The 72089-nt window shown below is 34.3% G+C and overlaps 3 protein-coding genes and 2 non-coding genes across 5 annotated transcripts; 3 read left to right on the top strand and 2 right to left on the bottom strand.

The window, feature by feature from the left end:
- Window positions 1–561: 561 nt before the first annotated feature.
- TRNAQ-CUG (transfer RNA glutamine (anticodon CUG)) lies at window positions 562–633 on the top strand. Its single transcript has one exon. It is a non-coding gene; the product is annotated as a tRNA-Gln (tRNA).
- A 270-nt stretch (window positions 634–903) lies between these two features.
- LOC142543280 (trafficking protein particle complex II-specific subunit 130 homolog) lies at window positions 904–22420 on the bottom strand. The gene is given in 22 exon segments (XM_075650446.1): window positions 904–1310; window positions 1389–1479; window positions 2701–2999; window positions 3594–3783; window positions 4041–4125; window positions 4212–4308; window positions 4391–4775; window positions 4922–5134; window positions 5224–5471; window positions 5474–5768; window positions 6163–6361; window positions 11594–11757; window positions 17684–17774; window positions 18042–18103; window positions 18440–18601; window positions 18706–18795; window positions 19053–19213; window positions 19800–19890; window positions 20442–20625; window positions 20967–21148; window positions 21330–21559; window positions 22205–22420. Coding segments are annotated over 22 exon segments (3756 nt in total). The 5' UTR covers window positions 22266–22420; the 3' UTR covers window positions 904–1134.
- Window positions 22421–36921: 14501 nt separating this feature from the next.
- Window positions 36922–37027, bottom strand: LOC142543990 (small nucleolar RNA R71). The gene has a single exon (XR_012819960.1). It is a non-coding gene; the product is annotated as a small nucleolar RNA R71 (small nucleolar RNA).
- A 4906-nt stretch (window positions 37028–41933) lies between these two features.
- Window positions 41934–47012, top strand: LOC142543279 (protein DJ-1 homolog A-like). Its single transcript, XM_075650445.1, has 8 exons — window positions 41934–42136; window positions 42205–42405; window positions 42692–42841; window positions 42937–43116; window positions 45471–45551; window positions 46001–46201; window positions 46283–46423; window positions 46657–47012. Exons 1-8 carry the CDS (start codon window positions 41978–41980, stop codon window positions 46861–46863), a joined length of 1320 nt encoding a protein of 439 aa, XP_075506560.1. The 5' UTR covers window positions 41934–41977; the 3' UTR covers window positions 46864–47012.
- A 763-nt stretch (window positions 47013–47775) lies between these two features.
- On the top strand, window positions 47776–51487 carry LOC142543278 (uncharacterized). The gene is made up of 4 exons (XM_075650444.1): window positions 47776–48310; window positions 49026–49123; window positions 49204–49269; window positions 49891–51487. The coding sequence occupies exons 1-4, from the start codon at window positions 47853–47855 to the stop codon at window positions 51228–51230; spliced, it is 1962 nt and encodes a 653-aa protein (XP_075506559.1). The 5' UTR covers window positions 47776–47852; the 3' UTR covers window positions 51231–51487.
- Window positions 51488–72089: the final 20602 nt, after the last annotated feature.

The raw sequence follows: 72089 nt of genomic DNA, 5'->3' as shown, positions 1-72089 counted from the left end.
TATTATAATAATAATCTTTTACAATAGAGCTTGTAATTTTTAATGCTATAATCATGTCAGGCAATCAATTTTAGGTATCTTCATCTGACTATTCTAATTTTTCATCAAAATTTCGTACTTAAGGAAATATTTAATCACTAATGAAAAATTGCTTACCATAATAAACTAAAAGATTAAATTGATGGTCACATATATTTCTTTTTAAAGTATATGCTAAACTGATGGTAGTAAATTAAAAATTAAAATACGCAAAAATATAATTCTTTTTTAAAAAAATTTGTTTAATCCTGGTTTTATCATTAATCGATCATTTCAGTTTCTTCGGTCAAATTAATTATACATCAATAACTTTCTGTAGGAACATGAGAAAAAAATTATATGAAAGGAACAAAATTGAATGGCAGTTAATATTTTTAGAGCCAAAAGTGATAATAGAATCATCATTTTTAAAATTATTGTGTGTCTGAATCAGTGGAGAATCAAATTGTCAATTGTGCCACTTAAATAGATACAAAAACTTATAATAATAATAATAATAAACTTCCCTTTCTCTGACAAAATGGTCCCATGGTCTAGTGGTGAGGACATTGGACTCTGAATCCAGCAACCCGAGTTCAAATCTCGGTGGGACCTTACTCATATATTTTTTATACTTTTGCCATTAATTTTTAAATGTTTGTATAACCAAATTAATCAAACTAAATTAACCAACTGATTTATACTCCAAACCAAACTGTGCACACTTTTTTAATCATATTATATCGTCTAAAAAATTAAAAACTACCAATTATTTAAGAAATAATAGATTCTTCAAAAACCAAACGAGCGGATTCTTTAAAAAGTTCAGTTGGTTTAGTTCTCATCTTATAGAACAATGACGAAGGTTTGGAACAAACGAAACTTAATAAAATCAATTGTTTATGTTTCATTTGGAAAAAATTGTATACAACAAATCGATATTTCCGAGTCCCCCCTGTATCCTACATGCACTGCTAATTGAATACACAACAATTGCACTGATAACCTAAAGATCATGAAATTTTTTTGAACAATATCAATGCAACAACATGAAAATCGAAGAGATCAACACACTTTGTGATACTTTACATCATATGGTACTAAAGAAAGGCGAGATCAAGCAGGTATACATAAAGAGGAACTAAGTGCAGGAGGCAAAACACAAACCAAGTGTGGTCCTCGTGGATTGCAGCTTATATTTGCTTCTTCTACGTTTGGCAAGCCAAGTTGAGGAGGGTGAACGTATCCAGCCACCAAGGGCAAGAACAATATTGAGATCACGATTCTTGAACCTGAAGAAAAAGATGAAATGTACGAAGGATGATTTATTGCTTCGAGAGGGAGGGGGGCCAAGAAGGATGTGGAGATACCTTGTTTTGTGGAGAGTGAAATGTATCCTCTTTTTCTTCCTGCAATCATCCAGTTGTCAGGATTAACATTGACTTCATATAACACCTCATCCTGTCACGGGAAAGAAAGTGCAATTTAGTATGATTCCAGTATCGTTTTATTTGAATATAGGTCAGTTTTCTTCTGAGTTATAATCGCTGAACTTTGTCATGTCGAGGAATTATATATAAAATGGAAAATGCTGTAAATTGCGGGAAGTGATGGCAACTGGCAAGGCGGTCAGTCACCCCCTACCGCCTCAGCCGCTATGCAATTAAATTATGTTTATGTATAAAAAAAACCTCATACAATATAATACAATCTAGACAAAGTGCAAATAAATATATAAATTTAAACTAACTAGATAATTAAGGTGGTAGCCAATAGCGGCGGCGGCTGGAGGTGGTTTGAGGCAGGTTGTTACGTTCACGGGTAATGGATCTAGTTATGGGGCGATTTACGGAAAATTCACCACTCGCAAGATTGTGAGCGTGTTTATGAGATTTTCGCCCACGTCTCGCTATTTTGATAATCGTGGTTGAGGCTCGTTGAAGAGAGAACCTCACGATCTCCGACTTTGATAGAAGCAACAAAATTCAATGCCTTTATTTCTCAGCTTCTGATAGATATATACAATGTTTTTGACAATCCAAACTAAAGGATAAGAATCTCTATCCCAAGATAAAAACCCTTATCTAATCCAAATGATATCTTCCTAACTAATTGAGATACACTCTTATTTAAGGAATTTAAAAACAAGATAAATCTAGAATCCTATGATCTAATCCACCACCTTGTACTTCCTATGAGTATGCCTTTGATAAACAATATCTTTTGAAGTTGTTGGGTTGGGCTCGGCCTTTGCTGGTGGTGGGCTGATTGTGACACAGGTGGTGACTGATGGTAGAGAATACTTGAAACCAAAAGCAAATATAAAGAGAGTGAAGGGTTTTTATTATATCTAAGGGTTTTTAAATTAATTGATTTTGACTGATTTTTAAAATTATTTGACTTTAACAATTGACTAGGATTTTAAAATCATTCACCGCCTCGACAGCCTGCTCGCAGCTGACAGCCTATAGAGACCACCTTGGGGGGTCGAGGCAACCAACAACATGACCAAAGATAACAAATCATCACAAATGAGACTCCTTGCTACAATATGTCATCCACCTGGTGGAATAAATCAACTCATCATGGCAAACATCAAATGGTAGCCTACGTAGAATTGCAACGAAAGAATTATGTTTTAGCCTTGAATATTTAAGAAAAACAACATCTTAAAATACTCACAAAGTTGTCAGCAGCACCATTCACCATATTCTTTAACCTTTCAACCCTCCATTCAATGGTCACAAATTGTCCAACTCGGAGACCGCTTGAAGGGAGTGGAAGGAAACCAACAGCAAGGCAAGGGTCCAGCACTGGTCTCTGTAAAGTAAGGGCACTCCTAAAGGTGAAGAATAGTTCATCATCAGTACCAGATTCTGAAAGTCCATCAGCCACAGGGGTGTGAGCTCCAAGCTTTCTAGATCCACATATTTTGTATCTGATATTTAATATACTATCTGGACGCAACTCCTTTGTATCATCTGTAAGGAGAAGATGTACTAGATAAATAACCAAACAAAGCAGTAGTGGACCATGTGAGAAAGCTGTCTCTGACATCTTATACAAAATTTTGTATAGTTTAGGCAAAAGTATATCTAATCATCACATATATTATTTAGTTTGATCAAGGAAATTAGTGGCTACTATGAGAAGCAATGAAAGGTTCAATTAATTTGTTTAAACTAAGGAGGTCTTCCATAGAACAAAAATGGTGCCAGAGGTAAGGGTTGAGTGGTGACAAAGCTTTTTGTAAGGTCGGGATAAATGGCCGATACCTAGCAGGTACAATAACCATTCAATCCGTGATATTCCTGTTTGCTCCAACTAATTTCAAGTTTCAACATTTTTATACTTTACAATAGGCGATGATTTCTTTGAAATTTTGAAAAACTTGTGTCTTCAAATGTCTGTCTATAACAATATGAATATGGTGCAATGTGTGGGCAACTGAGAAGGATGGATCATATCTTCTTGTTGACTGCAGATGTACGTTAACCCAGTAATTCAGTTAAACCAAAGAGTTGAATCGAAAGGGATATCAAAAAAATAGTGAAAGGAACCAATGTTAAATTTACCATTGGTCGATGTGTCTGCCAAGCAGATGCTAAACAGCATTCCAGCTTTGGATTTAGGAGAAACAATCAATGGAAAGAACCTGGAGACTGGTCTTCCATTGCCTTTGCCAGTATGATCAAAGCAATCTTGAAGGTCCAGCCAAGCATCATGGACGGTAAGCGAAGCTTTCACCTGGGACTGCAGTATGACCTGCACAAAAAGCAAAAACTTGGGAGAAGAGCATGGAAGATACATTTCTTCACAATCCTTTCATATAAGTCAAATAGAAAAACCAGACTTTGCCCTGGTTTTGGAGGTTAAATTCACATGGTTGTGCACAACAAATAAAAGTAAATGTGACATACAACTCCATTTGGTGTACAAAAATATGAGGAATGTAGTACAAATCCATTAGTCTACAAATTTAAGAAGGTGAGACTGGTTATGAAAAATTGTGCGATAAATACCTGCAAAAGCAAAGTACCCTCATCGCATTTGTCTATAACACGTGCACTCACATCAAAAGGATCTGTAAAATGCACAGCAATTGTCCTGTGATGGATCGCAATTGGTTTAGATTTGACTCCAAATGTTTTGGAAAAACATAGAAGAATTTGGAAGGCAAAAGAAAATGGTACTTTTCAAATGTCTGGTAATGAGAAACTCCAAACTCAAGTTTCAGAGCTATCATCCTCAAACCATCCACTAAACTCTGTCCTTGGGGTACAACCATCCCTATCAAGATATGAATGAATATAACAGTGAATCTTAACCATATAAGTATCTTTTAATTTCCCATAAAATGCAAATGACTGACCAGCAGTTGCTCCCCTAGCTATCCCATCACTAACAGCCTGCAGTGGAATCCATAAAACTGAAGTAATTTTGCTTGCCCAATCGGGTAACCTGATGTTGCCATCTTCGAGATCCAATTTATTGACTTCAGCTCCAGTATGAGAAAGGCAATACTCTGGATCAGCCATGTTGGCTCTATTCTGTGACGCTTCTTCTCTGTGCTTTTCTATCTCAAAGCCATGAGCCTCCTCGATCCTCAAGCCAGGACCAGTGTCTATGTGCAGTACAGCACCCTTCAGAGAGTAGTTAATTGGTGTAACAATTATTCCAACCCACTGCAGTTCATTCATCAGCAAAGCAGATGAAATAGCAGCGGTAAGATCAACCAAAGGCCTTGGTTTTGCCACCTAGACAATAGCATAAAGTAAGTGAATCTCTTAGGTAGAAAGCAGAAAAGGTATATACAGGTAATAAAAATGAATCACGTTTCCACTGATAACATCTCCAAATCAGAAAAAAAGTATAATTTCAATTTACATTCACAATGTGATACCTTCAAGATTGGCCTTGTTGGTTTCTCGTAACTCATAAAATCGTCAGTGTCCACAGGGCCAACCCTTGAAAAACTATGAGATCTGAAATTTAATTGACCGATATGTCCTGTGAGAGCCCCCAATACATAGGAACCAGGTTTCTGAGGGGGCACTGGAAGGGTGATTGTATTCTTTCCAGGCATTAGGACGATAGCATCGGAGCTCTTTATTGCCTACACATTAAAGAGTAAATAAAAATCGCAAAAGATACTTTATTATTACATGACATCAACGAAGTTGGATTGTCAAACAGAACAAATACCTTGGCTCCTTCATCAGTATTATGTGTTGCTGTCAGCGTAAGACTAAGTGATTCAACAGTCATATCATCTGGAAATCCACTCCACAGTGTTACGGAGAGAATACCAGGGTCCCCATCACAAAGCTCCAAAGCAGGCCCTGGATTGCCAGAAAATGTTATCAAGGATGAAACATCTAGGGGCACAGGGTGCTCCATTTCACCATGAGCAAGACGGACGACTTCAGATTGAAATGCTCGTCGCTCTTTTAATGAAATAATCCTTTATCCAATGACAACAATCTCACACAAGAAGATAAATAGCCAGCTTGATCATTCAGTATCTTTTGACACTCTGCCAAATTTGGGAGGACTTCTGCCAATAAGTTCTCCCATCCTTCACCCGCATAAAGTGCACAAACTTTCTCATACAGATTTGCCGCAATATCATAATTTGAGCGCTTATGGTAGACCACAGCAATTTCACCATCAAGGACAACCCCATGTCTCTTCCACCACGAATTATGGTAATTATTTGCCGCACCTTTTGACAGTTCCAGATATTTTTTCTGAAATGCAAGAAGCCCAGATCGCACAAAAGATTATACCAAAGAAATGAAATGAGAATCAACACAACCAACAATAAACTCACCCTAATACAAAAATGAATACATAATGTTATATCTCTTTAGGCAAATATGAAACCAAAAGATGAGAAGCTCTAAAAAGATTAAATAATGAAACAAACTCCATTTCCTTGAGAAATAACAGCTTCCAGTTATATACATATCGTAACTTAAGATTGGAAAAGAATATCTAGAACTTAAGTCGATGAAATTCAAAATGTCTCTGAGCATGTGAAAGTAGATGCGCACAAATATTTAGAAGGAAAATCAGAGAAAGAATGTTGGAAGAGGCTTCATCCATTACTAGGACAGAATAGTGAATCCTTCAAGTCACTACCTCAAATTCAGCAACAGAAGAAAATGATTTCCACAATTCAGCATCAGAAATTGTATTCCGTAAGGCATGCTCAGCAGCAACATATATTTCAGCAAGCCTCATAGGCCGGTCAATTGTACCCTCAAAATTGCCAGGTGAAGAAAGGGTCCGCGACATGGATAAGGCATTCACTTTTGGCGACGGGGATATTAGTCCTGAACTGCCAATGAAACTCAAATTGAAAATGAGCTGAAAAAACTCAAAACCCAAAGGTAATAAACTTCCCATACATCCAATCCCAGTGGAATGAAACAAAAAACCAAAAAAAAAAACAGAGAGATCTGTACATCTCACACAAAACATCCACATTTCTAATTCCATATGTAACTGTTCATTTTATGCCATCATTGAAATAGAAATCTTTTCTCATTAGCAACTTACTTCTAAAATGAATGAATTTTCCAAGACAAATGATGGAAATACTAACTATCAAATAAATCCAAAAACGAGTTGAAGTTAATGTAGAGATTCAAACATTTAGAAGTGAACAAAGTTCTAAATACCCATGTCAACTCAAGATTCTGTAGTCACCGGTTTCGGTTCCAAGTCACTATATCCTAAGGCGCAAAGGAGGTTGGTAGTGCCACATCCAACAGATATAGCTATTCATAAATGCCGCCAACTTTAATAACAGAGGCAATATCATCAATATTATACCCAAACTTGTTTGTATTCCCAGGGGATGCCACTTATCATGGCTCTTAAGTACTGACAAGGACCAGTCAAAACCAAACATGCAGTGTCTTTCCTTAGAGCACCCGCATTCGTTATTGTTATAACATCCACCATCTCATCAAAAATCGTAGGGTCCACATGCCACATACAAATTATATTAACACATCTATTCTCCCACATTCATTTTAACATTAACACTCATTATTTGTAGGTATCGTTGTCCACTCATTCAACATATGCTTACTTTACATTAAATAAATTCAATTTCAAATTATTTACAAAATTTAAATTATTATTACTTTATATTAATAATAATATGTTTTTATATATTTAGTACGTAAAATTATTTTATTTTATTTTATGAGTGTCATTTATTTAAAATTAAAAATTTATTATAAACTTAAAATGAAATAGTACAACATTTAAAAATAAATAACACTTGCATAAAAATAAAAAATATATAAATTAAACTTGAGAGAAGATGCAAAATACTAATTCAAGGATTGTTGTTGTATTGTGACCAAATATGTTCAACTAAGTCGGCACGAAGTTGGTGATGCACATGAGTGTCACGTATTTCGGAATTTGTTCGGAGATATTCATGAAATCCTCGGTTTGAGCCCTGGACGGGTTGTGGGGATTCATCACCTTAATCGTTGTACCAGTTTGTCACGTGAACCCCTTCATCTTCAACAATCATGTCATGTAAAATAATGCATGCTAACATTATATGTTTTAACTTTTTTTTGTACCAGTAACGAGCTGGATCTCTGACAATTGCTCATCGAGGTTGGAGCACCCGAAATGCTCCTTCAACATCTTTTCTTGCAGACTCTTGTCTTTCCTTAAAAAGCCTCCTCTTGGGATCCTCCGGGCAAGGAAAAGCCTTCACAAAAGTGGCCCATTCCGGATATATTCCATCTGTTAAATAATATCCTTTCGTATATTGAGTCACGTTGACCACGAAATTAATCTCTGGTGCATTTCCTTGCAAGACGTTATTGAATATGGGAGATTCGTACAACACGTTAAGATCATTACGTGAACCGGCGACACCAAAGAATGCATGCCATATCCACAAGTCTTGAGACGCGACCACTTCAAGCACGATTGTTGGTGACCCATGGCCTCTTGTAAACTGGCTTTTCCAAGCAATTGGGCAATTTTTCCATTCCCAGTGCATGCAATCAAGGCTGCCCAACATTCCAGGGAACCCGTGCCTTTCATCATGCATTTGAAGAAGACGTTGAACATCATCAGCATTTGGGCTTCTCAAATATTGATCACCAAATAGTTCAACCACATGTTCGCAGAACTTGAAAAGACATTTGATGGCAGTTGATTCACCCATGCGCAGGTACTCGTCAAGATGATCGGCCGGAACTCCATACGCCAATTGACGAATTGCAGCCGTGCATTTTTGTAGTGGTGACAAGCATTTTCTTCTCGCAGCATCATCCCTTTGCTGAAAATATGATGAACGATTCTCAAGTGTATTCACTATTCGAAATAATAACTTTCTTCGCATGCGAAATCGTTTTCGAAATATTTGATCTGGATATACCGGGTTTGTGGAGAAATAATCATTAAAGGGCCTGACATACCCGACTTCACGATTTCTTTGGATAAACCTTCTTCTTCCCCACATCACGTTATTACTTTAATATACTTCAACTATTTGTCGTTTTGTTGAAGTATCAATGACATTAGCTCTTTCCCCGGATCATAATCTTCGTCATTGACTTCAACTTGGACTTCGTTTTCATATGTTGAGCTAGAGCTGGGACTACGGGAATATTGAGACATTTTGGAGTAAACAAATTCAAGTCTACGTGTTTGCCAAATGGTATGTTTGTAGAATGAAGAATTGTATAGCACAAGATGTCTATATATATTTTTTCTTCTCAACGGCTATATTCCAACGGCTACTTTCCAACGACCATATTTGCAACGGCTATATTCCAACGACAACTTTGCAACGGCTATATTCCAACGATTACTTTGCAACAACTACATTAATTTACCCGAGAGTTACATTAACTAAACTGAAAATTACATTGAATTAAAATTACAACTGAAAATTACAATAACTGAAAATTAAATATTACATCTCCCCCTAATCTCTTGACATAGACGTTCGTGGATGATAAGTTGCTCGTATGTCATTTGCGAAGTATCTTTCGAAAATATTGTGTATTCTTTTAGTTGAACTTTGGCTATGGTAGCTTTTGCTTTCATCTCCTCTATTTCGAGTTGTTTTTGTTTCATTTCAACTTCAGCTTTTTTTATACTTGTATACTCAGTAAACTTTGCAAACATATTGTCCAAGTTTGTTGTCATACACTCCATGTCCGATTTTGTTTTACCTTTTCCCTTTTTTTTTGCTGCCTTCTGACCCATTAAACGATTTTCTTCATCATTTATGTCTACATGTTGACTTGCATTTTGGTTGGATGAGGTGTTGCTTGCTCCCGACTCCGAGGTCCTTGCCTTCTTCGTGCCAACAAGGTGATCAACGGACTGTGGAGTAAACATTGGACGGTCTTTTACGATTCTCCACACATGCTCAAGATTAAATGCGATGCCGTTATTTTCCTCGCGATATTTTTCATATGCAAGCCGTAGTAATTCCTCTTCATTGTGGCCGCTACGATATGCACTATAAATGCTATTATAATTTGCATTGAAGCGATATACTTTTTTTTGGATGGTATTATGCCAGTGCGATCGTATGACACTTGTACTTCTATTGGGTGTACCTACGGGACGATTTTCATTGTAGTAGCTTGCAACACGTCCCCAGAAAGCTTCCGTCTTTTGATCATTGCCGATGATTGGGTCATCGCTGATAGTGACAAACGATCTCGCAAAGACCTCATCTTCAACTTTTCTCCAGGTTGACCGTTTTTTCTACCCTCAACGCCAGAATCTCCATATTTGTGACTTCAATTGGGGATTCAGGGTCGGACAATTGAGTCTCTGGGACGAAAGTCGGAGTGACAGGTTCATTTTCCGTAGGAGATGTAAAAAGCATACATGTTGCATGTGGATTAGATGGATAATTTGGTGGATATGGATTATAAGGATAATTTGGTGGATTTGTGTGATGTGGATAATTTGGTGGGTATGGAAAATATGGATAATTTGGTTGAATTTGTGAATTTTGTGAAGTATTTTCTTCCGGCATTTTTGGATAATTCACGAAATTTCTAAAAAATCCTCGGTTATTTTCATCCATTGCGGAAGAAAATTGGATAATAGAAAAAATATTCAAAATAAAATTTAGATGAATAAAATAGTATAGAGAAGATTAAAAGAGTGATTTAGGTGTTTGAATGATTGAAATAAGTTGGGTAAGCTGATGAGTATTTTATAGATGAAAATTTGATTCTTTTTTTTAAACTAGCCGTTGACTAGTCGTTATTTTTTTTATTTTAAATTAAACAAAAGTAGTTTGACACAACCCATTTTTTGGTATTTTTTATTAATTAGCTGTTGAATTTTCATAAAAAAAAGTTATAGCCGTTTGTTTATAAAAGAATTTTATATCTATTTTTAATTTAGATTTATTTTTTAAAAAGTAAAAGAAAAATCAAAACAAGGAATTGGAGAGCTACAGTGGCACAATTCCCAAATTCACGCACTGTCAGGGAGCATGCAAGCATGGCCAATGGGTTTGAGTCTGGCGCGTGTAAGCACGCGCCAGTATGAGTTTTAAAACGCGTCAAAAAAACAATTTGAACATCCGTTCAAAGATGTTAACGCCTTGGTGATGTGGCATTTAATAACTCTGAATCACATTGGTTGTTTTTTCATATTCAGTGTTATAACACTCAAATAATAAACTAATGTAGATGCCCTTAATAGTCTTTTGGAATTTATACTTGAGATTTTCCAGAGTGCTCAGAGGGATCCTAAATTCCCACCGCGAACATTTAACATATAAATATTATTCCCAAACTTGTTTGTATTCCCAGGGGATGCCATCAAGGCCAATATCACTTGACATGGCTCATAAGTACAGTCAAGGTCCAGTCAAAACCAAACATGCAGTGTCTTTCCTTAATTGTCTTTTGGAATTTACACTTGAGATTTTCCAGAGTGCTCAAAGGGATCCTAAATTCCCATCTCGAACATTTAACATATAAATATAGAGCTTCAATGAGGATATATTCAAAAAATTACCTAGAGAACAAATGCAATTTCTGCATAAGATCCAAACTAAATAAGTCTGTATCCATTTTCTTTGCATGTTCCAATTCTAAAATAGAACATTGTAGGTGGTGCCATGGTATTTGATGAGATGAACACATAAACCAGAAATAGCTATGTAGTTCGGGAGACATAAATGTCAAGCAGCCAATAGAGTAACTTTAATTGATGATTAATGTTGTGGACCTTTCAAAGGAATAGTCTATCCATTGACGGAGTTGATGCTTCAATGGTAATTTAAGGGGTAGAGCATTAACTTTAACAGTTATAGTAAAATGTGTTTTACAGGGAAAAAACACAAGAAATTATGAACCAATTCCTTTGATTAAAATCTGGATTGTAGTTTGGCTTTGCCAACACACAAAAGGATGGCATGCAATTTCAAACAGATAAGTTCAAATCATTGGGTCAAAATAACCTCTCTCTTCGCTCTTTTAGCCACGTAAAGGAGAAATATGATTAAGCAATTAAAATTATAGATGATCCAATATTTGAGTTTAGTTACCTCTCGACGGCATTTTGACGAGCATCAAACAATTCAAACATATTTCCAGCAGATAGAGAAGCCCTACGACGATTTGCCTCACGCAGAAGAAGAGATGGCTCGAGAGGCAGTGGCCTCCTCTGAATGTCAAAGTGTTTAGGCCGTGAAGTTTCTTGGAGTATCATCTATACAAACAAAGTAGAAAGATTATTAAAAGTAAAAGGCACCAAAATCACTAAAACTTTAGCATAAACAACTTCTCGAATGTTTTGTTGAAAAACTTGTGAATGGTCACAAAAATTGGATGGCTAAATCAGGAAAAAAAATTGAGATCTACACAGTAACCACAATCAAAAGTAAGAAAAAAGTGGCAAGGGAAGAAAGGCTTCACTATAATTAAACAAGCCTAAGAATGAAATACATGGTGCTTTCATAAGAAGTCCGTATTTTCAAAACAGAACAAGTAGTGGGAATCTGTTTCAGCCATGAGTTCAGAAATCCTCATTTCAAGCTCACAAACATAACTGTTCTAGAGTCAATAGTTCTTTGAAAGTAATAGCTCCGAGTACCAATTTTTCCACAATATCCTTTAAATCCATATACCACAACGAAATTAAATGTAAATAAGCTTTCAGGCTACCCTCAGTATAAAGCTTGGGCTACATGGTTGACCAAAATTTCCAAATATTTTATCATTTTTACTCATTATTTATGTATATTGTCCGTCCCTCACATGTTTAGGGTTGATTTCTAGGTGGATGTGATAAAAAAGAAGGAATTGTTGACTAGAAGTACGAGCAGTGCGCGACAGTCTGCTCACCTCAGTATGCAAAAGAGAAAAAAAGAAAGATCTGCTAGGAGCTCGCGCTAGGGAGGGTGTTTTTGCCCGCCCCAGCGCGTCTGACTGAAAAATTAATGTGAACAGGCTGCGCTAGGTGGTAGAATTCGTCCGCCCTACGCGACCTGATAAGGAAACAAAATCTGCATGATTTATTTCAGCTTTTGTGGAGCGTTGGAGGCATATATGTCTGGGAGAAGCCCTAATACACAAAAATTATTCACTATTCATCAATATTAACTCACACGCAGCCGCACAAGAGAGAGGACCGCACAAAGAAGAATTCAAGCGAAGAAAAAGAACTCAACACAGCGTTTTTTCTTCTCTTTTCTTTAATTAGGATTTAGGGGATTCTACCCTCAAACATCTATGTTGTGAATTCTTTTTGAAGATTGAATTTTAATTTTTAAGCATTCTTGATTATATTATTGTTTTGATTGCATTTTGGAGCACGATCAACTATGAAGTAAATTTATATTTGAGACCGAAAGGTAATTTTATAACATGATGTGATAACATAATACATAGATCTACAACTTGTATAGAAATATGAAGCTGAATACATGTTGATAGTCATATTCCGAAAATCGAAAGCTAGAGAATTCAACGGTTCGTTAATAAGATTACAATTGTTAAATAACACAAGGACACATGGTAACTGCATTTTGTTAATTAGATTAATATAAATCGACATAGTATATTAATAAATTAGGGAATCTCGTCAAAAGCATGACTTATGAATTAAAATTCAATCGTTATAGAAGATTTAGGAGTAGGTGAACCGAGATCTTAACAATTGTTTATTTATTATTTTCTATCTAGTTATTTATGTTGCGATTGTTTTATCATTTACTTTATTATTAATTTAGTTTATTAATCAATTCAATTATTTTTTTAATTAACTAAAGAATTTTGGTTTGAGGTAAATCTGTCTGATAAATCTCTGTGGGATTGATACTAGTACTTTGTACACTATATTATAACTTGACTCGTACACTTGTGATTCATTCGAATTTAAATGATTAATTTTATTGGAGAATTTACAGTGCAAGAAAATTCGATCAAGTTTTTGACGACATTGTCGGGGATTGAAATTGGCAAATTTTTCTTTCAATTACTTTCTTTATTTAATTTTATTTATTTATTTATTTCAATCCTGCCTGATCTACCGTTTTCTATTATATTTTTGTATGAATTTTTCTTGTGTAATACTTCGAGATGTTCCATAAAAAATATTCACAAATGTTGCCCAACAACACGGAGAGTCATTCTACTCGGCATCGGACATATTCAATATTTTAGAAACACCTCTAGGTATCATGATTGTTCTAAAAAAAATTTAACCAAATTTTCTTCAACGGTTTGGATACAGTAACAGGAAGATCAGTAATCATGGAGCTCTGGCAACTGGTAGTCCCATATTTAGCTTAAATGATGATGAAATGATATATTTGTTAAATGATATGACAGATTTTGACTACCATCAGCATTGATATCCTTCAGTGTAGAGTAAGAGCCACCGATACCCCCGAAATTAGTTATCCGGACTTTATGAACCAACCGTTCGACTATCAAGACGGGGATGAAGATGGTTTAGAATTAATTATGGATCAACTCGAGGCTATGGTGGACAAATACGTGGCATTGACTGGGGAAACGATAAAGGATTGGCCTTAATCGGAAAAAGTGTTGGAAGAAATATCATTTGAAGAAGATCTCACAACATCAATTTTTGAGAGTTCGCCAATAATGCAAAGTGAAGCGAAACGGTGGTCGATCCAGTTTGGTTTGATGATGGTGACTCAAACAACCAAAGTTGAAAGACTGATTTGGAATAGACCGGAAATCTAGGGATGTTTGAACCTTCAGTAGACGTTGAGCCTAATTCGGAAAATATTTTTAAAGAATTATCTGATAAAGATATGACAACACTGATTTTCTCATCCCGTGGTTATTATTTAAAGCCGTGTTCTGTTGAGGTGGCGGACTTGCAGTATTTATATCAAGTTATACTTGAGGGCATATGGAACCAAAACCCATATGTGGTTTCATATACACTTACTTTGGGCGTCAACCACTTTTTGATAGTCAAGTTGACGACTAAAAATCAGGCGCTACTTGGGAGGCAACCCAAGCGTGTTATTTCCGTTTTATTTATTTTAATTTTAGTTTTTGCATTGAGTTCTTGTTTCTTTGTGAGTTTATCTTGCTTAAATTCTTAAATTTTCATGCAAGGTATGCGCATTGGAGGAAGTGGAAGATTGGTGACCTAAGAAATTCGTGCAAGAATAAAAAAATTGATGTTCATCCGCAGTGCTCAAGCCCACTCCTTATAATCAACAGGGGAGTTTCCTTCTTTTTTTTCCTACATTCAATTTCTTGCATTTGTGTTTACTTGATTTTGTATCTTGTGTGTCGTTTAGTGCATTAGAGACAATGCATGACTTTCATATGGGGAGGGGTAGTTCTTTTCCTTTATTTATTTGGTGTCATTAGAACAAAAATTTATCGTGCATTTATTTAAGTCTAGTCATGTAAAATCTAGTTCATAATGATGGGATGGTGACATCTGACCAATGAAGAATACAAATTAATGATAGACATTTCCTATTGATCTTGTTTTTTCATTAGTTTCGGACACCCTTGTGAAGCATGGATTTTTTGCGTGAATGTTGAATACTTTTAAGCACGTATGTTGCAACTGGTGAATTGTGTGAATAATAGTGAAATTCAAAATTTTTGTGGAGAATTTGAGAAGCATGAGGTGTTGGTTGAACTTGAATGCATTTCCTTTGAAACAACGTGCTTACAAGCAGCATGAAAATGATTTAGACAATTTTTCGTGGACTATTGAACAGAGTTGAGCCTACCATGAAGCATAAATTACATGAAACTCATTCTTACATCGAGTCTCATAATTTTACCCTTAGAAAATGATTAAACCAAAAGCCAAATATTCATACCCTAAAGGAATAAATATCTAAATAAAAAAAAATGCGCTTATGAAAGAAAATTTTATTGCAAAAATGAACTATTGTGAAAAGGATCTTTCAGAGGTAAGATGAGGGGGAGCCAAATAAAGGAAGGAAAACCTACTCCTAAGCTACAAAAAGGAAATGTATGGAGTTGAAGAAAATCAGATGCAAAATCTGAATGTGCGCAAATTAATCTGTCATTGTACTCCATTCGTTTGTTTATTTATCTTGGCTTTGGTAACCCTCAATAGAGCTATAATTACAACTGAAAAGTTTTAATGATTTGTGTTTGTTTGCTGGTAAATAGTGGAGAAAGGGTGTATGAAAGGAAGACTTGCACCAATATGTCAGTTGAGTTAGTTGCAACTCTAGAGAATGAATCTATTTGAAATTCACTTTATTAGACACAACATAGCACACACACGTTCACGTTCAATGAAGAAATGTATTGTGTAAACTTCAAGGGGTGTGCGATAATTTATATTGTGTTTTGATTAATGGGAAGTATGTCAGAGATCTGATGAGGCATGAATGAAAACAATGAAATCTCTATTGAACTAGTTTTTTTTTTCTTTTTGTTGTCTTGTAACTTATTTTGCTCGCCCAAAGGTTAGTATGAGGAGATTGATAAGGGTTATTTTTGCATGTTTTATTATGTTGTTTTTAATGCATTATTGCATGAGTTTAGGATATCGAGTCTGCATTTTATAATTTGTACTCATTATTCATGCATATTGTCAGTCTCTCACATGTTTAGGGTTGATTTGTCGATGGATATGGTAAAAAAGAAGGAATTGTTGACTAGAAGTACGAGCAGGACGCGCTAGCACGGGTGTTTTGCCCGCCCCAGTTCGCAAAAGACAAAAAAAAAAGCCAGAGCTCGTGCTAGGGCGGGAGGTTTTACCCGCCCCAGCGCATCTGACTGGAAAATTAAAGCGAGCAGGTTGCGCTAGGGTGGTAGAATTCATCCACATTAGAGTGACCCGATAAGGAAGTCTTGGAGGTCTCTATATCTCGGAGAAGCCTAATACACGAAAATTATTCACTATTCATATAGATTTACTCACATGCAGCCGCACAAGAGAGAGAGCAGCACGAAGAAAATTCATTCGAAGAACGAGAACTCAACACAGCGTTTTTCTTCTTTTCTCTTTCTTTAGTTAGGATTTAGGGGTAGGAAATTCTTTCTGAAAACTGAACTTTAGTTTTTAAGCATTCTTGATTATGTTATTGTTAGATTGCATATTTGGAGCATGATCAACTTTGAAATGATTTTATATGTTATAATCGTGCCCGATAAGAGATTTTATAAAATGATATCATAATATAATCCATAGATCTATAAATTGCATAGACATATGAAGTTGGATACATGTTGATAGTCATATACAGAAAATCGAAAGCTAGAGGATTTCACGGTTCGTCAATGCGATTGCAATTGTTAAATAACACAAGGACACTTGATTACGGCATTTTGTTAATTAGATTAACATAGTATATTAATAAATTAGGGAATCTCATCAAAAGCATGATTTATGAATTGAAATTCAATCATTAGAGAAGATTCAGGGTTAGGTGAACCGAGATCCTAATAATTGTTTATATATTATTTTCAGTCTAATTATTTATGTTGCATTTTATTTGGTCTTTTTACTTCATTATTAATTTAGTTTATTGATTAATTCAATTATTGTGTTAATTGACTAAAGAATTTGGCTTTAGGTAAATTTGTCTAATCAATCTATGTGGGATCGATACTCGTACTTTATGCACTATATAATAACTTAACTCGTACTCTTGTGATTCACTCGAACTTAAAGGATTAATTTTATTGGGAAATTTATGGTGCAAGAAAATTTAAATCAGAAATCTGTTGGTTAAAGGGGAAGCATGACCTATTTCACAAAAGACATGCATTCATGCAAACTACAAAGAAAGACATTACAGTCAACAATGTCAGATGCCATCTAAAACACCCATGTTCGTGAAATTTTTACTCACTAGGAATTACAATAACAACTGCATTTAACATAATTCATTTTCAAATGATAGTTTCAAATTCCAAGCTAAAAGAGCCAATGTGGAGGCATCTGGAGATGATCATGAAGTCCATAAAATGTAAGAATATATATTTTATTAAAATATTAAGTAATTTTTTCCATGTTCAGTAGTAAATGCTAAGGGAAAATAGGCAACTTATTGTTGTGATTGTACTGAGCTATCTAAATGAAAATTAAAGACAGTAGTTTACTATGTTCCCCGCTGCAATTTCCTCACTTTCCATTCACTGAAACTCACCTTTTCTTTTGCAAGCACCTCAGATGAAGCATTGGATGGAAGTGAAGGCCAAACTCCTGGCTTCGGCCACGGTAACGTGCTAAGTGAAGCGCTACTCATAAGATAAATAAGACAAATAATAAGCACATGTCAGAATACTTAATGGTGGTCGAACGGTTCGTTTTTATTTCCCCAACACTACTACTATTTTCCATTTCATGTACACTGCCCACTAGGCAATTACTATTCCATTTGTGAGTAACGATCCAAATTCCAATTCATCATTATATGCCAACAGAATGCAGTTATATATATTTTATTCTTAAGTGGTGGGAGCTAGAACCAACTAAATTATATAATCACAAGATTGGGAAAGTACCTGTTGACCGGACTTGTTTCTATATCTGCTCCATAGCCAATTAAGTATGCTAGCCTCATAAACTGCCACAGCATAAGTGCATAACACACTTCAGCAGACTGTACCATTGATCTTGTAACAATAAATTATAAAATAAATTTTGCACTTCATTTTCATTGTAATGAATTATAAATCGAAGATCAAAACTGTCCACAATATACGCATCAAGATCTATCTCTCATGCAAACTATTACAGATAGTAGAGAATATGGGCCAAGAAGTTGCAAGTGTCATATAATCAAATTTTATAGGCACAATCCTTAACTATGAAGAATATTACCTAGAATATGGGCCAAAAAGTTGCTAGTGCCAAACAAATAAATTTTATAGGCACAATCCTTAACCATGAAGAATATTACCTTACTCCGGCATAAAGTATAAAGTTCCCCTTGAACACGGTAAAACTCCTTCTCCACATCAGGTGTTGCTAATCCATCTTTATAATGAGCAGCAGTCGCATCAATCACAGCCAAGCAAGCAGTAATTACCCATACTTCACGCATACAAAAAGGAAATGTACTCTGGAATAACCCCCATAAATAGGAAACTCAGTAGGAAAACTTCCCTCCAGAACAACTATGATAAGACTAAAGGAAAATACCAAGCAGAGGTAAATGGAAACTACCTCATGCACTGCCAATGCCTTTGAAAAGCTAATTATGAATGAATAACCCCTTGATGCAACCTCAAATGGACGACTTAATTTGAAAAGTAACTGGAGTTAAGTGAGGCAACAGCAGAACACCCTCAGAACATTGCAAAGAAAGATAATTTGTTTTAAGTCTAGGGCTCTAGGAAATGAAATTAAATGTACACGAGCAAATACAAATAATGACTGAGCTAATATTCAGAATGCGTGCAGTATTTTACAGTTAAAAATCAAATACGTAGATTTTGAATAATTTTTTTAAAACAAAAATTAAACAAGCTACAACAAAACCTAAATAAAAACAAATCATCAATCTTTCATACCTTTGCTTGACAAGCAAAGAGGTATTGCCTGAATTCAAACTCTCTAAATGTGTCATCTTGAACAATCTGAGTTAATGCCTTTTTCCCTGGGTCAAGAAGAATAGCTTGATCATCTGCTGGCTCCAATCCTCCAAAATCCCTTCGTCTTCCAACCATATTAACTATAATGCACAGATATGCAAAACAAAGTCGGGTCATACATCTACACAACTACATAAACTGCAATCAGAACTAAGGATGATGGAGGAGCACCAAAAGCACAGTAGAAATAACATGTAACACACGGAGAAGACAATATTATGTGCAAAATGTAGAAAGAACTCGAGTTCATTTTACTAGAGCAAGCAAATAAGCCTAATGCTGTGTTTAATTAAGTGAACCATAATGTCAAAATACGGAAAGAGTTAGAACATGAGTTGGAAAAAACAAATGTATAATTAAAAACATGCATGGATAGTTCAAGGTCAGCCCCTTTTATTATATATTTATGTTCCAAGACCGTCAATGTTAATACCTTAATATGAAAATTACCATTTCTTTTGCAAACAGTCAAACACTACAAGAGCAATACCATCATTACATAACACATGGAGAATGGATCTTCATAAAAGAAAGAATAATAGCCTAAGAAACACGTCAATGATGACAAATACCAGCTACTCACTAAAATTTGAAAAGAAAATGACTCATAGAATCAATATCTTTCCACAAAGCAGTATAAAACAAGGTAAAAAGCTCGTTGGACACCTGTTTCTAAATAGCAAAGTTCCAGCTCATCGTATTCACGCAATGCATCTTCATGTAGATGAGCAATTTCAAACATAAAAGCCAGACTTTCCTGTCAACAGAGATGGAATACACATGAGAAATCTTGATATGCAAATAATATCTCAAAGTTGCTCCCCGAAAATAGATACTGAATGCCCAAAAAAAAAAAGTACAGAAATAAATACAAGAGTTAATTAAGTGATTGGAAAGGAACTCATACATTCCAGCAAAAACTAAATGGTTATTTATGACAGATGTCAGCAGTTAGACAGGCAAAAGACTATCAAAATTTCTTTGTTTTTATTTGTTATGGACCGGATTATCCAATTTCTTCTCGATCATTTGAGCAAGGGGAAACAGAAAAAGCGACTATTGATTCAATGATCCATTTGACCCTGATACAATTAAAGTTTCACACTATTTAAGGGGTAACCAGCGAGCACTGCAGATTTCCAAATTTGTGATGCTATATATTTTAAATCTTCATACAATTGCAGCCGAATCGAAAGACTAATAGACACCCTCAATTTTTTTATTATGTGGAAAAGTGGAAAACAACGGATAAGCAGTACGCTTGAATCATTGCCTTCTTCTAACAGTAAAAATAGATATCAATTTTACCTTTAGGATAAAGAAGTTGCAGAAGTTCCAAACTGGCATGAATCGCATTTCACTGAGCTTTCGGATTTCCTCTTCATAAAATTGAATGCGTCTATCAAGTGTGTTTCTGATGCACTCGACGATTTTGGCCTCCAAGCCATCCCAGAAATTTGCATCAGACCCGTGGATATCTAGTTTGCAGCACCTAAGTGAAGCATTTGAAATAAGATCTTCACATAGCTTATTATAACCATAGTCAGCTATTATATTATTTCCATTTCACTTAAGTTCCAAATTTTCTTACAAAATACCAGTATAATACAAGAATGGGATCTACAACAATCATGATATAATTTTGAGAATAGTGATAGAGAAGAGGGACCATGATAGTGAAGATCAGTTATTTCGATGGAAAAAAGTTGTAAACCAAATGGCTATTACAATCCCAGAAACAGCCAAATGTCAAACGTAGCTGATGTAAACATTTTACTCAAATATAGAACACAAAATGCCTGGAAGTTCACAATGGCATGGTAGAACTATTACCTTTCCCTTTTCTTCGAGCTAAAATCAAGTTCAAGTTTGGCATACACCTTTTTGGCCATCTTGGTGGCCTGATCATTGTGAGCCGGTGCTTTAGACACATAAACAATAAACCATTCTCGTTCATCATTTTGAACTATCAGTTTCAAGCGTGGTTTAAGAATGTTCTTAAACTCGTCAAGATCCTAGACAAGAGCCAACAATATGAAAAATAATCATGACCGAAGAAAGGGTAATGATCATGAACAGAAAAAGTGTAAGAAGAAATGATAGCAGTTTCCAGTGAAGGGACATAGACCTAAGCTAAGAAGAGGGTAAACATATTTACCTACTCTCAAAGGAAGTAACAGAAATTGTAAGAACTACCTCACAAGTAACAAGAACGATTGTAGCATATGGCTCCCGAAACCAAAACAACGATTGCTCTTGCGGAAACCGACTACGGAGTCGTGCATCAGTAGTCAATATGAATTCTGCGGGTAGTTCATCGACCATAACAGGATTGCGGGTTTTATTGTTCAGAAAAACACTTCTAAATGGTAGCCGTTCTTCAAATCCCTTCTTGATGACAGGCCACAGGTCACTGAAATCCTCAACTACGACAAAATTGTGAGATGCTTGTAAGCCAATGACACGAAATGCAAAAATTTCTTCCTTTACTAGTAAAATTTTCAGTGATGACTTAACGTGAATGAAGTGTCTGCACTAAGAAATGGTACATGCAATGACTCAAAATCAATCTGAAATAGCTACCAACTCTTGTAAAAAAAATACATGTTCCTTCGAACCACTAAAATAAACACCTCCACCACAGGATCTTGACCAGCATTTGTCCAATCGTTCAATGTGAAGCTGAAACTAAGTTGATTCTTAACTATCTTGTTACCACTAAATCTGATCATGTGATGTCACTCTGTGCATATAACTTTCAATATCAAATTTCCACAAACTAACAGCACACATGCTGCATCTAGAAAACCTAAACTGTCCTAAACCCACGACTTCGAGAAAATAAATACTAAAACGAGAAAATTTAAATCATCGGGACAAATGCTTAATCAAACTTCCAAGTGATCGGTTACTTAGCTTAGAGCATTACAAAAGGAAGGGAATTCAATCACTCAATAACGCGAATCCTAAATCATTGAAACTGCGAAGTGTAAAATTGAAAGCTGGAACAATGATTAGGGTCACACTATCGTATGGCCAACTAAAAGAAACAAATATCGCCGAAATGTTACCGGCAAGAACAACGTGATCACAGGTCTTGATAATCTGATACTGAGGTAAGAAAGCCGCCATTTTTATCAATCTGCGGCGACCTTCAGTCCATCGATTGAGACCAGGATCCGTAGGCAAAAGCACAATCAAGCAGCAGGAGTGGGCGTTGTTTCCCTGTGAACCGGAATCGCTACTGATCTAGCCGTGGTTTTGTAAAAATCGCGGTTCATAGAGCGACCAGAATATTTATTTTTATGTTCCAAATAATGGATATCAAAATATTTGGATTTTAAGTCGTAATTGTCTTTCTTTTATTTTATATTAACTTTTTTCAGTCTCTTAACATATCCACGATCAGAATCTATATTTTTCGTGTAAACTATACTATAAATCTACACGAATTTGCATCGATATTGGATCGCGGCACAAGAAAAAGTGGCCGAAATTTTTTTTTCAAAAATTATGTGGTGCAGAAAATTTGCTTGCTAAAGAGAAGAAGATTTTGTGTGTATCTTTCTTGTACAATTATATTGTATATTATCCACATTTGATAACATATTAATAAAAATATATATTGGTCCAATTCTACTATTAATCGAATCTTAATCTTATTAGCATTCTTTTAATTCTCATATATATAATATTAAATAATCATTATTTAATTAATATTCCATATGAAAATTGTACTTATAGAAATTTAATTAATACTTGCATAAAAGAGGGTTTAGCTCTCTGTAATGAATTAAAATTAAATAATCAAATTCAAAGACATAATTTACTTGAGAAAAAACAATTAGGTAAATTTTGTGATCAATTTGATATGGACTTACCTAATAAAGGTAAGAAGAAAGTTAAAGAAAAAGATGAAAAAATCTATAGAAAGAAAAGACATTTGTCTGATAGACAAAGAGATAAAAAGAAGAAAAGAAAAGAAAGCCGTAATTTACGGAAAAAAGAAAATTATAAAAATAAAAATAAATTAATAATTTGTAGAAAATGCAAAAAGTCAGGACATTATACTAATCAATGTTGGGCTAAAAACAAAATTAATAATTTAGACATAGATGAAAATCTAAAAGAAACATTATTTAAAATAATAATGGATTCAAATAGTAATTCTGACAGTGAAACTGAGAATTCTTCAGAATATTATATTTCAGAAGAAATATTAGATAGTGAATAAGAAATTTCTGATGATTTAGAAGAATGTAATAATTGTATACAAGGAAAATCTTGTTTAAATCATATAGAGGATAATAAAAATCAAAATGATGATTTTTATAAACTTATGTCTCAATTTAATGATTTAAATATTAATGTTTTAACTAACAATAATATTTTAGAATTCCTTAAAATGATTAAGGATCCAATATTAAAATCTACAATTATAGATCAAATGGAGAATACTGCATCAACTAGCAATAATAATAACATTCTTGTTAAACAAGAACAAGCTTATTCCATGAAAGAAGTAAAAAATTTTCTGCAACAGAAATATAGTAAACAAAATCCAGTTACTATACATGATTTGGTAAAAGAAATTGAAAATCTTAAAAAACAAGTAAAAATTTTACAACATAATAATAATAGTTTAAATTATCGCATTTCAATTATTGAAACTAATAATAATAATTCAGTTAATAATTCTGATAGTTTTGATAATCTTCAAGATATTTCTTTTCCTGATTCCAAATCAAAAACATTTATTTATTTTAAGCATGATCATATCTCAAAATGGCACTAATATTACTTTATTAATAGAAAATTCTTATAAAAAGAATTTTATTTCTATTATTGATAGTGGTGCAGATTTAAATGTTATACAGGAAGGATTAATTCCTACTAAGTATTTTCATAAAATTACTCATTCTCTTTCTCATGCAGGAGGAGAACTTTTAGAAATTAATTATAAATTACCTAAAGTTTATATTTGCAAAGATAAAAACTGTATTCAAACCAGTTTTTTTTTAGCAAAAGATATTTCTAGCCAACTTATACTTGGTCTTCTTTTTATTTATCAAATATATCCTTTAACTTATGTTGATGAAACAGGTATTATAGGAACTTTTCAAGGTAAGGCTATTTCTTTTAAGTTCATAACTAAACATGTTCATAGAATTCTTAATGAATTACAAGAAAAGATTGATAGGAAAACTTTTCAAATAAATTCTTTAAAAGAAGAAGTTAATATTTTAACTATAGATGATAAATTACAGAATCCTAAATTACAGGGAAAAATTAAACTAATTTATAATAAATTTTCATTAGAAATATGTAATGATCTCCCTAATGCTTTTTGGAATCGTAACAAGCATATTATTTCTCTTCCATATGAAGAGAATTTTGATGAAAAGAATATTCCAACCAAGGCTCGTACTTGTCAAATGAATTTTGAATATTTAGAATTGTGCAAGAATGAAATTCATTCTTTATTAGATAAAGTTTTAATAAAACATTCTCAATCTCCTTGGTCATGTACTGCTTTTTATGTTAATAAACATTCTGAACAAGAAATAGGAGTTCCTAGATTAGTAATTAACTATAAACCTCTTAATAAGGTTTTAAAATGGATTAGGCATCCTATTCCTAATAAAAAAGATTTATTAGATAGACTAGTTCATGCAATAATATTTTCAAAATTTGATTTAAAATCAGAATTCTGGCTGATTCAAATAAAAGAATCTAATATATATAAAACTGTTTTTAATGTTCCAATAGGACATTATAAATGGACAGTAATGTCATTTGACCTTAAAAATGCCCCTTCAGAATTTCAACAAATTATGAATGATATTTTTTATAATTACAACAATGTTATAATTGTTTATATTGATGATATTTTAGTATTTTTTAATGATATTAAAACACATTTTAAACATTTAGATATGTTTAAAAATATTGTTATACAAAATGGTCTTGTTATCTCAAAATCTAAAATGATTTTATTTCAAACTAATATTAGATTTCTTGGTCATATGATTGGAAAAGGAAAAATTATTCCTATACAGAGAAGTATAGAATTTGGTTCGAAATTTCCTGATATTATAACTGATAAAACTCAGTTACAGAGATTTTTAGAAAGTTTAAATCATATTTCTCGTTATATTAAAGATCTTACTAAGGATTCTGCTATCTTATATGATAGATTAAAGAAAAATCCTTTACCTTGGACTGAAAGACATACTATGGCTGTTAAAAATATAAAGGAAAAGGTTAAAAATCTTCCTTGTCTTATGCTTGCTAATCCCCAATGGGATAAAATAGTTGAGACTGATGCCTCAGATATAGGTTTTGGAGGAATCTTAAAACAGAAAGATCCACAAACTAAACAAAAATATCTTATTAGATTTTATTATGGGAAATGGAATAAAGCTCAGAAAAATTACTCCACAGGAGCAAAAGAAATCTTAGCTATTGTTAGATGTATTTTGAAATTTCAAGATGATTTATATAATCAAAAGTTTATTATAAAAACTGATTGCAAATCTGCAAAATTTATGTTTAACAAAGATTTTAAACATGATGTTTCTAAACAAATGTTTGCAAGATGGCAGGCTCATTTAGCTCCCTTTGATTTTGAAATCATTTATAAAAAAGGTAAAGATAATCATCTACCTGATTTCTTAACTCGAGAATATTCATCTTAATGTCTTTATTTACAGATATGAGTTCTCGAGGAAGAGGAGAGTCCTCTTATAGAGGGCGAGGTGGTAGGGGAAAACCCCCTAATATTATTGCATAACATGGAAAGCAAAGGCTAATAGCCCAGAACTTATCTAGTTCATCAGCCAGTAATACTGAGCAAAATAATGAGTTATACAATGAGTTTCAAGAATTTGTGAAACAAAAACAGAGAAGTAATACAGATTCTCAATCTTCAGCATCATATGCTAATATCATCAAAGAAGATGATAATGATTCAGCTCTATATACAGAGACAAAACATCGTGAATTGATTCTTCTTATAGAAGAAAAAGATACCAAATGGGAAAAAACTCCATGGACTATCATGGAAAGATATTTAACCAATACATCATATGTATATGGTTCTTACAAACAAAGAGGATTTTATGAAAATCTTCTGTTATCTACAAAAAGTGTTGATATAACTCACTTTTTCAGTAATACTCAGCAGAAAGGAAGTTATAACTTCTCGAAGTTCATTATTAAGAAGATAATATCTATTGAAGAATGGGGTATATCTCCATTGGTTGAAAAAGAATTTTATTCTGAAAGTCATAAAATGAGTTTTAAATTCAATTTTTGGGATTATATTGAGAGTTTTAATAAAATTCTATTCTATGAAAATGAAAAAGGAAACATACATGGTTCTTAAAGATCTGTGAAAATGTTTTTCATCATCATGTTCCAAATTGGTTTCTAATCTGGTGGAAGATATTTAGTCCATCTGCAAAGATTTTGCCAGAGGTTTTTATAAAACCCATGAATACTTGGTTAAATGTTTCCCCAAGTATTAAAAAATCATTCTCTGAACATTGGATTGATGGGAAGATTTTATGTCTATTCTTCATGGAATTTGGAATTCCTTGGATCTGGAAATGGCAACCAGAATTTGGATACACTGATGAAGGAATCCCTTGCATATGGCGAGTCAGTTCCACAAAATTTTGGGACAAATTATTGCGTGATGATCCAGAAACTGGAAAGTCTTATGGCTATGATACTCTTCATCAAATGGAGGAGAAAATTTCATTATATCAGACAGAATTTCATAATCAACAAGAAAAGAAAAAAACCTCTATGAGTCCATTTAAAATTCTCACTCAGAAATATTCTGAGATCTATTCAAAAGAAAAAAATGATTGAGGTTTATATTGAAGAAATGAAAAAGGATCTTTTTCAGAATATTGGATGCTCTTATTCAAAGTCAGATAAATCTATGACGTCTGAATCCAGCGAAAATCAATTCATACATCTAATGCAAATGCAGGATGCACAGGATCCAGAGGATGATATTCCTCAATTATCTCAAATAGATGATATCTTTGAAAATTTGAAGAAATCCCTAAAGGACAATATCAAAGATTATTAAACTCTCGGTGGAATCTCACTATTTTCAAAAGTTGGTGGAATATCACATCATGGTATATCGTGACAAAAAGTGGGTGACATATCACTATTTACTTTTTGAATTTTGTAACCATGTTACTTTTTGCTTTAATAAAGCATTTTACTATTTATATTTTGAGATGGAATCCGGGGTTTGATGTCCGGCTCTTCTATCTATTTATAGGTTCATTCTGTGTTCTTAGAAGAACACGGTTGAGTTTGCTCCCCTCTATTCTCTCTTGTAAACAATCCTTCTGAAGTTTATCAATAAAAGTTTGAAGTTCTGGTAACAATTTTTAAACTATTATTGAAATGCGATAATTTAAACTATTATTATTATGTTGTAAAATTTTTACTTGTTCTTTAAGATTTTCAATTTCTTTTACTAAATCATGTATAGTAACTGGATTTTGTTTACTATATTTCTGTTGCAAAAGATTTTTTACTTCTTTCATGGAATAAGCTTGTTCTTGTTTAACAAGAATGTTATTATTATTATTATTGCTAGTTGAAGCAATGTTTTTCATTTGATCAATAATTGTAGATTTTAATATAGGATTCTTAATCATTTTAAGGAATTCTAAAATATTATTGTTAGTTAACACATTAATATCTAAATCCTTAAACTGAGACATGAGTTTATAAAAATCATCATTTTGATTTTTATTATCCTCTATATGATTTAAACAAGATTTTCCTTGTATACAATTATTACATTCTTCTAAATCATCAGAAATTTCTGATTCACTATCTAATATTTCTTCTGAAATATAAGATTCTGAAGAATTCTCAGTTTCACTGTCAGAATTATTATTCGAATCCATTATTATTTTAAATAATGTTACTTTTAGATTTTCATCTATATCTAAATTATTAATTTTGTTTTTACCCCAACATTGATTAGCATAATGTCCTGACTTTTTGCATTTTCTACAAATTATTAATTTATTTTTATATTTTTCTTCTTTCCGTGAATTACGACTTTCTTTTCTTTTCATCTTTTTATCTCTTTGTCTATCAGACAAATGTCTTTTCTTTCTATAGATTTTTTCATCTTTTTCTTTAACTTTCTTCTTACCTTTATTAGGTAAGTCCATACCAAATTGATCACAAAATTTACCTAATTGTTTTTTCTCAAGTAAATTATGTCTTTGAATTTGATTATTTAATTTTAATTCATTACAGAGAGCTAAACCATATTTTATGCAAGTATTAATTAAATTTTCATAAATATAATTTTCGTATGGAATATTAATCTCATCTTTTCTTAAAACTTTTCTAATTCTTTCAGCAAATAGAAAAGGTAAACCATCTATAAATTTAGCTTTCCAGAAATTATTATTACAATCTGGCATCTCATATATACGAAATAAAAAGGTATCTTTATAACATCTAAAATCAGTAAGTGTTTTACATTTTAGATTACTTAATAAAGTACGAAATTTTTCACTATCATCTGTGAATTTACCAGTAAAATGTTCAATTATTGTCATTATTAATGAATAAACTACATTTTCTGATTGAATATTGTTCTCAATTTTTATTGAATTTATAATATCTTCTTTTTGGAATTGATTTAAATAATTATCCCACCAACCTTTAAGTTGGCCTGTAAATCCTGATATAATCATCATAGCAATATTTTTATCAATATTGCCTGAAGTTTTACACACAGTACTATACATAAGCATTCTATGAGTAGTATTATAAATTTGCTTATCACAATATCCATCAATATTCCATTCATAAATACTTTTTCCATTATAACTATTAGCAAAAATATATTCTTGTTCTTCAATAAGAACATTCATGGGAGTAGGTCTATTATAATAATATTTGTTTTGGGTAGGTCTATCTGCCCATTTAATTTTATTAATTTCTTCATCAGAATGATTCTTATCATTGTCAAACTCTTCGTTAAGAGTATTTAAATTAAGATTTTTAAATTTTTCTTCTAACAATTTTTCTATATCAGAAACAGAAGATTTAAATTTAAAATCTTTTATATCTGGAGGGGATTGAATAGAAGAAGTAGCAATAGAAACAATATTAGTTTCTTCTTCTTTGTTTTGAATATGAACATCTGGTTTAATTTGATTAATAGCCAGAATAATTTTATCAATACGATCCTTTAGAGAAACCATTTCTTCTCCTATTATCGTAAGATATAAATTTGTATAATTTTGTTTTTCAATTATCTGATTAATATGCTTAACAGTTATCTGTAACATATCATTATCAAATAATTTTGAAAAAGCAGTAAAATTTAAAATTTTATTATTCTTTTCTATAATAAAAGATTGTTGAGGAGGATAAACAGATTTTTGAATCTGTCCAGAAGAAAGTTTATAATTTCTTTCAAGAATAGAAATATAATCTATAATAAATGTTTTAAAAAACCAAGGAACAAAATGAATCAATTTATTCTGGTTTTCACAATATTTATAAAACTCTGAAACAATAAATTCAAATTCTTCTTCAGAGAAACTTTTAAAGTACCAATATCTGAAAGATTCCCATTTGGGTAAATAAAATTCTGCATTGATCTTTGCTCTAGCAAGAGATCCTTTAGTAAAATCAATCTTTGATTTACTATCCATTAAATACTAAAATTCATTTCTGAAACTGTATTAGTTTCTCTAACTTTTTGAAAGTTACTATTATGAACAATATTGTTTTGATTAATGATTAATTCATCTACTGTATCTTGTATAGAAGACTTAACATCTTCTCTTATATGAGAAGTAGAAGCTCTAGAAGATTGATGAACATCCACCATATAATCTATAGGTGAAATAAAAGAATGACTAGATTTTGATCTAGCATATATAGAAGATGGTAATAATTTTCTTTGTTCATTATTGAACTGTATTTGAACAGATACTTCATTATTTTGTATAACTTGTTGTAAATCCCTATTTATTATAGGATTTCTAGGAACAGCTTGTTCAATTATCCAGTTTTCTGGAAATTCAATTTTTTTCCATTTTATAGATCTACGGGTTGTAATATTAGATCTATTAAAATTAGTTTATATGAGAATAGTTTCATTTAATTTTTTATCTATTCTTTTACACATAGGATTCAGTGTAAATAATGGTTTATAATAAATACGATAACAGATACATATAACTTCTGTACCAGGAGTATAATTATAACCATGAGTTTTAACATTTAATGTTAAAGAATCTAATATATTTATATCAGACAAAGACAAAGATAAATTAGGATAAACATCAAAATATACCGGACCATGAGCCAGACTAGATTGAATTATTCTCATAAGGGATTGTTTCCAATTTAAATTTCTATCATCTCTTAAATCTGCTATGAAACTTTCTGGTAGTCCTTCTAAAGTTAAAGGTCTAAAAGCAATTTGAATTAAACTTATATGAATAAATCTATAATTTTTCCTATAAGGAAATATATCTTTATTGTTTAACAATCTAATAACCATCTCATCATTATGAAGAGGTATCGAAGATTCTGTAGTTTTAACTACTTGTTTAAAACCAATTCTTTCAAAGGTTCCTAACTTATAGATCATTTTAGATTCTATCTTAGGAATAGTCCATTTATTCAATAAATCTAAATTTTCAGGTAAATCACATTCTTTATTTAAACTGTTATGAACAGTTTCTTTCATACTGAAAATATTCATTTGAATAAAAGTGCTAAAGTATTATCCAGACTATTTCCATGGCTCTGATACCATCTGAGGCTTGGAGTCAAAGTGAGGAATCTGATACGTGGCTTTGTTATACCAAAAAAATAGTTGTTAATTAATCAATGAATCAATTTTATATTCCTCCAGAATATTTCATGATAATCATGTACATATAGTAGTCTAAATTGCTAACATTATTATTTAATTAGTAGACTCTAAATTTAATACATAAATAATTATGAACTCATTGCAACCTCAATAGATAATCAGACAACGCCGATGTGTTGATGATACAATTCTCGTTTATATAATTAAAAATTACAAAATTTTCCATTGATTCATTTTTTAAAGCTGTCAGTTTTGTAAACTTTTTCACTAAAACAGGTAGTTCAACTCTTCACATTTAAACAGCTAACTTCCACATCTTCTATTACATGGAATCAACTTGTAAACTTCTTTATCAGCAATCTGTTTGATCTCCATTAAACTACAGTCATTAAAATCAACTTCTTCAACTTGACTATCTCAACGGAAATACATAATCCAATATTTGTTACCCTCAATGGTTCAGGGATATAGCTAGCCGTGAGTTCACAACTTCATATGATTCAAAATAACATTTATTCTTATTCGAACTTACGCTGATTAGCCTCATTTTTTTTATCAGCCCCTTGATCAAGAACTTCAGAACTTAAGTCTTATTGCACTCATAAGATCATAATAAGAACTCAAGTAGCATCGTCTCATGATCTCTTAGGAATTACTAATAGTGTGCAAACACCTTAAGTTATGGTTAGCATATAGTACGGTACATTCAACTCATATAACTCAATTGAATATACAATCATTGGTATATCGAGAGTTGCAAATGAATTCAATACCGACGTGATATTTCTTAAAGTAATAATAGTGATATCGTATGTTCAACTAGAAAAACACATTTTCCTAAAGCACATGTCTTTCTCTAGTCATATACTTCTTAAACTATTAATTCATCTATTCACATAGGATATTTTCACCCGTAGGAGAGCGGAGAATCACCGACTACAATGCTTTTTTTCCTAGGTATTTCGAAACTACACCCAACCCCGCCAACTGATGACCCTCAATGGAGTTGGTAAACGAATCAAAGTACATGCTAGTACGTAGAGCTTCTACAGTCGTCCAGGGTCAAAGAAATAATGGTATACAACCATAACAACATATTATTCCACTCGATAAGTATTAGAAAAATGAATTTTGTACCCATTTAGAATCGATAAAATAATTCGAACGAGTTACGTGACGAACAAAATTATTTCTCGATTACTAATTAGTGTGAATGAAAAATTAATTGAGGTCGAACTTTCTCGAGTGACAATATTGAATCGAAAGGATTATATATATTATTGTATTGTGATATTATATATATATATATATATATATATATATATATATATATATATATATATATATATATATATATAAAGCAATTGTGACGCTTCAATTGAAGATGAGCCATTTAGTGGCTGAAAGGTCAGATATATTGGGACAATTAATTTTAGTTAAATGATGCATCATTTTATGAAAATGCATGTCTTTATATTAAGGCTTTTTACATAAATAGGACTTCATTCATTTGTATTCAACACACAATTTTCATTCAATTAATTTTTTATTCAACCTAATTGGTAATCGAGAAATAATTTTGTTCCTCACATAGCTTGTTCGAATTATTTTATCAATTTTAAATGGGTACAAAACTCATTTGTCAAATGACATGACATATTTCATGATTTTCCGCTGTTGTGTTTGAATCCAATCTAGTGGAAAATTCAAAAGAATTCATCGACACCCAAGGCATGTTTGCTCCGAAAAGAAAATGTTCTCTACCTATATCCCGATTAGTGGACGACAACTTTTCATGTGTAGCTCTACTACGTCAAAAATCGTGGGACTTAGAAAGGTGGTGCTCAAGGTGACATCCGACAAGGAATTAACTCTTATTGATGTGCTACATGTTCTAGACATTCGAAAGAATCTTTTGTCTCGATAAGCACTTGTCAATGCTGGATTTAGACTAGTGTTTCATTATAGTAAATTTGTACTATATAAGAATGATAAGTTTATAGGAAAATGCTATCTAGAAAAAAACTTTTTCAAACTAAATGCGATGAATGTACTTCATAACATTGAAAGTATTAAAAATACCAATTTTATTTACTTGGTTGAGTCGTGTGATTTATGACATGATCGTTTGGGTCATGTAAGTTATAATCCAATATGTAAGCTAGTAAATTTAAATTTATTGTGTTCAATTACATAAACAAAAAAGCGCAAATGTGAGATTTGTGTAGAGAAAAAATATACAAAAGCCTTGTTTCCATCTGTTGAAAGAAATACAACTCCTCCAGAGTTAATTCACATTGATTTATGTGATTTGAAGTTTGTGCAAACTAGAGGAGAAAAAAGTAGTTCATTACTTTCATTGATGATTGCACGATGTATTGTTACGTCTATTTGCTGTGTAACAAGGGAAATGTTGTTGACAAAATCATTGATGAATCATGATTTATCTCGATTGTTTTCAAAACTACGGATGCGACCACGACCACGACCATGACCACATCCACGACCTCGACCAAAACTTTGTCTACGAATTTGATTTTGGTTTCCATGTTTAAATTCATTTTTAATTACAACATTTACTTTTGGAAATGCTGTTGATCCAACGGATCGGGACTGATAATTTCTCATCAGTAGCTCGTTGTTCTTTTCCACCACAAGAAGACATGCAATAAGTTCAGAATATCTCGCAAATCCACGCACTCTATATTGTTGTTGTAGAGTTATATTTGATGCGTGAAAAGTGGAAATTTTTTTCAAGCATTTCCGATTCCATAACCTCATGTCCACAAAATTTTAATTGCCAGATAATTCGATACATTGCCGAGTTATAATCACTGACTTTTCTAAAATCTTGGAATTTTAACGTATTCCATTCATCACCGGCGGTCGGAAGTATAACTTCCCTTATATGTTCAAATCTTTTCCATAAAACCATGCAATTTTTTTCAATGAGATATTCACATTTTAATCCTTCATTAAGATGTCGAAGCAAAAATATCATAGCTTTTGCTTTTTCTTGTTATGATGAGATAACATTTTCTTTAGTGGTCTCATTTAGACCCAATGACTCAAGATGTATTTCTACATCGATAGTCCATGACATATAATTTTTTCCCGTAATATGCAATGAATTCGAACTTTGCCAAATTCGACATGGTTGTACTAAAAAAAATAACAATGCGTTTTATTAGTTAAGTTCTAAATCTATCAATATGACAATAGAAAGTAACGGATAAAGTACAAGCACACTTAAAAATAAAGAAAAAACGTGAGACAGATATTCTCCGATAAATATAAGGCTATTGAGTATAATAACCAAAATAATTATACAAAATAACCTTCAAAGAATCATCATCTTCTTCTTCTTCGAAAAATTGATGAAGAAATTTTTTTAGGAAGGAAGAGTAAGTTTGGAGAGATTGAATGTGTGTGAAATTATATTTATAGGGCAAAAACTAACTGTTTATAACCATGTATACAAATACAAAATCTTAAAAAATAAATGTATGTATATGCATAATTTTATGGTAATAATATGATTTATATAATATTAATCATGTTTAAATAATTATGTATATCACATCACATTATTATAATGAGGTGTCAAATACTCCTTTTATATAATATTGAGACATTATTCAAATATATATATAATTATTATATAACCCAATAAAAATATATAAACAGTGAAATAATCACATTATATTACTATAATGAGGTGTAATAGACTCATTTTATGTAATAACATGATATTATTGATATAGGTGGATTCTACTTGTTTTTCATGTCATGTTTTGTCGCATTGTGTTGCATTTATCGTTTAAATTGTATGCATTTTGTCATATTTTAGAATAAATTATGTTTTATTGTTAGTCATGTGTTTAGTTGGCGAAAATGCAGGAGATTCGTGCAAAACTGAAGATCAAAGGGAGAAATTCGAGAGACCTCCGCCCGGGCGCACATTTATGTCCGCCCGGGCGCATCCAAGGCATGAGAAAAAATAATTTTTGCGAGAATCATCCGCCCGGGCGGACACTTATTTCCGCCCGGGCGCGCCAAAGAAAAAAGAAAAATGAAAATTTGCGAAGACCACCCGTCCGGGCGGAAACTTATATCCGCCCGGGCGCGTCAAAGGAAAATTAAAAAGCTGAATCTGCGAAGACCTTTCGCCCGGGCGGAAACCTATGTCCGCCCGGGCGCGATTGTATTTTTGAAAAATATTTTGCGTGATTCCTTGCCCTATTTTCTGGAGGTAGATGATATGGAAGGGGTGGGAGGCACGATTTGACATCATTCAGACATAATATTTCGCAGCCGCCACAAGTTGGAGAGAATTCTGCTCTTGGATTGAAGATTTGAAGATTTCCGGGCATCGCTCTTCGTGTTTTTCGTCAACTCTAGTATTTCTTATTTAGTTTTTATCATTTGAACTTTGTTTTATTTAGTTTTAATCATGAATTCTAGTAGCTAAACTTTATTATTTGTTGGGATTTAAGGGGATCCTACCCCAAACTTTGATCTAATTAATTTATATTTCGATTGTTGCGTTATTCTTGATTATACTACTGTTTTATCGTGTTGTTAAAGCATAGCTAACTTTAACAACGTTTTTATATTGCGAGTGAGTTCGAGAGAATAACTTGTGATAAGAACGAGTAGTATAATCTGTGGATCTACAATTTACATAGATATATGAAATTGGATACGCGCCGATAGTCATAGTCCCGAGGGTCGAAAACTAGGGGATTTCATAAATCGACATGCAATTCACTCTTGATAAATAATTAAAGACATTTAATTACTTCATTGAGTAGAATTAGTTTGGCATAGCTCGAGAGAGTGTGTTCAATTGAATAGAAAATCCTGTCGGAGGCATACAATAAATATCGAACGAATTAATTAATTAACGAGGGGTATGTGAACCGATAATCCCAAAAAATTCATTTCTCATTGAATTTTTAATCAACCATTTTAGATATTAGATTTCATTAATCAGTTCTTGAATAATTTTATTTGCATGTTTAGTTGATTATAGTAGCAATAAAACAATCATTCAAATTTTCGTTGCTAAAGATTTAATAACTGAAAATAATAATTGTTAAATATAGTCTTCAGTGGAACGATACTCGTACTCACGTACATTATACTATTACTTGACATCGTGCACTTGCGATAAATTTTGAGCATACAAAACCATATTTTTATCAAAGATTTAACAGTGCAAGTTTTGCTCGATCAAGTTTTTGGCGCCGTTGCCGGGGACTGTTAAGTCACAATTTTATTTTTAGTTATTTTCTTTAGTATTCTCTATTTTACTTTGTTTGACACCTTCGATTTCTTCACAGATATTTCATCCAGTGCATGCCAAAGTCACTTGACGTGGAGCTTGAGCAGTTTGACCCTGAAATTGAAAGAACTTTCCGCAGGAGAAGACAACAGCAGAGACTGAAAGAACTATGGAGAGCCACGAGAACGATCATGAGGAGGAACACCATGATGCTAGACGTGTTGAGATGCCATGCCGCATACCGATGCTGGAGTATGCCCAACCTTCTTTGGATGGAGCACGCCCCAGCATTGTGAGGCCTATGGTGCGGGTAAACCAGTTCGAAATCAAACCAGCTCTAATTCAGATGATTCAGAACACAGTCCAGTTTGGAGGATCTACAGTAGATGATCCAAACACGCACATCGCAGATTTTCTTGAAATTTGCGATACGTTTAAATTCAATGGAGTTTCTGATGATGCTGTTAGATTGCGTTTGTTTCCTTTCTCCTTGCGTGATAAAGCTAAAGCTTGGTTGAATTGTTTGCATGTAGGTTCAATCACCACATGGGAGGATATGGCGAAAGCGCTTCTCATCAAATATTTTCCTCCATCTAAGACCATGAAGCTTCGGGCAGACATCACCACCTTTGCTCAATTCGAGCAGGAGTCGTTGTATGAGGCATGGGAGCGCTTCAAAGATCTCTTGCGTAGATGCCCACATCACGAGTTGCCACTTGGGTTAGTTGTTCAAACCTTTTATTATGGTTTACTTACTCCTAATCGTACTATGATAGATGCTGCTGCATGTGGAAACCTATTGAGGAAGATTGTTGAAGAGGGATACGAGTTGTTGGAGGAGATGGCTGCTAGCAGCTATCATCCTCAATATGAAAGAAACAATCAGTGAGAGGGGAGTCACTTCTATCCATTCTTTTCTTTATCGCATTTCGTTTCGTTCAGTTTATTTATTTTCGTTTATTTCTATTTCTGTTGCATGTTTAGGTCATATTGCATCTGTTTTGTTATGCACTATCTGTCTCTGTTCTATCGTCTGTTGCATTGGGGACAATGCTCGACTTTAGTATTGGGGGGTGGATGGGTGTTGTGTCGTCTTTGTCGTGTTGGTGCTTTGGTCGTATTGTTCGTTGGCATGTAGTTTTAGTTGTTTTGCATATGTTTGTGTGTCAGCCGACAATGTTTGGAGTAGTACATTGTTAGCCAAGGATGATTAGAAAGTGATGAGACATGCCCTGTCTGTCGTGTATTCGCACACCTTTAGCACATACTATGGTAAAGACATAAAGTTTTATTTAAAACATTGAACTCTCTTTGCACAAATGTTAGAACTAGAAGCATGCATGATAAGATGGTGAAAATTTAAAAACTAAAGTGGGGAACGAAGATGTTTGAAGGTGTAAATTGAACTTGACGATATTCTCTTGAATCGAGGTATCTATCAGCATCATAAAAAAAAATAGTTGCTGATGGATACTGAGTGCAAAGGAATAAAGGAGAGTGATATTTACACTAACAGACTGATTTAAATCTCTGACAATGGTTGAGAATGGATCCCTCTATCATTTGTGATGCTAGGACTAACAACACACACACACGTTCAGGCTTTATTTGAAACGATGTCTAGACCAAGGGAAGTGCGAAGAATTGTGCTTTTGTGATGATTGACAAGGGAATATGTTGAGTTTTGCTGAGGCTAGTGATGACTATGAATTCACTGTCGAGCTAATTTATGTCATGTTTCATTTTGTCTTGTCACCTATTTTGCTCGAGGGCGAGCAAAAGGTTAGTATTGGGGGGTTGATATAGGTGGATTCTACTTGTTTTTCATGTCATGTTTTGTCGCATTGTGTTGCATTTATCGTTTAAATTGTATGCATTTTGTCATATTTTAGAATAAATTATGTTTTATTGTTAGTCATGTGTTTAGTTGGCGAAAATGCAGGAGATTCGTGCAAAACTGAAGATCAAAGGGAGAAATTCGAGAGACCTCCGCCCGGGCGCACATTTATGTCCGCCCGGGCGCATCCAAGGCATGAGAAAAAATAATTTTTGCGAGAATCATCCGCCCGGGCGCGCCAAAGAAAAAAGAAAAATGAAAATTTGCGAAGACCACCCGCCCGGGCGGAAACTTATATCCGCCCGGGCGCGTCAAAGGAAAATTAAAAAGCTGAATCTGCGAAGACCTTCCGCCCGGGCGGAAACCTATGTCCGCCCGGGCGCGATTGTATGTTTGAAAAATATTTTGCGCGATTCCTTGCCCTATTTTCTGGAGGTAGATGATATGGAAGGGGTGGGAGGCATGATTTGACATCATTCAGACATAATATTTCGCAGCCGCCACAAGTTGGAGAGAATTCTGCGCTTTGATTGAAGATTTGAAGATTTCCGGGCATCGCTCTTCGTGTTTTTCGTCAACTCTAGTATTTCTTATTTAGTTTTTATCATTTGAACTTTGTTTTATTTATTTTTAATCATGAATTCTAGTAGCTAAACTTTATTATTTGTTGGGATTTAAGGGGATCCTATCCCAAACTTTGATCTAATTAATTTATATTTCGATTGTTGCGTTATTCTTGATTATACTACTGTTTTATCGTGTTGTTAAAGCATAGCTAACTTTAACAACGTTTTTATATTGCGAGTGAGTTCGAGAGAATAACTTGTGATAGGAACGAGTAGTATAATCTGTGGATCTACAATTTACATAGATATATGAAATTGGATACGCGCCGATAGTCATAGTCCCGAGGGTCGAAAACTAGGGGATTTCATAAATCGACATGCAATTCACTCTTGATAAATAATTAAAGACATTTAATTACTTCATTGAGTAGAATTAGTTTGGCATAGCTCGAGAGAGTGTGTTCAATTGAATAGAAAATCCTGTCGGAGGCATACAATAAATATCGAACGAATTAATTAATTAACGAGGGGTATGTGAACCGATAATCCCAACAAATTCATTTCTCATTGAATTTTTAATCAACCATTTTAGATATTAGATTTCATTAATCAGTTCTTGAATAATTTTATTTGCATGTTTAGTTGATTATAGTAGCAATAAAACAATCATTCAAATTTTCGTTGCTAAATATTTAATAACTGAAAATAATAAATGTTAAATACAGTATTCAGTGGAACGATACTCGTACTCACGTACATTATACTATTACTTGACATCGTGCACTTGCGATAAATTTTGAGCATACAAAACCATATTTTTATCAAAGATCTAACAGTGCAAGTTTTGCTCGATCAATTATATATTAAATACATACACAATAAATAAACAGTAACACAATAAAAATATATAAACAGTGTAATAATATAATCATATCATGTTATTATAATGAGGTATCATAGACTCTTTTTATATAACAATATGATTTATATATTAAATATATACACAATAAGTAAATAAATAGTAAAATAAATATTCTTATTTTTGTCTATTATTACCTTTTACTTGTGTTTTGAATCTTGGAAAAATATAGAGAACTTTAGAGTTTCGTCCTGATAACGTGTTAAAAATAGTCTTGGAAGACATTTCGAACACTATATTCTCCAATGAGCTGGAAAAGCTCGTGTTCTAAGGATGTACACACCGATGAATTAGATCGAGTTTGGTATTGAACCAAGGGAAAACACTCGAAATAATCCTTCGTTGAGAAACACTGATATATTTTGTATATCATGTGTAACTGAATAACTGAAAAAGGGTAGATCAGTTTTTGCATTCATCAGTTCAGTTGTCATGGTGACAACTGAACTGACGGATACTCTTGCTGATCCAAACAGTTTGAAAACAATAGTTAAACAATCAAATACAAAAGATATGTTTATGGATGTTCGGAGATTTCAACTGCTCCTATATCACCCCTTCTACCACTTCGGGTAGGATTCACTAGAATACTTTGATTAATTACAACAAGGGTAATAACCCACCCAGCTTAGGACCTACCCACTGCTTAACTGAACTCCTAGACTAGACTGAAGACAGCACCTTTCAGTCAACACTTGTTTAACGTCTATGTGAGAAAGACTACATACACAAGTTTATTGTCTTTGTGCAAGACTATATTTGAGTGGTGGTGTGTGTGTATGTGTGAGAACTGATATCCGAAAACTACCCGAAAATGTTCTCACACACTGAGGAAAATATGCTTCTAAACTAAGCTGATATGGCTGAGTATTCGCTTTGGGCAAAATGCTTCTTGTAAGCTGATAAGTAAATAAGTGTGTCATTTCTTTTTATCTTCACACACTTTAGTATGTGCTCTCTCTCTCGTTGCTGATGATCTTGATCTTGTATATATAGAGGCATTGAAACCGTACTTCAAGACTCATCACATGTGATCGTTGCAGCTTTGAATGCGTTCCTTGGTATATGTGTCTTGACTTTTCTGACATGCCTTCAGGAATCTCTCGGCTTTAATCTTTGCTACAACGTCCATTATTGTACATTTGATCGCACATAAGTTTGTATCTTTGTGCGTAGCTGGAATCCACTGAGATAAGCTTGTCTTGATCTGCAACTGATGTTCCTAACTGGTCATCTGAACGGATCCTCAGTTGGGCTGGTGAAATCAGTTGACTCATCAGTGAAACTGATTTCACTCTTTCAGTTGAACTGGTCAGCTGGGTTCTTCATCAGTTAAACTCTTCATCAGCTGGCCGGGCTTCTGAAGGTCTTCTGCTGAATCATCCATCAGATGGACAGTCAGTTGAATTGTTCTTTGATATGTCAGTTGAACTGATTCAGTTTGGTCGATCAGTTGGTCTTTTCTGTTAACGTCTCGATAGCTTCAGTTTTACATCGCTTAACTAATCAGTTCGAAGCCTGATCAGTTCCAGCTACCTGCGCACTAAGGTAAATCATTAGAATCAAAATAGCAAGTTTTGTTAAATTACACACTTTATAAATTTTTCTCCACTCAATTGTGTATCTTTTTCACAAATTGAGCGACCTATTTATAGAATCTCTTTGAAAATAATGTAAAAATAATTATATAATTAAATACAGCATCACACACTAATTCTCAACATTTCCAACTCTTATTTTCAACACCGTCAACATCTTTTATAAAAACGTTTAAATTTAAATATTAACATTTTATTAAAAAAATATTTCGTCCTACAAAGTTTTTTAAGATCTTATTTCTGGAAAAAATAAATTGGAAAATTAGTTGCATATTATTTTGATTCATACCACAGCAGAATTTCGTAATTTTTTTTCTATCAAAACTCTTTAACAATTATTTGTATCAAATTCTCCGTTTAGACTTTAAAAAACAATAGAAATTCTCTATTTAAACGCCTTACTTGGGTTTTATACTATATTATATATATTAAATTAATTTCGATATGTTATACATTCATCGTAGACATTTATATGATAATCGATGAAATGTCACTAATCTATTAGATGTGACGAAATATAAAAAAATTATATTTTTAATAGATAAATGTCATTTCATCGATAGTAAAACATATCTAAATTATATATTTTAACAATCTCTAGAATTTTGATATAAATATATTTTTTTTGTGTTTAAATTTAAACAAAATACGAGAGAATGGATTTAAATAATTAATAGTTTCTTCTAAGATTTTCTTTTCTTCTCTTCGCAGTCAGTCGCACACGTTGCTTATGCAATTGCAATGGCGGCTTTAAATTTACGCCACCTCACCCCTCTGTCCCCCTATTTATATTCTCTCGCAAAGCGACCCCGTAACTTATCATATTTACGCTCTCTCCCCATTTCTTGCAGTCGAACCAGACGTTTCTCACTTTCGATCATGGCTTCCGCTGCTAAAAAGGTAACAACTTTTCCATCACTCCAATTGTTGTATCGTGTTACACTGTAACTCTGTTGTTTCGTGTGTAGGTGTTGGTTCCTGTGGCGAATGGAACGGAGCCTCTGGAGGCGGTTGTGATGATAGATGTGCTGCGAAGAGCCGGCGCCGATGTGACGGTGGCTTCGGTGGAGAAGCAGCTACGCGTTGATGCTTTACACGGTGTCAAATTAGTCGCCGATGCTCTCATTTCGGATTGTCACGATACTGCTTTCGATCTGATATCTCTTCCCGTACGCTATTATTTTCTGTTCTTTTACTTTGTGTGTGTGTTTGTGTGCGCGTGCTCGCGCCAACAAGGAAACAATCGTTTTGTGCAACTATTATTGGTGCCGTGTTCCATTTCATTGTTTTTTTCTGTTAATCTGTTTTGAAGATCCCAAAATGGTGGTGAAACAGAATGGCATTAGATACCTAAGTGCGCTTTCCTTTATTTCTCATTGGTTCGCAGCAGCCATTTATTTTCATCATAACTTGATAATTTGTTTCCTGAAATTTAGTACCAATGATATGGCATAGGGAGGAATGCCTGGTGCAGCCGCTCTTAGGGATAGCAAAACTTTGAAAAGCTTGGTCGAAAAGCAGTCTGAAGAAGGTCGGCCATATGCTGCAATATGTGCTGCTCCTGCTGTTGCACTAGGGTCGTGGGGCCTGTTGAAGGAGTTGAAGGTATCAAAATATCAAATAATATGTCTGTTGCCATACTTCTACAGTTTATGTGGAAGACGTTCTCTAATGATTGGAACTCTTTATTCTTTTGGCAGGCAACTTGCTATCCACCATTTATGGATCAATTATCATCCAAAGTTGCCGTTGAATCCAGAGTGCAGCAAGATGGCAAAGTTGTGACTAGTCGTGGACCTGGAACTGCATTTGAGTATGCTGTTGTGCTGGTTGAACTGTTATATGGGAAGGAAAAGGCTGATGAAGTTTCAAAGCCTCTGGTATTGCTACTTTCCCTTCTGATCTATGTTATTGAAAAGTTGGGTTGTAAATCACAGATAGCATAAGTTGAAGGTTTCTATCACTGATACAGAAAATTTCTAAGATACAAGGAAAGCGTGTGAGAACCGAATCTTTCATTGACATAATTATTAAGTTGTAAGGAATTTGGGTATAAGATTTCTTTTGTATTAAATGAGATATGATATGGGAAATAATTATTGATGATATCTTTGTGGCCTAGACAATTATATCTACCTTAAGGCATGCACAATTTCGAATTTTGGGAAGGAAATATGGCAAATTGGTATAACATACAAGATGCAAGAAAATAAGATGAAGTAATTCAAGGAGATCAAGGAATTTAGGGATGATATTTTCGAAAATACATGGAATTTGGGCAAGATATTTTCGAAAATAATGGAGAGCATTGTTTAAGGAATAAATCACTTCACTTGGCCACGATATTTTCGAAAATATGGCAAGGATTTTGGAGTCAAATATTAGGAGATTTGACATGAATTTTGGTATGATTTTAGTGCCAAATTTAGCTCAACCCTCCTCACCTATAAATACCACACCACCTCTACTCATTCTCTACCCCATATTTTCGAAATCCCTTGCTGAAAAATCTCGAATTTCAGCAGCCTTCCCCTGGCCGAAATATTGCCCAAAAATCGTCCAAGAAATTAAGCCGAAGTTCTGTCCGAAGGAGGAGCAAGAAGTGATCCAAACCAAGCCGTACACTCCACGTTTTTAAGTGCATCCATACACTGTAAGTGGGCTGTTTTAAAATTTATAATTTCGGTTTATGCATATGTGAGAAATTTCGGTTTTCGTTGTTTTAAAAATACGGTCGAGCACCGTCGTTCCGTCTATACGTTTTACGAAATTTTGGTACGTTATATTTGACACTGTGAGAATTCCCTGAAAATGGGTGGAATTCCAACATATGGCCCTTAACAGTGGGATAGAACTGTTTTATGGCCTCGCCCCCTTAGAGGATTAAAACTTAGGGACTGACGTCAGTAAACCGTTGAAAGGTGAAAAATCACAGTGTTATTACGTTATGGAATTTACGTTACGATTATGAAAAGCATGCTGTACGTTATGATATGTTTTGAAAATGTTATTAAATTGGTTATGTTGTGTTCAAAGTCCCCCATTTACTGAGTATTCCCAAAATACTTACCCCCTTACAACCCTTCCCAGATAAGTCCGAAGAACAGCTTGAGGAGGAAGAGTCGGGAACAATTTTGGGGTTGGTGATTTGCCGAATTAGTGATAAGATTTATTCTGAATTTTATGATTTAATAAATTGTAAGACGCTTCACATTATTTACTATTTCGTTGGATTTTGACATTGTAAAGACAATATTTATTTCATTGAAATTATGAATTATAAACCGGTTTCGGTTTAAACTGTGCTACAAAGGCTTGTTGTTTTCAATTGTGTGATTGGTAAACAACGCCGGTGTCAATCCCGAGTTTTGGGGCGTGACAAAGCGCTTTTTGCAAGTGTTAGGTACAATGCGTTGCAAATGTTGATGAGTTGTTAAAGTTTATGGTGGTCGTCCGAATTTATTTATATATGCTTGGCACTTCGGATAGTGTTATTTGGTCATTTATAAGTTGGTGTTAAGTTGATCCTCGCTAAGAAATTCTCTCTTGCCACCCCCAGCTGTGAGTCTGAACTGATTTAATGGTTTGTAACTTCTCATAGTACATTTTTGTGGCTTTGTGGGATATGATGCTTGTTGTAAGGAATAGCTGAAGCAAACAATGCTTTTTACAAGTGAAATTTATACTCAAATTGGGCTGTAATACAGTGTTAATTTACGAGAGAGAAATTTTAAACGTATAACTTTTGTTTTATGTCTTCATTCCGATTGTATTACAGAGTTGTAAATTGTATTTCATTTTTAAGTTATGCTCTTTTTGGCTAAATTCGTTTTCTGATTCATTAACTTGAGCAAATAAGTTTGTTGTACAGCATTTATAAACTTTTTTTTTTGAAACTGATGGCTTCTACTTTTCCATTTAAAGGGAGTTTATAGTGAATAATATAATCTGGACTGTTTTCTCTGTTAATTTTTAATGAATTCTTTTGCATCGGAACGTCCAAAACTCCAATTGCTAGGACTTAAAAATGATCTTCATGTGTTTATGCTTGAATACTGTGCAATCAATAATTTGTGCTGCTGGTTTATTCCACATTCATCCCAGCATCTCTAATTACTAACTTCAGATCTTTACAAGTAAAGAGTGCCTAGCTAGTAAGTAGGCACATGGTCTGGGGATTTTTACCAAAATTTGTGATATATTTCTAAGACATCTAACTCATTTTTTTATCCAGGTCTTGCTTAGCAATCATGGGGATGAATATACCTTTACTGAGATAAATGCAGTCAAATGGATGTTTAATGATTCTCCCAAGGTAGCTAATATTGTATTTTATATTGTATTATACATATATCCCATGATTCTATCTATTTGTTTATATTTTATTTTTTGTGTTAAATTAATGATACCTTACAGATATATCTTGAAAAGATGAGCAATAAAATACAATCTCTGAATGTGAATCTGCAGCTTACTGGTTAGGTTAGAGTTGCTCTGGGAACTGTTGGTCTGTTTGTTAAAACCCTTATTTTATGTTGTATATTGCATGATGCGACGAGATGGCATGCTATCCATCATCGTGAATGATGTAGTTTATACTTTTTTCTTCTCTCTTTTGAATCACTTGTGATTGGAGATTAGGGGAGAAGAAGAAATGTTACAGAGAGCCGCATATGGAGAGGGCTCCTAAGATAAAATTGGAGGCATAATTTACTTCATGAACAATAGTCTAGCTCAGAAATTTATTTCCATATTCCCTAACAGGTTCTTGTACCCATCGCTAATGGAACTGAGGAGATGGAAGCTGTTATTATAATTGATGTACTCCGACGAGCAAAAGCTGAGGTGGTGGTGGCCTCTGTTGAAGACAAACTGGAAATTTTAGCTTCAAGGAATGTTAAACTAGTTGCTGATGTACTTCTAGATGAAGTCATAAGTCATTCATATGACCTTGTTGTTTTACCTGTAAGTTGGCCATTAAACCACATTTAGCAGATTTATGTCGCAAAACACGGTATAAATGTTTTAAATTTGCCATTTGAACAGGGGGGACTTGGTGGTGCTGAATCTTTTGCGAAGTCAGCGAAGCTGGTAAATTTGCTGAAGAAACGGAGAGAATCAAACAAATTATATGGAGCAATATGTGCTTCTCCAGCTGTGGTTCTTGAGTCTCACGGTTTGCTGAAGGTAACGTGTTAAGATACTCAGGACAGAACCTAGAGGGGAGGGGAGAGCTTTTGGCAGTTATCACTACTCAATTGTTTTTTTTAAAAATTAAGTTTTCGGTTGTAGTTTCTTTGTCATTTTCCAGTCAATTACTTTAGGGTGTTTGGTAGGCTTCACGGCAATATAAACTCTCTTAAAATAGTTTGCATAGTTCCAGTTAACTTCCTCATAAATCTTTGCTGGATGTCTCTCAGGGTAAGAAAGCTACCGCCTTTCCGACTCTGTGCCACAAACTCTCGGACCCGAGTGAAATAGAAAACCGGGTGGTGATTGATGGGAATCTGATCACTAGCAGAGGACCAGGAACTGCGATGGAGTTTTCGTTGGCTATTGCCGAAAAGTTTTTCGGAAGAGATAAAGCCCTCGAGGTTGCCAAGACCATGCTGTTTGTGCAGCACTAGAGTTCTTAGCGGCCATGACAATGTTTTGTGATGTATGTGGCCTGACGGCTGAACTGTTTTACCGACAACTAGTTCAGAGCAATCAGAATTACGGTGAGATTCCCGTGTGATGTGCATTGAAAAATAAAAAATCTTGTGTGTTTATGTTATCCGGTTGCGCAGAGTGTGTGTATTTTAATTATTGGTGTGGATAAAGTTGAAAATTTCAAATTTAGGGTGAAAGGAACAAAAAAATAACTGGGAAATACTTATAATTCCGTAGTGAATATGGATAGTATTGGTTGGACTATACTTCAATTTTAAATTGTGATAAATTTAGCGTATAAGTATGTATCAAAGATAAGTTTCTTGAATTTTGACATATTTACGTTATATATTGCTGGGTTCATAATTTTAGTGTTTGGAGTGAAGCATTTTTTTACTTCAGATCAAGAACTAAGCGAAATATCGGTAGTACACTTATTCATTGAAAATTAAATTGGTATCTTGTACTTCTTACTTTTATGTAAGTACACGAAAACTCTCCACCAGAAAATCTGGTTAGTTGATGCATTTTAATGATATTTAGTAGATGAATGATTGAAATATCAACTGACAAAACATTTAAAAATAAAATTCAATTTATTACAAATCATATTTTAGGTTAGTTAGGTTAATTCATATTTTAATTTATTCTCAATGGATGCTGTTGATCGGTATATCCGTCTCATCCGTTTGGATCTTACTAAATCTAATTAACATAAATAATCAATATTTTATTAAAAATCATGATCAGTATCCTTCATCTTGTTCCTGAAAAATAATATTTGGATATAAAGACAGGAGGGACATTGTCCCTACTCAAAATCTCAAAAAAAAATTATTATATTAATGAGGATTCATGAAGAATTAAAATTCTACAATATTTTTTCCAAGGAATTTTTTGCACAGTAAATTAATCACTATTTTTAAATTACTGCAACCAGTTGTTTGTCCTTTGTAAACAAATTATGTTTTCCGTAATATGTAGGTGGCTCAGGGGTATTCGACGTACAAACCTAAAACCCTCTTCTCAAAACGACTGTACGGTATCGCCAGGGTTTATCGAAACCAAAATGGCCACTGTCCATGTGGCTCGATCTCTGCGCTCCACCACCGCGCAATCTTTCGCCGCCCTTCTCCGCCGTTCCTGCGCCACCTTGCGCCCGCTTGTCTCCGCGTCGTCCAACTCCCATTTTCTCCACCTTTCTCCAAGGTTTTCCGCCAGATGCTTCTCAACTAGACGGACCGCTTCTTCTCTCAACGATCCGAACCCGAACTGGTCGAACCGCCCTCCGAAGGAAACGATATTGCTCGATGGATGTGATTTCGAGCACTGGCTTGTGGTCGTGGAAAAGCCAGAAGGCGAACCTACTAGAGATGAGATCATAGACAGTTACATCAAAACACTTGCTACGGTGGTTGGCAGGTTTGACTTCTTGTTTTTCTGAAGTTTATTTATTTTTTTAAAATTTATTTTGAAAGTTTGAAATAAAATTTGATTTTTTGAGGCTCGGGATAAGTTTATATCCGCGCTACATCGTTCAATCGTTAAGTTTTTGGCCACTGTTAGCTTGCTGGTGGTGTGGATGAAATGAATTAGAGATTATAAAATGAAGTAATTTGTAGTATGTAACCACTGTAGACATTGGGATTTGTTTTATGGCAACTTAGTATATTTTAGTGCAAAAACTATTCTTTTCCCCGTGGAGAAGGAATTTTTATTCTCTCGAGCTGTCGCTTACTATGTTACTTGTTAAACTTTCGGACAAAAAGACACCATTCATGACAAGAGTTTATGATAACTAGTTGCTTCTGAAGAACATGCGTGTGAAAATGTACTTTATATGGTTCTGAGCTGTTATGTCAAAGCCAAGTCCGTGTTAATTTGAAATGGCGAACAGTTTTGGTTAACACCCTCTCAAGCTTGTGTCTTTTGGTTGATTTTGTTATGTTGTTTTGAAAGTTATGAAGCATGAGTTTCCTTGCGACCAAGCAGTTTGAATTTGTCGTATGAGAAGATTTGTTCAATTAATTAGATTCCGTCCGTGTTTCATATCTGTGCTTATGTATGTATAAATCATGATATCGATGTTCATTTTTTCTTTTGTGATGTATAATGTTTTTACTTATGAACTTTTCAGCGAGGAAGAGGCTAGGATGAAAATATACTCAGTTTCTACTAGGCATTACTTTGCATTTGGAGCCCTTGTCTCGGAAGAACTTTCATACAAGTTAAAAGGTGATATGACTTCTATCAGAGTTGTTGGGTTGATGAGATTTTTGGGTTTTGCCTGAATTAGATTTTTATTTTTGGTCCAGAATTGCCGAAAGTTAGATGGGTGCTACCCGATTCATACTTGGATGTCAAGAACAAGGATTATGGAGGTACAAAGTTTGTGATGTTTGTGGCTTCACTTGGATGTTCTATGTTTATTGAATTTCTTTGTTGTTTATCTGGTCATGGTTGTCACTCTTATAATTTTTTTTCCAATTCTTAATGGTTCCAGACATTGTTTTATGAAAGCTTAATCCCCTTTTTTCCTTTTTGAATAAGTCATTCATATCCAGTAGCCATTCTGGTAAATTTTCTTGGCTTCCAAAGCATGGACAGTACACACACAATCACAAATATGCATATTCTTGATTTTATGTCTATATTTCTTATTGATAGATTGTATCTGTTGGTCATCATCGTGCATTCAGGATAACATATACAAAGCTCCCAAAGCTTTGACTTTTTTTGGTGATATATCAATCTACGGAGAGTCATGATGAAGCTTCTTGAAGATTTTTCTGGTTGTCTTGTGTCCGTAGTACTCTTCGTAGAACATGTTCTGTTTTGCTAGCTAAGGTTGTGTCAAATGCTTTGATGTTTCTAATTCTGAACTTATGCCTATGTCCTCATACGTGTATTGCCTCTTGAAGGTTGGTACTTTGGTTTTCTGCCTTGCATATGTGATGATATTCAAATATGATCTCATAACTTTCACGCTTTGGTTAATGCAGGAGAGCCTTTTATCAATGGAGTAGCTGTTCCCTATGATCCTAAATATCATGAAGAGTGGGTAAGGAACAATGTGAGGGCAAATGAAAGGAACAGGCGCAATGACAGGTCTAGAAACTTCGACAGGTCTAGAAATTTTGAGCGACGAGGAGACATGCTAATGAGTAATCATAGCCCCGTAACCAACGTTGGAGGGCCAACAGGTAACATGGGAGGTTCTCAAAACATGTCTGCACCACCACCTAATGAGCCCAATATTGGTTCGCAACCGAACATGCACAACTATCCTAATAACGTGGGAGGACAATCAAACTATGGGGGAGGCACGCCACCAAACTATAGGGCAAGGATGCCTCCTAGTAACATGGGAAGAGAGCCAAATTACGCCGGACGTGAATCTCCACTAATGGGAGGAGGGCCAACAGGTAACATGGGAGGTTCTCAAAACATGTCTGCACCATCACCTAATGAGCCCAATAACGGTTCGCAACCGAACATGCACAACTATCCTAATAACATGGGTGGACAATCAAACTATGGGGGAGGCACGCCACCAAACTATAGGGCAGGGATGCCTCCTAGTAACATGGGAAGAGAGCCAAGTTACGCCGGACGTGAATCTCCACTAATGGGAGGAGGGCCAACAGGTAACATAGGAGGTTCTCAAAACATGTCTGCACCATCACCTAATGAGCCCAATAATGGTTCGCAACCGAACATGCACAACTATCCTAATAACATGGGAGGACAATCAAACTATGGGGGAGGCACACCACCAAACTATAGGGCAGGGATGCCTCCTAGTAACATGGGAAGAGAGCCAAATTATGCCGGACGTGAATCTCCACTAATGGGAGGACAACCAAATTACATGGGCGGACAGCCGAACTACGGGGGAAGCGCACCTCCACCCAATATCGGACGGCAGCCGAACTATGGGGGAGGGGCACCTCCACCCAATATCAGAGGGCATCCAAACTACAGTGGAGGCATGCCTCCGAGCAACACAGGAAGCTATCCACCGAATAATTTCAGTGGAGTGCCCAATAATGCTCCAAACTCTCAGTATGCAACTAACAACGGAGGAATGCCATATCAATCTGGTCCAGGACCAAGTCATAACAACTTTGCTCCTCGTACAGGATCTGATCTAGGACAAAATGATAAAAGTTTTACCCCTGATATTGGATACGGTGCTGGGCAAAATCAGAACTCCGCACCAAATATCAGACCACCTGGTCCGGGACATCAGAATAGCTATACTCCAATCACGGGTGGTGGAAATCCTCACCAAAACCAGAATCTACCTGGAAGAGACATACCTGCGCCTACAAACTATTGAGATATTAGTAGCGATCGAGGATGGAATTCCCAATAACGAAGATTATGTTGTAGTTCAGAGGTTTTTGAGAAGCCTAGAATGGTTTATACTCTGATTGATACTGATATATAACTTGGTCAATGACACTGAGATTTTCCGGTCCTTTGTTTTGCTAGGTGTCAGTCCTTTGGTGCCCTTTTCTGGAATTATGTATCTGCACACTGTGAATTCTTGTATTATTTTTGTTTAATTTTGTCAGAGAAGTCTTCAGTATTTAATATGGATAAGTGCATGAATGGCTACTGTATTCGACAGAAGAAGTTACCTTGTATCTCGACCGGTGTAGTTGCCCCTGTGCTAAGTTTGTCATGGAGTTTTAGGTTAATACAGTTTCAGTATGTTGCAAGGAAGTCTTACATACCTGTAGAACTAAATGCATTAAACCTGATAACAATTCCAAAATCTGTAGTTTGGGATCTAAAATGAGAGGGAAAATCGAAATTGAATCACTTGGATATAGTTCGGTTACGCCTCAAATCCACCCACGAACGAGTAGAACTATGATCTGTTCCAATGCCTGCTATCTTATTTGAACGACATACATGCATCAAGAAACTATGTTAGGAGCTTTTAAGGCTAAATCTTGTCTATATCTTTTAAATTTGTGTTTGTTTTAGGTGACTGATGCTTTGTATGATTACGAGTCTAACATTTGCCATGCGTGATCTTCCCACATTAAACAGTTAAGGGCTTAAAACTTGTCAGCCAAAACAAGGAAATGAAGGTGGCATTTGTCGTGTAAAGTTCTTCCTGGCTTTTTAAGTTTCTTCACAAATAACAAATAGGAAAAAACTCATGTGAGAATGTCTCACGGGTCGTATTTTGTGAGACGGATCTCTTATTTCAGTCATCCATAAAAAAATATTATTTTTTATGCTAATAGTATTACTTTTTATCGTGAATATCGGTATGGTTGACCCATCTCACAAGAGACTTACTCTAACAAATAAAAGGGTCTTTTTTGGAAGTACCTGTTAGAAATTAAAAAGAAACAGACAAAATATAAACGAGGCATCATTTATACTAGTTACTATGCACATGCGATGCGTGTGTGTACATTTTTTTTATCATTATCGATGAATTAAAGTGAAATTCGACAAATTATGGAGGGATTAAATTGATATTTCAATTATTGAAATAAAAATAAAAATAAAAATGTATGTTGAAATTAAAAAAAAAAACAAAAAGTAAAAGTGTAATATTAATATCATAAAAGAGTAAAGTTGGAAGACAAAATTGGTGTCTTTCTTAGGTGGTTAGTATCATGTCCTCAACTTTTACCAGTTTAATTTCTCAAAATTATTTTAATTAATAATTAATAAATTATTATCTATATTTTCTTTACAAATATATTTATATATAAGAACAGTATTGATTTGTTTTTTTTAATTTAAAAATATCTATATATGACCAATTTAATATATGTTAATATAATTTTAATCACTCAATTTTTGTAAACCTTGTAAATAATTTTTCCCCATGGACTGTTATTTATTTTCACTTTTAATTAAGAAAGAGATTTTTAAGGTAAATAATTTTTAGGTTGATTGTGAAGTCCTTTTTGCTTGACCTAAAGTACTCTCATTATTTTTAAACTTTATTTCCAATTTTAGGGAAATAAAGATTAATAATTATTTTTAAAGTTATTTAAAATAATCCATCACTTAAAATTTTATTTTATTTATTTTTAATATTAGTTTTTGTAGTATTTTTTTCAATTGAGTTAAAGATTGTAAAAAATAAAAATATGAATTTAAATATATAAATTTATATTATATCTACTAGTTTTAACACATACAACGTGTATAAAAAAATACTAGTTATATAATGATAAAGAAAAAATACTAATCTATACTACTTTATTAAGTTTGATGTACTTAGAGTAACTAACTTTGGTGTCATGGTCTGTTTTATTAATTATATATATTAATAAAATGTTAAAATTTTAATGTAAGTTATATGTAATTCAGTGGATAGAATCATTGTTATTTGAGGTTTAGGTTATATGTTCAATTCTTATCGATTTTATTTTTTTATTCTTTTATTTTTCAATTTATTTTTTAATTTATATATCAAAATTACAGTGTAGTCCCGGACTATTTCTTATAATTATATTTTGATTCTCATTTAAATATAAATCAAATGAATTATAAAAAATATTATACAAGCACGCAACGCGTGCGTCGTTACACTAGTTATATAATAATTCTCTGAGTATCCATTCAAATCTGATACCAGTACAGATAACACATCTACATCGACAGATGGAAGTTGATTAAGTTTTTGGTTATTAAGTAATCACTCCTTGCATGAATAGTCATGGAGAGCAGTTGTGGAGTATGGACATCATGGAGGAATCCGACTGTCGGAGAATCAGCATAACAAAAGAACGAGGATCAATTGAAGAGGAGGAAACTCATCAATCTACCGGCACTCTCCAGACAAAACCTGCAGAATTTTTGTTTAAGCGATCTTTTTAGTTTACTTAATTTGCATAATTGTAATTTCACTTATCTCCCCCAACTTTTAGTTTCAGTCCTTAGAAGTTATTTCATAATCTTTGTTGTAAAAAATGTTCTTGTTATCTCTTATTGGCATAATTTCGTACTCATTCGTTTAAGAAGTTATGTTTTCATTTCATATATTTAAAGTCTTACATTGCATAATTGGCACACACGCAAAATTCGAAGCAAACAATTTGGCACATCAGGTGAGACCAAAAGATGCATCCAAGTCAAGTAGGTTTATGAATAATTGGAAGGAAATTCACTAAGTGGATACTCGAAGAATATGTCATGATTTCGGATTTTTCAGATCCATATAATGATCTTTTACAAGATGAGACATGGATTTCTCATGCAACGTTTTCACAGAAAAGATAGAAGGAAGATGTTGAATACTACTGAGACGTCTACTACTGATAGAGGCATATTTACGTATTTTAGTGCATCGTGTGAGTCTTAGTTTGCATTATTTTGTTTGCAAATATGCATTTTGTTCATTTTATCTTAAATTATTGCATATGATCACCGCTCACTGAATTGTACGAATGTGTAGGAGAACGACGCAAAAGAAGATAATTTAACCTGGAAATGAAGCTTGGACAGGGCACCTCGCGCTAGGACGGTAATTCTTGACCGCCCCAGCACGAGCTTAGCAAAAACATGATATTTGGGCAGAAGATCTCGCGTTAGGGTGGTATTTCTTGACCGCTCCAGCGCGAGAGCTGAAGAAGCATGAGCTCAACAGAAGACCTCGCGCTAGGGCGGTAATTCTTGACCGCCCCAGCGCGAGATGCATGAGAAGACATTACAGAAGACCTTGCGCTAGGGCGGTAATTCTTGACCGCCCGAGTGCGAGTAAACAAGGAAATTTTCTTTATTGATTTGTATTCAACTTGGAAGGTGTGTGGCTACAAAAGGAACCCTAGAGACGAAAATTCAGGGACTTTTCAGTAGTCAATGAGTTTGAAGGAGAGAAAAAGACTTGGATGAAGCTTGGAGTTGAAGATTTCCAGATTTCCGGACAACGTTCTTCGAGTTTTTGTCACGTAGTATTTCTAGCTTAAAACTTATTGTTTAATTCTTGTCTTGCTTATTTACATCATGAATTCTAGTAGCTAAGTTTCATTATTTGTTGGGATTTAAGATGATCCTATCTCGAAACTGAGTTTAGTTAATTAATCTATCGACTTTTGACTTATTCTTGATTGTGCTACTATTTTCATTGTATTGTTGAAGCGTAGCTAATTTTAATAACGATTTCATATTGCGAATGAGTTCGAGAGAATAGCCTGTGATAGGAACGAGTAGCATAATCTATGGATTTACAATTTACATAGAAATATGAAGTCGGATACACGTCGATAGTCATAGTCCAGTAGATCAAAAACTAGGGGATTTCATAGAACGACATGCAACTCACCTTTGATAAATAATTAAAGAGGTTTAATTATTTCACTGCGTTGAATTATTTTGGCATAGCTCGAGAATGCGTGTTCAATTGGATAGGAAATCCTGTCGAAAGCGTAGATTATTGTCGAACGAATTAAGTAAATTAGCGAGGGGTAAGTGAACCGAGATTTACAAAAAATTCATTTCTCATTGAATCTTTAATCAATCATTTAATTTGTGAATAATTTCGTTGAGCTTTTATTTAATCATCGTAGTAGTAAACAATCATCCGAATTATCGTTGCTAAATGTTTAATAACTAAGAATAAAAATTGCGAAATACAATCTCTAGAGGAACGATAATCGTACTCTCGTACACTATATTATTACTTGACATCGTGCACTTGCGATTATTTCGAGCTTGAATATTATTAATTTTATTAAGGATTTTACACTGCAAGTTTCGCTCGATCAAGTTTTTGGCACCATTGCCGGGGACTGTTAATGCAAAATTTTATTATAGTTATTTACTTTAGCATTCTTGATTTTTTTTGCTTGAAACCTTCGATTTATTTACAAGTATCACTCTCGCTGTATGCCAAGATCTCTAGATTCTGAACTAGAGATATTTGATCCCGAGATTGAAAGAACCCTACGCAGACGAAGATAACAACAGAGACTTAGAGACATGATGAACAGGAACGAACGTCAGGAAGAGCAGCATGAAGATCTAAGAGCCAAGGCGCATACCCATCCTGGAGTACGCACAACATTTTCTTGATGGAGCACGTCCAATCATAGTGCGACCAACCATCAGGGCGAACCAGTTTGAGATCAAATCATCCATTATTCAAATGATTCAGAACACGGTCCAGTTTGGGGAAATGCACTAGATGACCCAAACACTCACATCGCCGACTTCTTAGAAATTTGATATACTTTTAAATTTAATGAAGTTTCTGATGATGCTGTTAGATTGCGTTTATTTTCTTTTTTTTTTCGTGACAAAGCTAAAGCATGGTTGAATTGTTTACCTGTAGTTTCAATCGCAAATTGGGAAGATATGGCCAAAGCGTTCCTCTTGAAATACTTTTCTCCATAAAAAACAATGAAGCTGCGAAGCGGACATAGCCCAGGGAAAAATTATTCCACTAGAGGGCATGGCACACTCAATCTCAATATTTGTTGTTTCACATCAACCTTTTTGAAATTAGAAAGTCATTCCATATTCAGTACTCATCAAACTACATCATCAGTTAATCAATCAAGTTAATAGTAGAACTAGGGGGTGAATCAAATTGATATCCACGATTTCCACGTGATTTAAAACATAATCTAGACCGTAGACTACTCAAGTTCATTCACAAACCAAATACATAAGAAATTTGACGAAGGTCTTAAAGCAAAGGAAAAAATCACAGGAACACTTTAGATTAAGCTGCAACTAAAAATCATGAACATAACTACTCTCTCGGAAAGAAAACAAATGATCTAGAGAGGATGATACCCAACAGCTTCGAGCTTCTAGTGAATATGAATAATGACAATGATTCAAGATGGCCTATGAGCTTCTCTGTTGAAATTGAATGCAGGACAGTGGAGTTGGGGCTTCTTCGAATCGAGATGGGATGCCAGCTTCTATGTTGAATTTCATAAGCAGAACGATGGAGTTAGGGCTCAATAATTGGGATTACAATTTGGGTCAGAACAGGATCGAGTAGGGTCATGGTCGGTGGATTGTGGGTTGGAGATCTTGTTAGAGTAGACGTCAGTGAACCAACATGTGGCTTGAGCTTTATTGACTCCGACGTATAAAAAATCTTTATTTTAATAATATTTTACGGTTTTATCCAATTATGACATTTAATTTATTTGTATACACATGCAAGCTGCATAGATAAAGCCCTTGAATATATTAAAGGTATTAGAGTAGATGTCCTGCAAGGCAACGATTGGCTTTGGCTATGAAATTTATTGACTCAAGTGTAATAAACAATTTTTATTTTAATATAATTTAACTTTTCATGGTTTCATTTTACTTTATCTGTATACTCATGCAATCAGCATAGATAAAGTCCTTGATTATACTTTAATATAAATGAATCGTAATTCGATATTGAAACTCATTTGTAAATATTGTATATTTTAAATTCGTTCCTAGTCGATTCAGCTACCTAAAAACAAGGATAAAAGGCCGCTTGAGCTTGAGACTATAATATGTTGTATTGTATACCATGTTTCATGGTAAGGACATAGAGATGTCCAATCATACAGATGTGTTATCATACGATGATTGTACCGAATAACCCTCTCTCGGACTTTCCAAGTGGTATTAGTTGAATGTTGCAGCTAAATAGGGGGTCTGGACCGAATAACCCTCTCTCGGACTTTCCAAGTGGTTATCATTCATCGAGAGGAAAAGTATGTGGTTGTGATTGTACATGATTAGTCCTTACGACTCGGAAAAATATTGAGGCTCTACATACTAGGATTGTGTTTTGACTCGTTTATCGACTCCGCGAGGGTCATAAGGTGGTGAGGTTGGGTGCAATTGTGACATGTGTAGAAGCTAGTGCATTGTAGTCGGTAATTCACTGATCACCTAAGGGTGTGGATATCCTATGTGATCTAACAAAATAATAGTGTATGAAATCTTTGGCCAGAGTGTGAGATGTACATTAGGGAAAGAGTTCTCTAGTTGTGCATTCGATGACACTATGAATATTTCATGATCGTATCACATAGCTATCAAATCTAATATGCAACCCTCGATGAACCGTTGCAGATTCGATGGGGATATATGAGATTAAGAGACCGTACTGTATATTAATCATAATCGATTGGTTCTTGCAGGCACTATCAGTGATACCTAGGGAATCATGGGGCGATGCTACTAGACGTTTTTACCATGATTCGATGGGTTTAATCAGAAAATGATTTCTGATATTCTTATGACCAAATGTTGGCTCATGAAATAGGGCAAATTAGGGTAAGTCCGAATGAAGAAAAATATCCTGAATCACAAAGAGTTGTGAACCCACGGCTAATTGTATCCCTAAACCATTGAGAGTCACACAAGCACTGGATCATTTGTTCCCGTAGAGAGAATAAATTTAAGTAGTTAAATTTATATAAAATTATGATATAGTAAATTCAAGGAGTTGAATTTATGATAAATAAATTTTGAGAAAATAAATTCAAAGAGTTGAATTTATGATATAGTAAATTCAATGAATTGAATTTATGATATTTAAAATTTGGAGAAAATAAATTCAAAGATTTGAATTTATAAAATTTGAGAATTTAATTTATTAAACTCAAAAGTTGAGTTTGTTAAATATTAAATTAAATATAGTAGGAGGTATGTTTAATGGGCTTGTAGGAGTACAAATCTAACTTATTAAATAATTAAAATTCTTAATAGGCTTTGAATTAAATGATTAAACTAGTTAGACCAGTCCAATTAATTAATCAAGCACATTAAATTTAATTATATAAATTAAGTCATGAATACATGGTTTAAGTAAGAGACTTCAAACCCTAGCCTCCACAACAGTTGCAACTTTCAAAAATCCTCTCCCACATTCTCTCAAAATTTTCGGCCTCCATCAAAGAAAAAATTTGGCTTGAGCCGCCTCTCGACTTTTAATCTCCAACGAAAAAATATATTCTAAATTTCTAGTGCAATTTAGAATAGGAACAATCGATCTAGTCGTGGACTTGATAGGAGGATTAAAGAAAGGAGATTTGAAGAACGTTCGTAGGGATTTACAACAAGAGCTATGTCTGTTTATACCACAATAGTTGGAGTCAAGTGAAAATTGTTCACTAAAGGTATACACTAAGCATCCTATAAATTTTTATTTAATTTAAACCAGACGAGTTTCCAAAGAATATATTGAATGTCAAAATAAAAATTTTAAACTTCTGCTGTGTTTTGAACACGAGAAAAATGTATCCCAACAAAAGGTACCATGAGGTCTATCTCGCAACGTAAGATCATAAAACACATTAGAAAGTGTGACGTATATTCTAAACAAATTCTTAGTCGAATCAGCCGCATAAAATAAAGATAAATATCACTTGAGCTTCAAACTAGAATCTGTGACGTAAACGTCATGGAGATGTACATTCAAATAGATGAGTGATAATTTGATGATACATTGAACAACCCTCTTTGGACTGTCCAAGTGGTTATCACTTTTCGAGTAGAATAGTCGCGGTTATGGTTGTACACCATTCGTCTTTTGACCCGGGACAACGTATATGTTCTACGTACTATAATGCACTTTGATCCGTGTATCGACTCCATTGAGGATAATTAGATGCCGAGGTTGAGTGTAGTTTCGAAATACATAAGAGCAAATGCATTGTAGTAGGAGATTCACTGTTTACCTAGGGGTGAAGATATCCTATGTGATCCAATGAGTTAAGAGGACAAGGATTCTTTGGCCATAGCAAGACACGTTCTTTACGGAAATGTGTTTTCCTAGTTGCACATACCTATGTCACTGCTATCACTCAAAAAAATACATCACATTGTTATCAAATTCTTTGCAACTCTCGATATACCAATGGTTCCAGATTCGACGGGATATATGAGTTGAAGGGACCGTACTGAACACTATTAACTCATCAGATCACATAGCGTATCTTCACCCCTAGGCAAACGATGAATCCCCGACTACAATGCATTTGCTCATAAGTAATTTGAAATTACACTCAACCTTGGAACTTGATGACCCTTAATGGAGTTGATAACCGGATCAAAGCGCATGCTAATACGTAAAGCCCCTAAGTTTTTCCGTATCAAATGACTAATAGTGTATAACTGTAACTGCGATTATTCCACTCGATAAGTGATAATCACTTGGACAATCTGAGGGAGGATTGTTCATTGTATCATCAAATGATCATTCATATGTATGAATGAACATCTCTATGACGTTAACGCCACAAGTGCTAGTCTAAAGCTCAAATTACATTTATCTTTATTTTAGGAGTCACCGTAACTAACATTATATTAATATATCTATACTTACCTATATACATATGTACATGTATAGACATATATGTAAAATTAATAACCATTATTTAATTTTTTAATTAATTAATCAATTCTATATTCCTCTAGAATGTTCCGTGAGAATAATGTATATATAGCATTCACCACTACTAACATTATTATGCAATTACTAGATTCTAAATTCACTAAATAAATAATTGTGAATTCATCACAACTTCGATCAACGATCATATAGTATCGATATACCGAGGGTACAATTCTTGTTCATATAATGAAAATTGAAAATTTTGAATTCGAAGATCAAAATTTCCACTGATTTATTTTTGCAGCTGCCAGTTTTGTGAAATTTTTCACCAAATCAGGCAGTTCTACTATCCTCACTTAATTAGATGTTGGGCTAACTTTCATCATATGAAATTATCTTATAAACTTCTTTATAAGAAATCTGTTTGATCTTTATCAAACTACAGTCGCGAAATTCAATTCCTTGAATTTGATTATCTTAACGAGAACATAGAATCTGATACTTGTATGACCCTCAATGGTTAATGGATATATCGAGCCGTTGGTTCACAACTTGGTGTGATTCATAATAATATTTGTTCTTGTTCAGGCTTATCCTAGTTAGCCTCATTATTTTCATCAATTCCTTAATCAAGAATGTCAGAACTCAAATATGATTACACCCATCAGATCATGGTAAGAGCGTCTAGTAGCATCTTTCCATGATCTCTTAGTTATCATTGATAATGCCTACAAGAACTTTAAGTTATGGTTAGCGTACAGGACGGTCCTTTCAACTCACATATCCTGATCGAATCTGGACCATTGGTATATCGAGAGTTGCAAATGAATTCGATAACAATGTGATGTATTTTTTAGTGATAGCAGTGACTTGGTATGTGCAACTAAGAAAACATATTTTCGTAAAGCACATGTATTGCTCTGGCCAGAGACTCATTGCACTATTAACTCATCAGATCACATATGATATCTTCACCCCTAGGCAAACAGTGAGTCCTCTACTACAATGCATTTGCTCCTGCATATTTTGAAACTACATCCAACCCTCGCCATCTGACAACCCTCAATGGAGTCGGTAAACAGATCAAAGTGCATGCTAGTACGTAGAGCTTCTATATTGTCCCAAGTCAAAGGACAAATGATATACAATCATAACCGCAGACTATTCCTGTAACGTTCAAAAAATTTGAAGGTCCATGTGAACCACATGCATGCAAGTTATCAAATTTCTTATGTATTTTAATTAATTTATTTTTAACGCATCAAATGCATGATTGTGACATGAATATGTGTTTTTATTTCTTGGTTCATTAAGATTGCATGATGTAGGACTTTTAGCAGTATTTCACGCTCGAACGAGGAACGGAGACCAGAGACAGTTAAGGAAAAGTGTTTTTATTAAATAGTTTTTTTAATTATTTAATATATGTTGTACTTATTAGGGATTTTGGAAAACCGAGTCTTTTAGGGTATTTTAAGCATCGAGCCATATTTTAAACCGGTATCCAATTTTTAGCAAATCAGAGGACTTTTTGAGGGCTCGGGTAATATTTCAAAAAGGTACCTGAACGAAATATTTCATGAGTGCGTCATTGAGCTTAATGAGCCTATTTTTATATATATTGGGCCTAGACTCCTACACATCCTTATTAATTTTAATTATGGCTCAATGTACACTTATTTAATATCAGACCCCACCCCAAAACCCTATTCTCCCCCCTCATATTTTCGGCCGCCCCTCGCCTCGTCCAGCAGTGTCCATCATGAGCACAGCAGCTTTGTCACGCGATCTTCATGGAAAAATCGTGAGAGTTGTGATCCCATCCCTCCGGTGTTCGTCCTTCGTGTCATTTGTACGAATCTTCGAGCATTTAGATGCAGAGGCACGCCCGATTCCCTTATTTTCTCATCGTTCACGCTATATTATGTATGTTGAATTGTATTTACATGATATATTAAGGATATAGTGTTATGCATCGGTTTTGCTTAGCTTTTATGCGAAAAACATTGGACACTCTTGCATATTTATCACGCCTTGATCTTGATTTTTAAGGGACTGCCATGGCTTGAGAGATAGGGGTGATTTACAATAGTTATACCATGAATTCAGATGGGAAATGTCGAGTTAGAACCCGTCCTGAAGGTGACCAATCGCATCTCGTCGTTCTAGGGCTTGGGAGAGTTAGGTTGAGGACATCGTGCATGGGCTCAGTCCGGGCCGTGGTTCAGACCCTGGTGGGTGTGTTTCAGGGCTTGGAATGGTCCGTGAGCCGTTGGACGCATGGCTTGGGTGTGATCATGTGTTATATAGCAAGCTAGATTGCGGTTTGGAGGTGTTCGAGCGATCTCTCGTGCAGGGAATGTAGGCGTGAGTTTGGTCAGTACAGGAGGGGGATATTGGTTTTGTCTTGGTCTTAGGATAGTTGGCTAGGGGCTGGTCCAAGCGAGTTTGGTCTAGGGTCGAGAAATCGGGAGCTAGGTTCACTAGGGTTTGATTGTTATTGCGTGCAGAAAATTCCAGCAGCTGGTTGAGGGCCTTCGTGTCTCTTAGGTGGTCTGAAATAAGTGGTTTAAGGGATGGTCATGTGGATTCAAGTCATGGTTTATGTTTGAAAAAGTTTGGTTGAGTTTCAGGTTAATTCGTATTAAAAATGGGATCCCGATCCAAGTTTTAAAACAAATCATATAAATTAATGCATGAGCTCGAGTTTACATCTAGAAAATAGTTATAAATATGTTTTGAGATTTTTTAATAAGTTTGGTTGCCTTCGGGTCGAAATTTTTAGGTCCATGGGTAAAATGATCAATTAGGGTTTCCAGGGGCAAAATGATCATTTTGCACCTGAGTCGAGTTAGCAGTTCTGACAGCGCCCTGATAACCGAAATTGCATATTTAAAATGTATATGTTTAATATGAATATGAATTTTTATGAAATTACGAGAAATTACGTTACATGCTTAGTTTTAAGAAAATGTACGTATATGCATGAATTTTATAAGTGATGAATACGATGACATGTTTTTGAAGGATGTGAGTTTGATGTGACTAATACGAAGACGGACACGAACATGTAAGGCCAAAGCTGAGTGGATAAGTAAAACTGTCGTTGATGTCCCCGTCGCCGGGTACCGCATTTATACGTAGATGGATCCATCGACTTAGAGCTGATACGAAAGTCATAACTAATGATCTGAATTCAATTAAGGAAAAAAATACGTATATGCTGACATGATATTGCATGATTTGATATGAATATTTTATGTTTATGTTTATGTTTTGAAAGATCATGAAAGTTACTTTGCTTACAGTACTTTTCACAATTACATGATATGTATATGTACTTGTTATATCGGTTCAGGTGTGTTGAGTCTTTAGACTCACTAGGTGTGATTGATGCAGGTGCTCATATGGTTGAGGAGACTGGAGGCGCTGAAGACTGAGTAGGCTGAGCTGAGGGTGCACGTGAAAAACTGAGGACCTTGCATTTCTTCCGCATAATATGATTATGAGACATGCATGGGTTTAAGCAATATTTTAATTTTTTTTAATATTGTTATAAGTTGTTGATTCGTCAGACTTTTGGTATCTGTTTGAGCTTCTCTTTTAAGACAGTAGACTAGGAGATTGATTTCATTCTAAAATTTAATTAACTGGAGTTAATTTTATTCAGTGGTTGAATGACCTCTTAAAATTCGTGGTTGACTGCTTTTATTCGCATACATGTGTATGAGTATTTTCGAAAATAGCTTTCAAAAAAAAATATTTCAGTAGTATTTTAAGTAGTAGACGTTACTAGGGGTGAGCAAGAATTCGGTTAAACCGAATTAACCGACTGAACCGAGCCAATTCAGAAATTTGATTTTCGGTTATTTCGGGAATTCGGTTTTCAAATTCAAAAAATTCGGTTATATCAGTTAATTCGGTTCGGTTATGGTCTTCAAATTTTTGAAATTGATTAACCGATATAATAAATACTATTATATAATAAATTTTAATTTTTTAATCAATTTTTATATATTTTTAAATTTTTAATTGTCAAATCAACCCTAATTCTAATATATTAATTCTAAACGTCTTGGCTTTCTCGTTCTCACTTCTCTATTCTCCACTCTTGAATTCATCTGCTGTCCACCCATATCTCGTCGCCGGTCAAGACGCCGCCCGCCCATATTATGTTATTTCATAAAAAGCATGTATTAATTGTGTTTAAACAAAACTTATACATTTGTGATGTGTGTGATTTTATGTTTTTATGTATTTGTATAGACTGTAGTGTTAAAAAAATATTACATATATAATTAAAGTTAAATCACAATTTTTTTTAAAGTTAATCGGACCAATTTGAATTCGGTTCGGTTTTCATCGGTTATGAAAATTAATTCGGTCAGTTCGATTATTGATACATATTTCGGTTCGATTCGGTTATGGCTAATTCGGTTCGGTCGGTGCCCGAGCCGACTGAATGCTCACCCCTAGACGTTATGGTTCCAATCAATAAGTAATAACCACCTGGATAATCCGAGGGGGTTTGTTCAGTGCAACATCATATGATCATCCATTTGTATAAATAGAAATCTTCATGCCCTTACAAATGAAACATGGCGTTTATATCACATATGTTAGTCTCAAGTTTAAGTGACCTTTATCCCTTTTCAGGCGGCTGATTCAACTAGAAACCTGTCTAGAATATACGGTACTCTTTCTAATGAGTTTTATGATCTCATATTGAGAAGCAAACCTCGTAGTATTTTTTTGTATATTCAGGGATTTTATCTATTGCAACTTGCATAGATATACAGATAAAGTAAATGCCGTATTTGGATAAAACCTTAAAATATTATTAAATAAATATTTTTTTTACTTAAGAGTCAATAAAGCTCAAGCTACAAGTTGACTCGCTGAGGCACCTACTCTAAAAGTTTTTTGCCAATTCGATTATGTTTTCTAGTTTTGTGTATTTTGAACACAAGAAGCATCAAAAAGGGTATGGAAAAGGAAATGACAATATTCTATTGGAAAAGTTTGTGTTATTATTATTATTATTGTTATTATTGCACAATGCGCATTTTGCTATGTATCTGCTTTAGTTTCAAGATCTTGTCGTGTGTATGGCTTGGACGACTTTCAATGGGTTGGATGCGCATTTGTTTTCAATTTAGTTTCATTATTATTGCAAAAATAAAATGCGCATTTTGCTATGTATCGCTTGGATGACTTTCGATGGGGAAACACTGCGTTGGAAATGTTGGATAAATAATTAAGAAAATTTTATTTTTTATTTTATATAATTACATTTATGTGGTTTTGGTTTTTTATGTTGTTAAATTTTAGTTTTAGTGCAATATATTTCTTTTAACAAATTTAGTTCTTTTCGGTGACGTGACGAATATACAACACTGATATTGTGTCGACATCAAAATAATGTGTGCATTGTCCCACCAACACTCTCCATGAAAAAAGACTTAAATTACCGGAGAAACAAAGATAACGGACTAATAAATATTTTGACAGTATAGATAACAAAAATCACATAAACATACAAATATAGGACTGGAAATGATGTTTGCTCTAAATACTTATAAAACATTTTTTTTGTCTGTACTCCGAGTCTACCAAGTGAATATAAATGAATAAATAAGTTTTCATGAGGTGAATATTTACTATTGCAATATATATTTCCTGATTCTATTAGCTTGAAACTCTCGATTTCTTCGTAGTATATAATTTTCATTGCCATGTAAACTAATAATTAAGCATAAAATTAAATTAGAGGACACCCAATCAATTGTTGATTTGTATTTTATGATGAACACCATAAAATATTGGATTACTTTGGGAAACACAGTGAGTGGTTGTACACCATAAAATATTGGATTGATGTTCTTTTCATCTTACCCGTAGTTTTTGCTATAATAATTTTTATGGGTTTTTCACGTAAGTCTCTGTGTTTAATTTTGTTCTTTATTTTTCATATTTATAATTCAACATGTTGTACCTAGGATCAACAAAAATGAAAGGTCTTGGAATGTGTACACAAAACTCCTACCAAGTTGTTTATCGAGGACATGAATATTTGGAGAAATCGAGCAACATCTTGGAAATATACCGGGCAAATTGGCCTATTGCCTACGGGGGGAATTGTTAACCCAGAAAAATAACTTTGAGCTCAAACAACATATACCGACAAACGAGAAAAAAGAGCTTTGGCCCAACATGTACATAAAATCGACAGAAGGAAGTTGATCGAGTTTTTTGGTTATTAACTAACGAGCAGAGCAGAGCAGACATCATGGAGGAATCCAACTGTTGGATAATAAGCATTACAAAAAGAGGAGGGCGACCCATCAATCTACACACATTCTCCAAGCAAAATCTGCAGAATTCTTATTTTAGCAATCCTTTCAGTTTACTTAATTTTCATTGTAATTTCACTTACATTCCCCTAGCTTTTAGTTTCAATCCTTCAACTTTATTTCATAATCTTTGTTTTAAAATGGGTTCTTGTTATTTATTAGTGTCACAATTTCTTATTCATGTCATTTAAGAATTTTGTTTCTTAATATTTTTTCAATATTAGTATCCAACCGAGGATGTTAGAACTCACGACTCAGTCGGAGATTCACATCATATAATTCAGAAGTTAGATTTTCATTTCTCTCATTTAAATTTGTGACTTACGCACATGACACACCCACAAAATTCGGAGCAAAATGATTCATTAATCTATATTAACTTCTAATTTTTATTTATAGGGAAAGTAAAATTTCAAAACTAATAAACTCATTAAACTTTAATGGTCAACATATGTATTAACTTCATGAATTCTTCTTCTGCTTTTTTATTAAGCTTTTTTATTTTTATTAACAGATTATTGGCTACAAAAAGATATTTTTTAGTGAATGTATCACAACTAACTCCTATTTTTTTTAAGCAAAGACGAAAAAAAATTCTATTTTCTCGTCTATTTACTATGACGACGAACAATCAAATTATTACTATATTTATTCTTTTTTTCTATTTCTTCCTCCAAGTACAAGATAACCCCAAGGGGTTGTGGGTTTTTTCCTATCAATTGGAGCTCTCCCTTCCCCACCTCCATGGGGATAGTGTTCGTAACTACTCCTCTTACTACATGACACTTATCTAGCCAACACTTGGATCCGACTATACCCAAACTTTTCTGGTTCACTCCCAAGATTCCCCACTTGTCCGACTGTTGCTGAGAAGTTTTTGATAAATTAATAAACTTACCTAATTAGATATTTATCAAAATACAAACTTAATGGAATTCTTACTTTTCTTATAACTCTTAATAACAATCTTACATATTTGATATATTAATCAACTTATCTAATTTAAAACACTAAACTAACCTTGTTTTGTGTTTTTGTTTTTATTTTATCGAGTATCTTTATAGAAAGACTCACAATTTTCTTACAAAATTACAATGAAGCGAGGGTTTAGTTTTACGGTGAATTCAAACACAATACTATTTTCTATTAAAAAAATGTTTATATCACTATACTACAAATTTATTGACGAACGCGCACTTCTAAACCAAATATTAAGTAATATAAAATAACGCAAGTCTTACTTTTTTCAATGCGCAATTCCACCGCAATGAAGTGTTGCTGCAAAATTTTTTTGATGATAATTTCCATTTGTGATTGAGTAGGTCTCTTGTGAGACGGTCTCACGGATCTTTATATGTGAGACGTATCAACCCTACTGATATTTACAATAAAAAGTGTTGAAGGAAGTGTCTCCCAAATCAAAGACACATGAGGGACCGATGACTGAGATGAGCCGAGGATGAGAAATGAATTGTTGACAGTTGCAACAACCCAAACCAACTAAGGGGTACCAGCAGTAAAGAAAGGAAAGACTTAGTTGGGTTAAATATATATAGATCTGAAGGCTCTCAGAAGAAAGACATCAGAAGATATCTCTACTGTCTTTGAGAGGAAAAAGATATTGATTGAAAACACGAGAGAAGAGAGAGACTTGTATAAGAGAGTCTTAGGCGTGAGTGTGGAAAAGTTTCCGGTGTAATCTCCTCTTTGTACTATTGGTGTGATCAATAAAATCCAACAGGTTGTGCTCCCGTGGACGTAAGCCACTTCGGCTGAACCACGTAATTCTCGTTGTGTTCTAAACTTTCTTGATTTGCTGCATGTGTTTCGTGAACGTTGAAATCATCTGCTGTAAGATTGTTATATAGTGAAATTTTCAACAATTGGCGCCGTCTGTGGGAACGAAGACACGACACGACACGAATAACAATCAAGAAGATGGGATCTATGAAATTCGACATCGAAAAGTTCACAGGGAAGAACGATTTTGGCCTGTGGAGAATCAAAATGCGAGCAATACTAATTCAACAAGGTTTGGAGGATGCATTGAAAGGAGAAGAAGCCATGATAGGTGATCCGAAAGAAAAGATTCAAAATCTTGCGAAGGCACAAAGCGCAATCATTCTGTGTCTCGGAGACAAACCATTGCGTGAAGTTTCCAGAGAAGTATCAGCGGCAGCTATGTGGACTAAACTCGAATCACTCTACATGACTAAATCACTTGCTAACAGGTTGTACATGAAACAGAAGTTATATTCGTTCAAGATCCTTGACGAGAAGAAAATCTCTGAGCAGATTGATGAATTCATCAAGATCTTGGATGATCTGGAAAATATCGAAGTCAAATTGGAAGGAGAGGACAAGGCATTAATCTTGTTAAACTCTCTCCCAACTTCATATGAAAACTTCAAAGATGCACTACTCTACGGCAGGGAGCAATCAATCACATTGGAGGAAGTACAATCAGCAATAAAGGCCAAAGAACTACAGAAAGGAATGAACTCTCAAGGCTATGGGCAAGGAGAAAGCCTCAATGCAAGAGGGAGACCTGCTAAAAGACAGCAAAGAAGGAACACTTCACGATCAAGATCGAAGAGTCAAGTAAGATATAGATGTTTCTTATGTCATAAGGAAGGACACTTCAAAAGAAATTGCCCAGAAAGGAGAAAGAACCATCAAGAAAGAGGCAATGAAGATGGCGTAGCCTCTGTAGCTTCTGATGGATATGACACGGTAGAGGCATTGACCATATCAGATCAAGGGACATCAACTAAGTGGATTCTAGACTCTGGGTGTACATTCCATATGTGTCCTACAAAGTCATGGTTCGAAACCCTTCAAGAAACAGATTTGGGAGTGGTTATTCTAGGAAATGACAGATCCTGTAAGGTAAAAGGTATAGGCTCCATCAGACTGAAAATGGATGATGGTTCATATAAAATTTTACAACAAGTCAGATATGTACCAGACCTCAAAAGGAATCTGATCTCCTTAGGCACTCTAGAGTCAAATGGCTGTTCATTCAAATCAGAAAATGGGAAATTGAAGGTACTCAAGGGATCATTGGTGATTATGAAGTCTGTAAGAAAGAACTCTCTGTACATCTTGCTGGGAAGCACTGTGGTGGGAAGATCAGCAGTGGCAGAGGATAAATCGAATAAAACATGGCTCTGGCATCAAAGACTTGGTCACGTAAGTGAAAGAGGTTTGATGGAACTATCTAAACAAAAACTTCTTTGTGGAGACAGCATCAAAGGAATGGATACATGCGAATACTGTATATTAGGAAAAGCAAAGAGAGTAAACTTTGAGCCTGCCAAACACTCTACATCTAGACCATTCGAGTATGTTCACTCAGACATATGGGGTCCTTCAAGGACAGCCACTCATGCGGAGAGGAGGTATTTTATGACAATAATAGATGACTACTCCCGAAGGCCATAGACTTAAGACAAAGAATGAAGCATATACTAAGTTCAAGGAATGGCTAGTATTGTATGAAAACCAAATGGACATGAAACTGAAACACCTTCGAACTGATAATGGATTGGAATATTGTTCTGATATGTTTAATCAACTTTGTGCAAAGAAGGGCATTTTGAGGCATAAGACAGTTGCTGGAACACCCCAACAAAATGGGGTAGCCGAGCGAATGAATAGAACTCTATTGGAAAGAACTAGATCCATGTTACTAAATGCTGGTCTACCAAAAGTCTTCTGGGGGGAAGCAGTGACTACAGCCTGTTACTTGATCAACAGGTGCCCCTCAAGTGCCATAAACTTCAAGACCCCTATGGAGATGTGGAAAGGTGCCCCTACAGATTACTCAAATCTAAAAGTATTCGGCTGCTTGGCTTATGCTCACATCAAAACAGACAAGCTTGAACCCCGAGCAATTAAATGCATTTTCATAGGATATCCTAATGGAGTGAAAGGATATAAGGTATGGAATCTAGAAGATAGAGGGCCCGAGGTGCTTCATTTCACGGGATATAATATTTGATGAAGACAAAATGGGGTATATTAAACATAAAGACACATCAAATCCGTCAAATGAACTTCCCATGGAAACACAGATTGAGGTGGAGAATTCTAATAATAATGAAGTTCCTCAAGATCCTACAGATACTGATCATGGTGCAGAGTCAACCGAGAATGAATCAATCACTGAAAAGAATGATGACTCCTATATGCTGACTAGGGACAGGAAGAAAAGAGAAATAAAACCAACCCAGCGATATGGACAAGCAGACATGATCTATTTTGCCCTAAATATTGCAGAGCATATTGAATATTCAGAGCCAACCTCCTATAAAGAAGCCATGACCAGCCCACAGAAGAATAAATGGCTTGTAGCCATGAATGAAGAAATGAACTCATTAAACAAGAACAAAACCTGGGAGATGGTTACTAGACCAAAGGGGCAAAGAGTGGTAGGATGCAAGTGGGTATACAAGCTCAAAGAATCTGGAACTAATAAGGGTGAAGTACAATACAAAGCCAGGTTAGTGGCAAAGGGATACATACAAGTGGAAGGCATTGATTTCAACAAAATTTATTCCCCTGTAGTCAAACATGCTTCCATCAGAATTTTGCTGGCATTGGTCACTCAATTTGACCTGGAATTAGAGCAACTTGATGTTAAAACAGCATTCTTGCACGGAAATTTGGAGGAAACCATATTCATGGAACAACCCGAGGGCTACAAAACATCTGGAAATAAAGAGAAGGTGTGCCTGTTGAAGAAATCCTTATATGGTCTCAAGCAAAGTCCCAGACAATGGTATAGACGGTTCGATGAGTTCATGACACAAATAAATTTTGTGAGAAACAACTTTGACAGCTGTGTATATATCAGAAATGACAAAAATCAACCCAAGATCTTCTTACTCATTTATGTTGATGACATGTTAGTAGCGAGTAAAAGCCAAACTGACTTGCAAGGTCTCAAAGAAAAATTAAGCTCTGAGTTCGAAATGAAGGAACTAGGAGAAGCAAGAAGAATACTTGGGATGAACATAAATAGGGACAGGAGGAAAGCGACCTTGTTCCTAAACCAAAGCCAATACATAAGGAAGGTACTTCAACGAGCTAGGATGCTGGAAGCAAAACAAGTGAGTACACCGATTGGCCAACACTTCAAGTTATCTACTGAAAATTCACCAAGCAGCAAGGATGAAGAGGAAGTCATGAAGAACAAACCCTATGCAAATGGTGTAGGGAGCATAATGTATAGCATGGTATGCAGTAGACCAGATCTCGCATATGCTATGAGTGTGGAATCAAGGTTTATGGCCAACCCAAAAGAGTTACACTGGGAGGCATTAAAGTGGACGATGAGATATTTGAAAGGGGCCTCAAACTTGGGACTGATGTTCAGACAGCAGACGCATGAGACACAACCACTCGTTGGATTCGTGGACTCAGATTATGCAGGGAACTTGGACACCAGGAAGTCACTCACTGGATTCATCTTCACACTTTATGGAACAGCTATCAGCTGGAAAGCTACTCTCCAACCTGT

This window comes from Primulina tabacum, chromosome 4 (assembly GCF_025594145.1).
Source record: "Primulina tabacum isolate GXHZ01 chromosome 4, ASM2559414v2, whole genome shotgun sequence".
NCBI classification, from domain to species: domain Eukaryota; kingdom Viridiplantae; phylum Streptophyta; class Magnoliopsida; order Lamiales; family Gesneriaceae; genus Primulina; species Primulina tabacum.
This window is presented reverse-complemented; position numbering and strand designations above follow the sequence as displayed.

Bases quoted from the DNA above. Each gene is read 5' to 3' on its own strand.
- LOC142543279 (XM_075650445.1), top strand. From the start codon at position 41,978: ATGGCGGCTTTAAATTTACGCCACCTCACCCCTCTGTCCCCCTATTTA. The intron at 42,842-42,936 runs GTATCAAAATAT...TTCTTTTGGCAG, and splicing joins GCCTGTTGAAGGAGTTGAAG to GCAACTTGCTATCCACCATT. The intron at 43,117-45,470 runs GTATTGCTACTT...TTTTTTATCCAG, and splicing joins ATGAAGTTTCAAAGCCTCTG to GTCTTGCTTAGCAATCATGG.
- LOC142543278 (XM_075650444.1), top strand. From the start codon at position 47,853: ATGTTTTCCGTAATATGTAGGTGGCTCAGGGGTATTCGACGTACAAAC. The intron at 48,311-49,025 runs GTTTGACTTCTT...TGAACTTTTCAG, and splicing joins CTTGCTACGGTGGTTGGCAG to CGAGGAAGAGGCTAGGATGA. The intron at 49,270-49,890 runs GTACAAAGTTTG...TGGTTAATGCAG, and splicing joins CAAGAACAAGGATTATGGAG to GAGAGCCTTTTATCAATGGA.